This window comes from Bidens hawaiensis, unplaced genomic scaffold (genome assembly GCF_021521415.1).
Source record: "Bidens hawaiensis isolate Kalapana, Puna unplaced genomic scaffold, B.hawaiensis_p1.1 tig00058690_1, whole genome shotgun sequence".
Lineage (NCBI taxonomy): Eukaryota > Viridiplantae > Streptophyta > Magnoliopsida > Asterales > Asteraceae > Bidens > Bidens hawaiensis.
In genome coordinates this window covers 22,345-94,433 of record NW_027506420.1, presented here as the reverse complement: position 1 = coordinate 94,433, position 72,089 = coordinate 22,345, and the positions used below count along the sequence as shown (strand labels likewise).

The 72,089-nt window shown below is 37.1% G+C and overlaps 3 protein-coding genes across 4 annotated transcripts; 2 read left to right on the top strand and 1 right to left on the bottom strand.

The window, feature by feature from the left end:
• Positions 1–32,782: 32,782 nt before the first annotated feature.
• Positions 32,783–38,656, top strand: LOC143617802 (PHAF1 protein At3g51130-like). Its single transcript, XM_077090246.1, has 14 exons — positions 32,783–32,903; positions 33,016–33,098; positions 33,176–33,250; positions 33,317–33,384; positions 33,465–33,570; positions 33,645–33,705; positions 33,784–33,950; positions 37,430–37,492; positions 37,579–37,626; positions 37,719–37,832; positions 37,920–38,019; positions 38,140–38,216; positions 38,413–38,517; positions 38,592–38,656. Exons 1-14 carry the CDS (start codon positions 32,804–32,806, stop codon positions 38,640–38,642), a joined length of 1,218 nt encoding a protein of 405 aa, XP_076946361.1. The 5' UTR covers positions 32,783–32,803; the 3' UTR covers positions 38,643–38,656.
• Positions 38,657–43,586: 4,930 nt separating this feature from the next.
• Positions 43,587–46,802, top strand: LOC143617803 (fructose-bisphosphate aldolase 1, chloroplastic-like). Of its 2 annotated transcripts, XM_077090248.1 has the most exons (7): positions 43,587–44,003; positions 44,202–44,471; positions 45,028–45,137; positions 45,216–45,306; positions 45,392–45,661; positions 46,524–46,594; positions 46,630–46,801. In XM_077090248.1, the coding sequence occupies exons 1-7, from the start codon at positions 43,833–43,835 to the stop codon at positions 46,751–46,753; spliced, it is 1,107 nt and encodes a 368-aa protein (XP_076946363.1). In that variant the 5' UTR covers positions 43,587–43,832; the 3' UTR covers positions 46,754–46,801. The 2 variants fall into 2 exon arrangements, with proteins under 2 accessions (XP_076946363.1, XP_076946362.1); XM_077090247.1 differs by having other exon boundaries at positions 46,524–46,802.
• An 867-nt stretch (positions 46,803–47,669) lies between these two features.
• LOC143617801 (putative serine protease EDA2) lies at positions 47,670–51,616 on the bottom strand. Its single transcript, XM_077090245.1, has 12 exons — positions 51,458–51,616; positions 51,253–51,378; positions 50,992–51,147; positions 49,957–50,139; positions 49,771–49,887; positions 49,620–49,673; positions 48,733–48,804; positions 48,411–48,604; positions 48,230–48,324; positions 48,056–48,130; positions 47,876–47,963; positions 47,670–47,781 (listed from the first exon to the last, which is right to left on the bottom strand). Exons 1-12 carry the CDS (start codon positions 51,608–51,610, stop codon positions 47,670–47,672), a joined length of 1,425 nt encoding a protein of 474 aa, XP_076946360.1. The 5' UTR covers positions 51,611–51,616.
• Between the last annotated feature and the right edge of the window lie 20,473 nt (positions 51,617–72,089).

Sequence of the window (72,089 nt, the reverse complement as noted above, 5' to 3'; positions counted from 1 at the left end):
ACACATTGATCCAAACGGTTCAAGCCACTTTAGATTGGGTTTAAGATGATTTAGTAGCTCAAAACACATCTTGCCAAATCTCTTTACTGTAAGTACTCGGTTAAGCGTATAACAAGCTGCCGCTTCTGCTTCAGACCAAAAATTAACTGGTAATTTTGAATCTGAAAGCATAGTTCGAGCCATTTCAATCAAAGTCCGATTCTTTCGTTCAGCAACCCCATTTTTTTATGGAGTGTATGGTGCGCTAAATTCATGAAGAATCCCCCATTCGTTACAGTACTCAAGCATAATCTTGTTCTTGAACTCCGTCCCATTATCACTTCGAATACGACGAATTGGAAGATTGTATAATGTCTCCAATTTCTTGAACAATATCATAAGGGAATCATATGTCTCATCTTTCGATTCCAAAAACATTACCCATGAAAATCGCGAGTAGTCATCGGAAACCACAAGACAATAAAGTTCTCCTGTGATACTTTTGACAATTACTGGACCAAATAGATCCATGTGGAGACGTTCAAATGGTAAATTGATGGAGTTGACAATTTTCCTTGGATGAGATTTCTTTGTTTGCTTTCCTTTTTTACAATCCAAACAATCTTCACTTAATTGAAAATTCCTCAAATTAACTCCTTTACTAGATTCTTGTGAACCAGATGGTTCATTTTCCTCACACTGATACGTCCCATTCTACGGTGCCATAGAACCGGTTCCCGTTCAGATGCTCTTGAGTTGAAACATTAAGCAGATCCCGAAGAAGTTGATGCAGTGCTCATGTTCATGACATAAAGATCATTTTCTGTTGGAGCACGCATAAGAATCCACTCTTCTGGTATTTTGAAACCAGGTTTCAAAATCAAACATTCTCGATCCGTGAAATGTGTAGAAAAATGTTTATCACAACTCTGTGATATACTGAGCAAATTATTCTCTAATTCAGATATGTAGTTGACGTTCTCGAAAGTTACTTTCCCATTTGTTAACGTTCCCTGACCAATGATCCGTCCACCTTGGTTTCCAGCAAAACCGACATACCCTCCATGAATAGATTTGATGTCTTTCAATAGATGAAGAGTACCCATCATGTGCCTAAAGGCTCTGCTATCCAGTATCCAACGAGAATCATGGGATCTTGGAAGACCCTGCACAACAGCAAACGGTTTTAATGAAACAAGGAAACCCATGCCTTCTTGGTCTTGGGTTGTTTAAAATGTTTAAACAACAACTTATCATTGTCAACTTCTGAATCACATAATAAGGATCTCTCACTTAATGTTGGAGATTCAGATTCAGAAATAACCTTCATAACAACATCTGGTAGCTTATCAACAGATTTTGCTATCCAATTTTGACCAGCAGATTGTTTCTTTTTATAAAATGATGTTTGATTTGTTTTTGAAACAGTTGATTTTAAACCATCATTTTTAACAATCTTTCTAACATCTATTGACTCATCTCTTTTCAAGATTTTGACATTTTCAGTGACACAAACTGTTTTCTTGTAACACACATAACCTAGTCCAGGTCTTTTGCTCACAGTCTTTTGAGGTTTCTGAAGCGGAATGTGATCTGGTTTGTATCGATTAGGACAAGCGTAAAACACATGTTCAACCTCATTACAACCAAAACAATGTCTCCTATCAATAAAATTATTGATTTGAGATGTAGTTTCAATCTGATCACATTCAGCCTTTAAACGATAAAATTCATCATTCGACTGTTTTCGAAACTCAATTTCCTTTTCAGATTCTGAAGTTTTTCCTTGCACAAACATTATCTTATTCTCTTGAAATTGCCTAACTCGAGAAGAGTGCTTGTTATAGAAACTTGTTTTAGCAAATCTTGTCGAGTTCTCAACTTTGTCTTCCTTACCCAACCCTTGAGGTTTAACATTTTCCTCATTTAGCACAGATTCTGCCATCTTCACTCCAGTTGTAGAATCACAACCAGAACTCTCATTTTTAACATCAACAGACTTAGAGATATTATCATGATGTGGTGTGTTGATTTTCACATTGAGTGCCTTTTTTAAACCTTTCGGCTTCATTGGAAGATAATCATTCCACATCGGTGGAGGCACGGCATGATAATCTTCTCTAATGTTCTCAGTCTTATTATCGTTGTTCTTCAATGAAGTGTAACATCCCGAAATTTCCAAGTAATATTAATTATGTTACTTAATAATAGAGAGAAAGTTTACCCGGGTTATCAGGAAATAAATAATAGAATAGGAGTTGGTATGGGTCGGGCTAGTGTTGGGTAATGGATGTGGGTTGTGGACTTGGATTAATTAGGATGGGTTAAATGAGAATGGGCCTTAGGTCCATGGGATTTCAGGGATATAAATATCCCCTAAACCCAAAATATCTTTCATTTTTCACCAAACTCCCTAACACGCATACCACACACTAACTTCGCCAGAACCGGGCCGAGCCAAGGGAAGAATCGGGCAGGTCCAAGAGAAAAAGATTAGTGTGCTAGCAGGTTAACGAGATCCAACAAGCTCAAAGGTGTGATTCTTGATATTTGAAGTTTAAAGATCCAAGCTTTTTTAGTGTATAAGCGACCGAAAATGGTCGGGAAGCGTAGTGGGTGAGATTGAACCATAGCAAGGGTGTTAAAATCGCTCAAAATGCTGGAAAGAAACCGAACAGCGGCTGTCTGGGCAACTTCGCCTTCATCTGGGCAACTTCGCCTTCATCTGGGCAACTTCGCCTTCAACGCGACGAACTTCGCCTGCAAGCTAAGTTCGCCTGATGAACTTCGCCTGCAAGCTAAGTTCGCCTGATGGCAACTTCGCTGTAAAGTTAAGTTCGCCTGATGATAACTTCGCCTGAAGCCAAGTTCGCCTAAGGTTTAACTTCGCCTGAAGCCAAGTTCGCCTAATGTTTAACTTCGCCTGAAGCCAAGTTCGCCTAAGGTTTAACTTCGACTGAAGCTAAGTTCGCCTGAGGTTTAACTTCGCCTGAAGCCAAGTTCGCCTGAGGTTTAACTTCGCCTAAAGCTAAGTTCGCCTAAGGTTTAACTTCGCCTAAAGTTAAGTTCGCTTAGAAAATAAATTAAAAACCTAATGGAAAATGTGTTAAGACAGTTAATGTAAATAAAAATTTTTCCAAGCAGACATGGCAGCTCGACCCCAGCCAGGGGCTCTGCCCCTTGGACCCTGCTAGGGGCTGCCGCCCCTAGACCCCGCTGCCCCCGGACCCCCGTTCGTTGTGGGTAGTAGTTAAGACTGGAAAGATGATTTGAGTAGTGATAGTTGTTTGATACGTGTACTTGTTATACAGTCAGCCGTGCACAGCTGAAGAAAGGGATTACGATTAACGGTGAACGTAACCGTGTTCAGGTGAGTTTCTAGCCCCATTCCTTGTTATGTTTTCGGGGCTGTGTGCATACTCGATGTGTTGTTAATACATTTATCCTAAGTGATAAGTGTATGTCATATGTGATATGCGTGATAGATATGAATGATTGTTTGTCGGTACGCGAACGATCTTCGGATATTGCGCGTACTGTCAGGTTAAAAATAAAGGTAAGAATATTATATATCGTAGATGTATGAATATTTCAAATGAATACTTGTCGGGGCGTGAACGATCTTCGGATATTGCACGTAACGACAAGGGGTATGGTTGTTAAATGAATGAGGTAAAGAATGCCTAGAGTGTTCTTATGTTATTATGTAAGTATGTGTATTTAGGTACACGAATGGCATGTGAGTTCTACGTTCGACATAGTAAGTTAGGATGGCAAATCCCTCTAGCTTCTGTCGGACATAGACTCGGCTGGTGATGGCGTAGTTAAGGACTGCGAGCCTTATACGTGAAGTAGATGATATATGTAAACGTAGATAAGGACTGCGAACCTTATACGTAATGTAGATAGGTGTCAGCATAGGAAAGGACTATGAACCTTATACGTGCTGATTTTGTAGCAGAGGGGAGGACTGCGAACCTCGTACGTGCTATGAATTAGGTTGCAACATAGGGAAGGACTGCGAACCTTGTACGTGTTGTGGATGTATTTCAGCATAGGAAAGGACTGTGAACCTTATATGTGCTGATTTTGTAGCATAGGGGAGGACTGCGAACCTCGTACGTGCTATGAATTAGGTTGCAACATAGGGAAGGACTGCGAACCTTGTACGTGTTGTGGATGTATTTCAGCACAGGAAAGGACTGTGAACCTTATACGTGCTGATTTTGTAGCATAGGGGAGGACTGCGAACCTCGTACGTGCTATGAATTAGGTTGCAACATAGGGAAGGACTGCGAACCTTGTACGTGTTGTGGATGTACTATGGTATAGGGAAGGACCGCGATCCTTGTACGTACCATAAATGGTGAACATAGGTAAGGACTGCGAACCTTGTACGTGTTCACGACCTTGAGTACAGGTATAGACGGTGAACTATGAACGTACTCTCGGTAGACTGAGGTTAGTGATTGTAGATATGTATGTATGTATGGTAGCAAGTATGTATGTAGAACAGAAGGGTAACTAGTGAAGTATGGATATGTATCTACAGATATGTATGTATGTGTATGTATTGTATGGCGTTCGATTAACTAGAACTCACTCAGAGTAGCTGACTTTTAGTATGCACGCAGGTGAGCTGATTATAGAGTTAGCATGAAGATGACACACGGCATGGATTGAACGGCTGGCATCTGAAGAAAGAAGTAAAGATGTTTTAAATATAAAGTTTTGTGTTATGGTATCAAAGAAAAGATTTAATGTTTTGTAACAAATGATTGATGTTTTATATTCCGCAAAAAGTTTTAATAAACTCTGATTTGAAGAACTGTGTTTATGAGTAAATCCGACGCTAAAGTAGGGTCACCGGGTTCGGGGCCTTACATGAAGTTTCGGGGATAATGTGATCAAGTACATATGACGATGCAGCATAGCTTACCAATTTCAGGTTAACACATTCAGTCTCAACCTTGAGTGTTTGAAGCTCAAGTTTGAGTGCTGCGTTTTCGTCAATGTGTCTGTTAATGGCAATCTGTTTGTCTTCAACCGTGTGTTTTAGCATTGAAATTGTCTTTTGATTTTGTAAGATCTTTTCCCAAAGATTCTTTTCACACGATTGAAGCTTCATGAATGCCTCATTAACAACATTTAAATCAAACAAAGCTTTATCATAGTGTCTCTTTAATTCTTTGATTTCTAGATTCTTAAAGTCACATTCATTGCATGGTAATTCACATTTTTCACAAAGGTTTGAGTTTAGAATTACCTCTTTGGCCATGAACGCTTGATCAACTTGTTCTTCACTTGAAGTTTCTGACTCAACATCAGTGATGTCTTCTGCCACTCCTTCAACAATCTTGTCCTGACTTGTTTTCTTCTATAATTTCATCATCCTCTCCACTCCGAAGTCAATTTTCCCTTGTCGAACATCTTCCTCATAAAACCAACCTGCAAAACTCTCGATACTATCAGGAGGAAATAATGAAATAAGATAGTCAGAAGGAACCATACGAATTTTATCATAGATTCAAGGAAGTTCATCATCAACAACTTTGTTGCAATCTTCATTCACATCCTTGTCTTCATTCACATCCTTGTCCTCATTTTTAACCACTTCAATTTCTGCATTCTCAACCGACTCTTGACTCCCGGTCATAAACTCATCCTTGTCTTCATTCCCATTATCCATCTTGACCACATTCTCATCAATAACCTCCTGTTTGTCCTCTTCAACCACTTGAGCCACATTGGCTTGGAAAACTGAATTCCAATTAAAACCTTCATCAACTTGGGCTGTGGCTGCCTTTTGCTGCGAGGTTGATGTTTCAGTAGGTTTATTTCCCTTTGATGATTCTCCCTCTGGACGATGATATATAGCTTGTTTGTAGTAGTCTCGTCCAAAAGGATTAGCAACATTATCTTCAACACTCTTGTGCATTCCCTTTTAAAATGACCTTTCTCCGTGCAACGAAAACATCTAACCGTAGTCTTGTCAAAGCATAACTTAGAAGTTGTCCCATCAAGCACGTTCTAACCAGTTATCTCTTGGAATCTCGAATCTCATCTTATAACACTTGCCATGCACCATCTTATATCAATCATCTCCATTTCCTCCGGGTCAATCTGATCATAATCTTATTCCGTCATGTTGTAATTCCCAATACGACCAGCTACTAAACACTCATATGATTCTAGCACAGATCCTAGAAATGCTATGTGTTCCATGATAGTGTCAGTGGTCATGTTTCCCGTGTTCTTCAGATTCACTGCTATATTGCACTAGATAACACTAGAATCCTTTGAACTTGAAGCTTGAGAAGTTGGAATTGTTCCTGAGTTACTACTACTATATTGAGAAGTAGCAGCAACACTAGTAACACAAGCTTGATTGATTGGCTCAGCACAAAATGCAGTAGGAATCTTGGGATTTGGAGTAACATTGGAGTTAGAACCCTTGTAATACAGACCCACATCTTGTGACACGGCTGTAGACTTCATTTTTTGTTTCTTTCTCAGCTCCAGATCATGAGCTTCAAGCTTTTCGATGAAACTTGCAACGTTCAAACGAGCATAAGCAATGGGGTTAGATTGCTGAATCATAATGAAAGTACCCCACTCCTCAGGCAAAGCATCAACAAGTTTATCGATGTACTCATATTCAGGCTTATTAATCTTCAACCTTTTCATATCATTCACAAGATAGCAGTATCTTTCAATCAACTGAGCAAATGATTCACCCTTGACTTGAGTAAATATATTGAATTCCTTCTTGAGAAGTGCAATTTTACTCTTACGCATATCAGGGTCCTCGATCTTTGTTTAAAAGTGCATGCCAAATTGAATAACAAGAACCATTATGCTGCAATAGTTGAAAGATATCGGCCTTGATGGCTTGTTGAAAGAGGTTTAACATTTTTTTCTCCTTTAGGAACAAAGCCTTTTTTGCATCAGCAATTTGAGATAATTGGTAATTTTCCCCGTTCTCATTCTTGGGAATTATGTACTCTTCCTCTACGGCAGTCCATGTTTCGTGGTTCAACGCTTGAACATACGTTTCAAATTTGTCAGCCCATGAAGGATAATCTTCCATTCTTAGTAGCTTAGGAGGTTTGTTGGAAGTCCCCATTTCATTTTCCAAATTGATGTTCTGAAGTAGGATAGACGGCGGTAACACGAACGCACTTAGGTTTTCCATTTTGAAAATCAAAGTATATGTGTGAGTTTCAACAAGGTCAACGTATATGTTTCTTGGTAAAACGGATATGATAAGAATACAATGAATGGTCAACGTATAAGTCCTAAAGTCAACGTATATGTGTTCAGTATAACATATACGTCGTATATCTTATACTCCGCATATGTTATGGTGGACAACATATGCGTTGTCAAGACATATGCATTGATCATCATCATTTTGGTTATTTTGGAATTTGAATGTGCAAATGATCTAGGAATTGGATGAAACTGTGTTGGGTTTGTCATGAATGTGTAAGAAAGGTTCTGTGAAAGTTTGGAGAACTTTTGATGGTTGAGTTTGTATTTGGAGAAAAAACCTTGAAAACTTGAATGTTCAAGCTAGTAACGAGCCTTAATGCTCTGATACCACTTGTAATAACGCCTTGAATGCAGATGTAATTGACAATCAGGATCTCTATTTATAACAGTCTCTAACTCAATGTGCGGAATCCATTGAGAATGAACACAATCAAGTAAACATTAAGCTCATATTCATTGATAAATCAAAGTATTACAAGATATGACACTTTTAGTACTTTCTCTCTCTACTCTCTCTACTCTCTCTCTCTCTCTCTCTAGCAATCAGCAAAAGTTTAATTTCAAACGCATAAGTCCCCTATTTATAGGAAACATCAACAAGTTCAACAAGGCCGTATATGTTATACGGCGTATAACATATACGCCGCATAAGATATGTGTTGACCATGAGACTTATGCATTGACTTCAATACTCAAACTATACATTTGACAATTTTAGCCCTATACAATCATATCTAATACATCTAAGACCCTAGCAATAGACATTATAGTCTAACAAAGAAGGCGGAAGATCACCTCAAGGATTTGGAAGTAGCATTTGACATCCTTGACAAATACAACATGAAGCTAAATCCTGCTAAGTGTGTATTTGGTGTCAAAGCTGGAAAGTTCCTTGGGTATCTAGTAACCAAAGGGGGATAAAAGCAAGTCCAAAGCAGATTCAGGCTATCTTAAATCTCAAGTCTCAAACGAATATCAAAGAGGTGCAAAGATTAACAGGAAGGGTGGCAGCATTGAACAGGTTCATATCAAAGTCCTTAGAGAAATGTAAAGATTTATATGACATCTTGAGGAAAAAACAAGAAATTCGAGTGGACGGAGAAACACGAGGCTGTCCTCACTGCTCTAAAGGACTACTTATCTTCGGCACCCGCTCTGATGAAGCCTGTGGATGGGGAACCCTTGATCCTTTACCTAGCCGTCTCTCTCACTGCTTTAAGCGCAGTCCTAGTAAAGAATCACAAAGGTAACCAACATCCAATTTACTATGTAAGTAAAAGCCTACTTGATGTAGAATCCAGGTATTCTCACCTAGAAAAACTTATTCTCGCTCTAATTATGGCTTCAACTAAGTTAAGACATTATTTTGAAACTCATACTATCATCGTAAAAACAAATTATCCTATTAAGAATGTCCTTAGAAAACCAGGAATGTCATGTAGAATGGCTATGTGGCCTATAAAACTGAGTGCTTATGATATTCAATATGAGCCTAGAAACGTAATCAAGTCACAGGCCCTAGCAGACTTTGTGGCTGATTTCAGTAGTGACAAAGAGGAACACGCCAATCTTGAAGTTCAATATCTTGAAGAAACCAAGGATCCTTGGACACTCTTCACTGATGGAGCCTCAAACATTAAAGGAACAGGATTGGTGTTTTAGTCAAAAATCGGTCTAAGGATCAACTAACCAAATTCGTGTGTGAGGATTGGTGCTTGTACGAACAAACATGATCAAAGTAATAATTGTAAAGGTTGAACAGCAAGATTTATATGAGGAAAATCCCTTGGTAACTAGTATCCCACCGGCATAAAAACCTCGGGTAGTGAAAACTATCACTACCGATTATATTGAACTAGAAAAGAGACAAATGGTGGAATTATAGCCGATCGTGAGTACAAAGTGTTTGCTATAAGTTCTTAGTGCTAAAATGTTGTATGTGTTGATCAGTTATAACTCGATATATATATATATATACAACGAAATACAACAGCTAATAACAAACTAAGCTACAATCTTGGACGAGAAGGGAAGACTAGGTAAAATATCTCATCCACAAGAATAGGGATTCCAGAAAGCACGTGTTATACCTGCAAAAAAATAGATTAAAATATAATCGAAGTCGACTGCTGAGGATCCTTCAACTACTCAGGATCCTTAGTCCTGGTAACAGCTGCCACAGATAACTGATTTACAAGGATCAAGAATTCTGGTCCTAACAATTTCCCCCAAACAAGATAGATGTGAATGGGAAACAGCTGTCATGTTTATCCTGAGGCGATTTTGAATCGAACAGTTAGCGATAATATGACGCGACTGTCGCCTGCCACTACATCATTATCCCTAATAAATAGGCCTTCAATCCTTATAACTTCTCCTTTACCATATTCAAAATCATATTCCGGTGACCATAATCCTCAGGTATTCTACTTTCTTCTCTCAAGTCTTTCCTTTATTTTTTTTCATTTTTCCAATATCTTCAATCATGCCGAAGAAAAACTTAAAAGCCACCTATTGTTCGAACCCTAGGGAAGTAGTTCCTAAACTTAGGTCTCAAGATCTTCTCAAAGACCCTGCATCCGAAATCTGTAAATTTACTGACGAGGAGATTGAGAGTATTTCCACCTGCTTTCCTGAAGAAACAGTTTTCAGGCCCTATGACCCTCAGGTTAGAAGTGATTATATCTCTAGCGACTGGGTTTGTTTACTTGCACTTCCTTTCTTACTTGGTTTCTCTTATCCTTTCCCTGACCTGACAAAAACCCTCTTTTCATTTACCGGCATGAGCTATATTCAGGCCATGCCGATGATATGGAGAACTCTGCACACCGTCGAGAGATTGATTGAAGAAAGGAACCTTGATTTCAACATCTTGGCCCTATCTCCCTATCTTACCTGTATACTTTAGTCACCCATGGCTCTAGTAGATTTGTGTTTAAGAGTTAACCCTTTCAACCTCTCCCGATCACCAAAACCACACACAATGACCAAAGCTAGAAAAACCAGTTCTTCTTCGTTCTGAGAGACTCTATCCCAAACGGGAATCAGCTACCAACCAGATGGATCCTCAAGGGTAGTACAGTGGATCCAAAGGATATGTGATTCTCTCTTTGTTGACTAACTGATTAGAATTTTGTTGTTTTTTATGCAGTGTCCAACTTTTCAGACCTTGCTGCTGATTCAGATGGCGTTAAGAAGGCGAAGGTGTTCATGCCTCTGTATCCTTTTGACCAGACCTTCAAGATTGTTGGTGAAGAATTGAGTGATTCAGCCGAGAAGACTACAAGTTCTTCAGAAATCATGTCCAGTAAGTTAGAGTTTATTCCTTAATCATAAATTTAGTAAAATAAGGAAACTCATATATTATAAGGAACTTATCTTTTTTCGGGCTGATGCACAGAAATCATCATCAAAGCCTTCTAAGAATCTGCTGGGTCAATTCTAGTTGGAAGATGTTAATAGTCTCATCTCCTCTCGCTCCTCTGAGAAGAGGCCCATGAAGAGTTCCAGCCTCGCACCGCCAAAGACTATGATGACTCGTTCCAAGGCCACCGTGAAGAGAAAAAGGGATCCTAACATGGAGGTCTATAGTGCCCAACATGTGTTTGATCAACTTTTAGAAGAAAGGATCCTTTATCCACAGTCATGAATGTTTTGGTTGTATCTTTAACTTGTAAACTTCTTGCAGGCTGTAGCCAATTTCAAGGCTCTGTATGATGAAAATGTGGCCAACACAGAGAAGGAGCTAGCCAAGTACCGTGCTAGGATATCTTTGAAGAAGAAGCTGATCATGGAACTTCAGACTGAGAAGGGTGCCTTGGAGGATAGGTTGGCTCTTGCTGACATCCGAGCTCAGGAGCAAGTGGTGGAGGTTACGGAGCAGGCCAAGGTGTGGGCTAGTAAGGCGGTACTCACAGCAAGGATCAAGATGGTTGAGGAAGCTGAGGATCCCAACTTTGATAGGACCGCCTGGAAGGCGGCTATGTGGGAGAAAACACTGGCTGGCTTTGGTGAGGAGAGCGAGGATGCTGGGGCCGAGAAGAGGATAGAGGATGCCGAGACGAGCGGGGCCAAAGAGGATGTGCTGGAGGCCAAGCAGGCTGGTGAAGGTGATGGTGATGTGGCAAAGGAGTGAGGGCATAAATGCGCAATGATGGATATAAAAACAAGGCCGGAACCCATTTTTTATTAAGTCTTAATGGTTTTTTTGTTGGTGGTTTTTTGTTGGTGGTTTTTTATATGAACAATAGTAGTTTTAATCCTCAGGATCGAAGATCCTTAAGACAATTATGAAAGGTGGTTAGGGTGGAGGGATCCTCTGTTTGGGGATGAAGCGTTAATCGCCTTTCTTTTCTTTTGTTTCTGCATGGACATATGATAATCTTGACGTAGCCTGATCTGGGTGGATGGTCCACATTTTGCAAGTGAAGCCCGGATCAACTCTTGCTTATAATAATATAACTAATTTGATTTCCATCTTATCATTTGTGTTGCTAGAATAGAGGATTCTCAATCTTTAGAACTTTCCCTTTAAGATATTTACCTGTTAGAATAAATCACCAAAAGATAATATAATAGTTAGAAAAGTTGGATTTAAATCCAACTATCTTGAGGACAAGCCTAACAAAACATGGGGACAAGCCTAATAAAACGTGGGGACAAGCCCAATAAATACGAACAACGAGCCGATCCTTGGCGTTGGCCCAATAGTACGCGGTAACGAGCCTAACCCGGTGTTGACCTTAACTTGTGTATATGGTACGTCTACCATTTAATTCGTAGGATCCAAGATGTGATTTTTAGCCATAAAATTATCATCCAGGTATAGTGCACGGGTCCCACAGCCTCCAATCATACCCGGATAATCGTCCGCTCCAAGCGAGGGTGTCAAAATCCTAATTCGGGAGATAAGGTGAAAACCTTATAAACCTGGAGACAAGGCCGATTAAACTTAGGAGAGAGTTGGCCAACCCATTTTTTCCACTTGAGGGCCCTATTGCTCGGCATTTCTGCAACTTGACATACCTGACAAAACAAGAATCTAACATAACGTATATAAATATAAACATAAAGTAAAATTTTACCAAGTAATGGATTGACTAGGATCCAGGATCCTGATCAACAAAAATAATTTTTTAGATTAATTGCTTTTCAAGCCCTTGGGAGCATGTCACCCTTCATATTCAACAAACGATATGCCCCCTTTCTAGCTTCGGATTCAATCAAGTAAGGCCGTTCCCATTTGGGTGCTAACTTTCCATCAGCAGGATTAGTTGTATTTTGAAAAGCCTTTCGTAGAATTAAATCCCCAACTTGAAATCTTCTGATTCTAATATTTTTGTTGTATGCACCGGCTATCTTTTGTTGGTAGGCGGCCATCCTGAATCTTGCTTGATCTCTAAGTTCTTCCCCAGTATCTAGGTCTTGGACAAGATTCTTGTTGTTTGTCTGAGGATCACGGATGCTTGTTCTGGCTGTCGGATATACCATTTCGTTGGGGAGCTGATGTGCTAAAAGTAGTCTAATAAAAACACGCTTATCTAGACACTAAGTAATAAATTCTATACTCTTAACTTAACTAAAACTACTAACCGTAAGTGAACCGATCGACTCTAGTGCAGCTAAGTAAATCCGGATATCGAACCCATGGGACTCTTTAAATTACGTCAACTAGCTAATTAGACTCAACTAACACTACTATTTGTTTCTTTAAAGGGGGGTTTCTATTTAAAATACTAATTTAAGACTAATTAAAGAAAACAAGTAAACTAAACGAAAACACAAGTTTGAGTAAATAAGATGATAATGAGAAAACTACCTAGGCTAGAATTCCCTAAATTTCAGTTATGAATTAACCAGGAAAATTTTAAGTTATGGACTGGGATCGTAAAATAGACACTTAAGAGAAAACCCGAACAGGACCCCTGACCCTTCTCAAGAGACACCTATGAGTTTCTAATAAGTTTTAATGCACACCAGTATCACAAATCAAGTTTCCTTACGGTCACCTAATTATTTATGACTTAGTTCCTTTATACAAAATCCTACCTTACAGCACGGAAATCAAAGGTGGCTTAATATATTGATTCAATAGAAAATAATTAAGTAATCAAACCTAGATGGACTCTTTACGAAGAAACTAAATCTAGCAAGATCAAATAATAAAAATCTATCAATAACCTAGCACCTTACAGATTTAAGTTAGCAGTACACTTTGGTTTAATTAATTAATAATTATTATTCCTCTGATCTTAATGCATATCAATCATAAAATAGTCAAAAATACAAAGTAGATGACCTAATAGCAACCTATCATAATGACAAACAATAATCTAGGCAACAATGGAATAATAGCAATTAAACAAACAATCCTAAATATCCATATGCATCAATTTAATATGATTAAACCTTTTACTAAATCATAAAAACCATAACGATAAATAAATCCCAAATCAAAACACAACGTCAAATAGGTTCATCATAAGCTAGGCAGTCTATAATGTTTAGCCTAAAATCATAAAATAAAATAAAATAATAATAAAGGAATTCATGACGGAAAACAAAAGAAACGAAAGATTAAAGGTGGTAAAACCCGGGGTCTTCGTTCTTGATCGATAAATACGCCACCGTATGATTCCAAGCCTTCAAACCCTCCAAAATATCACCTCTTGAGCTCCCAAATTCGTCCAAGTTGGCTAGGGTATTCAGGTTATGATTAGGGTTAAGTTTATGGGTGTTTATATAGACTTTCAAGGCCTATAAACTTAAAATTAGTAGAAGATTCTGGAAATCTAAGCCCATAAACTTAATATTTGTAGAATATTCTAGAAATCTGAGCCCATTGACTTAATATTTGTAGAAGATTCTAGAAAAGTGAGCCCAAAGTGCCGCGCGACGGGCCTTCTCCCATTTTGCTTGTTTTTGCCCTCTTATCGACACGATTGAAACCCGGAACCTAAAATATTCAAATAAATTAGTAATATACAAATTCTAATAAAAACCGAACAAAAACTAATAAAATATTATATTAAATATACAAGTGATTTATATATATTTTGTCTTATATCAAATATCCCCACACTTATCTTTTTTCGTCCCTGAAAAACTCTAATTGCAATTGGATCAGAATCGGAGAAATACGGTCTTAAAATAATATTAGGTTATCTTAAAATTTAGAACAACGCAAAAACTGCGATCACCGATATTGTTGTCCACTTAAACCCATGCCTTTGTCTTTACCGGGACAAGTAAGATATAACTATTATTATTTTTTTATATATATAATCTAGTGGAACCCACAGTCAAGACCCGTTTTATTTAGATTTTACCACATCGAACCACCCCAACTTGACTTAAACCTCATAAAAAGCAAATTAAAACGTTGTTGCACATTTTTCATGAATAGCTAAGACGATCAAGGATATTGTTTATCCACCTAAATTTAAGCATCAAAGTCTACCAAGCAGCCATTAGATACGATTAAGGTTCAATTATTCAACTAACTAGCTAGTGTTCCCCACTACATGACATACCCCCGTTATCAAGCAACACCCAAAGTCTATCTCCATAGGTGAGTATGCACGAATTCATCTGTAGGGCTTATATATGACGTGTCCCGTGTGGTCCGTTTGTTAATGGTAATGAGACGCGAGCACGGGGACCCCATATGACTAATAGCGTGTATGATCAAGTCAGTAGTGAATTTGTACTTTTAAAGCACTTTGTTATCATGTTTAACGACTTATAATTGGCAGATAAATTGCGGGTTTGCTCTTTTTAGGCTTTTTTTTTTAATATCCATAAATCCACTTAGGAAATATGAATACTAGATAAATAACTGCATACAGGCCCATGGCCTCCGAACCCCAGAGCATCCATCAATACAGGATTTAAGGCTATAAAACCATACGTCTATGAAGTGTTAGACACTAAAACTAGAAGTGCAAGTTTTAAGTTTATATCACCAGCTACACGGCATACTCTAACGTTAACCCTACCCAAGCATCGTATGATAACGCATTCAGATTTCTATAAAATTTATAATTTTCTACAATCACACTAAAATTGAAGTTTGAGTATGGCCCGACCTTTCAGCTCATATTTTATACAAACTTAACATGTTTCCCACTAAAAATCATATTTTTTTCGTTTAAACCAACTATCAAACTGCCCTTTCATTCTCAAGGCTGAGCCTACCAACACATCCCAAGTTAAGTGCGTGTTCTTTAATTATATCTTATTATTAGTAGTTTGAAAAACCGGTTCCCGATAAGTATCCTCATCTCACATTATACGCAAAAAGAAACAAAATAAAAGTACATTTTTCAAAACTTTTTTTTAATATTAAACTACGACTCAAGTATCCTATCCCACACTTAAGTTGTGAATTGTACTCAATGCAGGATAAGGACTAAAAATAAAAATAAATTCGAAATACAAAAAACTAAAAACCTAAAAATAAAAAATAAAAATAAACAAGCAAGATATATAATGGAAAAGACTTAGCTGGTAATATGTGCATGAAATATGATGCCAAAGTCTTTTCCAAAGCTGCCCTCCAACTCCGAACATGCTCAGCAAACAGAATTTCCTTCTCTCTCATTCAAAACGGAAGCGGCAAACACAAACAATATATCCATCCCCACACTTGAATTTTGTATTATACTTCATGGGATCTTCTATCTCAAAACTACAAAACTTAAAAACACAAAAACAAAGAAAAACTACAAAAGACTACTTTAGTGACTCGACAATTATACAAACTCCGCAGAACCTCCCCACACTTAAACTTAATCAAGGGGTTTCTCTTTGATCTTTACCATATCCAACCCGTTCAGTTCACCCGGTACTTGTTAAACATCGAAATTTTCTTGGTGGAATTGCAAAATGATATAAAATCCTTAACGGGTCAGACCATCAAATTAAAAATTACCTGGCATGAACAGGATGCATGACATGTATCGAGAAGACTGGTCGTTCTTGAACTTCAATGGCTTCCTCTTTCCTGTAGACCATCTTCTGACTTGCAAATTATTCCGGTTTGCAGATGTTCTTCTCTTCGCCTTCTCCCGTGGTTTTGATTGTATGAGCGACATTTATTATAAGTGCCATGGACCAGCTGTGATGTTCTTCCACTACCACCACATCTATATCTTCTAGTAGAGCTTCAAAAAATGCTAAGTCACACCTTCGAATCAAACTCACTTATTTCATCGTACTCAGGCAACCCTTTTAACTCCAAATCCAAAAACTCATCCTCCTCACACAACTTATTCTCAACCTCTTCCTCAACACCAAAAATCAACTCAAGTGAATCTCCTAAATCCACTTCATCCTCCATCTCTTCTACAACACCAAACATTAACTCAAGTGAATCTCCCAAATCAACTTCATCCTCTATCTTTTCTTTCTTTGCTAACGACCTCTGATAAGCAGCCCACTCTTCTTCATCTATTTCATCATCAGAGTCACTCCAGTAATTAGTAATAGTAACCTGTGGAACCGGAGGTGGGACTTCATCGTCCATTTCCGTCTCCGTTACTTGCATGATCTCTTCATCTGACTCGTTCACATATTCCAATAACTTCAATCTCTTTTCTTATTCCTCTTCCTCATCCAATCTCCTATTAATGCTTCTATTATACATTGGAGATCTATAATAACGCTCTGCTGATTTTCAAGATGATATGTTGCTCAACTAACTTCTGTTGGGAATCTGAGGCTAGATATTGAGCCAACATATTCTCTAAATTCTTCATACTACTCTCGAACAAACTATTCTCAACAGGGTTGTTATTAGAATATTGACCATCAAATTGACCATGATTATGCTGAGGCTGCTGATATAGATCCTCGTAATAATATGAAGGAGGCCTCCGCCAAAAATTTTGTTGCGGTTGCACAGGAGGGTTAGCATAATAATGTGATAGATACCACACATATTGTGGGCATATAAGTGTAAAATGGGGTCCACCACAAATCTCACACCTATTTACGAGACTCAAGAGAAATAAAAGACACGGACAATTAGACTCCTACGACTCAAAATAAAATAAAACGAAGTAGACTCCTACTAAAATACTCCTAAATAAAGCTAACAATTAAACTAAACTATATTAACCTAACTCCTACGACTCACAAACAAAACAAAATACAAATAGCATGTATATAGCAAGTAAGTCCAATCAAAGCTAATAACGCAATTGCCAAGAGTCCTCGGCAACGGCGCCAAAAACTTGATGTGCTAAAAGTAGTCTAAAAAGACACGCTAATCTAGACACTAAGTAATAAATTCTAGACTCTTAACTTAACTAAAACTACTAACGGCAAGTGAACCGATCGACTCTAGTGCGAGCTAAGTAAGTCCGGATATCGAACCCACAGGACTCTTTAAATTACGTCAACTAGCTAATTAGACTCAACTAACACGAATATTTGTTTCTTTAAAGGGGGGTTTCTATTTGAAAATACTAATTTAAGGACTAATTAAAGAAAACAAGTAAAATAAACGAAAAACACAAGTTTGAGTAAATAAGATGATGATGAGAAAACTACCTAGGCTAGAATTCCCTAAATTTCAGTTATGAATTAACTGGAAAAATATTAAGTTATGGACTGTGATCGTAAAATAGACACTTAAGAGAAAACTCGAACAGGACCTTTGAGCCTTCTCAAGAGACACCTATGAGTTTCTAATAAGTTTTAACGCACACCAGTATCACAAATCAAGTTTCCTTACGGTCACCTAATTATTTATGACTTAGTTCCTTTATACGAAATCCTACCTTACAGCGCGGAAATCAAAGGCAGCTTAATATATTTAATTGATTCAATAGACAATAATTAAATAATCAAACCTAGATGGACTCCTTACGAAGAACTAAATCTAGCAGGATCAAATAATAAAGATCTATCAATAACCTAGCACCTTACAGATTTAGGTTAGCAGTACACATTGGTTTAATTAATTAATTATTATTCCTATGATCTTAATGCATATCACATAAAATAGTAAAAAACACAAAGTAGATGACCTAATAACAACCTATCATAATGACAAACAATAATCTAGGCAACAATGGAATAATAGCAATTAAACAATCAATCCTAAATATCCATATGCATCAATTTAATATGATTAAACCTTTTACTAAATCATAAAAACCATAACGATAAATAAATCCCAAATCAAAACACAACGTCAAAATAGGTTCATCATAAGCCTAGCCAGTCTATAATGTTTAGCCTAACATCATAAAATAAAACAAAATAATAATAAAGGAATTCATGGCGGAAAACAAAAGAAACGAAAGATTAAAGGTGGTAAAACCCGGGGGTCTTCGTTCATGATCGATAAGTACGCCACCCGTATGATTCCAAGCCTTCAAACCCTCCAAAATATCACCTCTTGAGCTCCCAAATTCGAAAAAAGTTGGCTAGGGTATTCAGGTTATGATTAGGGTTAAGTTTATGGGTGTTTATATAGACTTTCAAGGCCCATAAACTTAAAATTAGTAGAATATTCTGGAAATCTAAGCCCATAAATTTAATATTTGTAGAATATTATAGAAATCTGAGCCATAGACTTAATATTTATAGAAGATTCTAGAAAAGTGAGCCCAAAGTGCCGCGCGATGGGCCTTTTCCCATTTTGCTTGTTTTCGCCCTCTTATCAACATAATTGAAACCCGGAACCTAAAATATTCAAATAAATTAATAATATACAAATTCTAATAAAAACCGAACGAAAACTAATAAAATATTATATTAAATATACAAGGGATTTATATATATTTAGCCTTATATCAGGAGCGCTAACTCAGCTCCAAATACTAATGAAAATGCGTCTGTCCTGTGACATTCTTTGGAGTTGTCCTATTTGCCCAAAGCACGTAGGGTAGTTCCTCATCCCATTTGCCTTTCTTCGTTCCAAGATTCTTCTACAGGTTATTGATGATGATTTTGTGGCTTGATTCTGCTTGGCTATTTGCTTGTGGATAGACTGGTGTTGAAGTGATCTTCTTGATTCCCCAACTTTCACAAAAGTTAGTAGTCCTTTTCTCAATAAATTGGGAACCATTATCACAAATAATTTCAGAATGGATTCCAAATCTATTAATAATGTTACGTTTAATAAATGATATAACTTCCTTCTCCTTAACTTGAGGGAAAGCCTCAGCTTCAATCCATTAAGAGAAATAGTCTATCATTGCCAACATGAAGACTTTTCCCCCTAGAGCTGTAGGAAGTTTGCCAACTATGTCCATTCCCCATTTCATGAATGTCCACGAGGAGACGATGGGATATAAGGGTTCTGCCGGTTGATGTAGGATGTTGCCATGCCTCTGACAAGCATCGCACTTCCTGGAGTACTGCATAGCATCCTTCTTCATAGTAGGCCAGAAGTATCCAGTTCTTAGAATCCTGGAGAATAATGCTCTGCCCCCTGTAGGGTTGCCACAATCTCCTTCATGGAAATCTTTCAGCACTTCTTGGATCTTGGATCCTTCGATGCACCTTAAATATTGACCTGCAAGGGATTTCTTATATAGCATATTATGTACAATAGTATATTGGGATACCTTGGCTTTAAAATCTTTGGGTTCTCTTCTTTTGGGATTTCTCCATCTTGGATATACTTCATTATTGTAAGGATCCAAGATGAATGATCAAGAGGATGATCCTCAACATCCATGTGTAGATTCCCATCTACTTCCATTGCTTGGCTTTCCTCAATTGCAGGGGATAGAACGTGGATGATAGGAATGTTTATGTTCTCTGGGAGCTTCAAAGCTGAAGCTAGGTTTGCTAAGGCATTGGCCCCAGCATTTTCTTCTCTTGGTACCTACGTAATGTTAAAATAATCGAAGGATCTTGCAAGATCCTTTACTATATCTAAATATTTAATTAATTTCTCACATTTGACTGCATATGAGCCATTAAAGTGATTAGCAATTAATAATGAATCTACAAAAATTTGAAGATACATAATTCTCATACCTTTGGCTAGTTGTATACCTGTGATAAGTGCCTCATATTCTGGCTCGTTGTTAGTGGCCTGGAATTTACAAGCTATCGAATGGGGTAGTATGTCCCCCTGTCGCCCAATCCTGTTCCTTTGACATTTGAGGCTCCGTCATTGAAGAGTGTCCAAGGATCCTTGGTCTCTTCAAGCTGTTGAACTTCAAGATTGGCTTATTCTTCTATGTCACTACTGAAATCAGCCACAAAGTCTACTAGTGCCTGTGACTTAATCGCATTTCTAGGCTCATATTGAATATCATACGCACTTAGTTTCACAGCCCACTTGGCCATTCTACCTAACATTTCCAGTTTTCTAAGGACATTCTTTATGGGATAACTAGTTTTTACAATATAGTATAAGTTTCAAAATAATGTCTTAACTTAGTTGAAGCCATGATTAGGGCAAATAAGTTTTTCTATGTGGGAGTACCTGGACTCGGCATCTAGGAGACATTTACTACATTGTAAATAGGATGTTGGTTACCTTCGTGATCCTTTACCAAGACTGCACTTAAAGCAGTGAGGAAAACGGCTAGATAAAGGTCAATGGTTCTCCATCTACAGGTTTCATCAAAGCGGGGGCCGAGGATAAGTAGTCCTTTAGAGCGGTGAGACCATCCTCATGTTCTCCGTCCACTCGAATTTCTTGTTTTTCCTTAGGATGTCATAGAAATCTTTACATTTTTCTGAGGATTTTGATATGAACTTGTTAAGTGCTGCCACCTTTCCTGTTAATCTTTGTACCTCTTTGACGTTTGTTGGGGACTTGAGATTTAAGATAGCCTGAATCTGCTCTCGACTTGCTTCTATCCCCCTTTTGGTTACCAAATACCCAAGGAATTTTCTGGCCTTGACACCAAATACACGTTTAGCAGGATTCAGCTTCATGTTGTATTTGTCAAGGATGTCAAACGCTGCTTCCAAATCCTTGAGGTGATCTTCCGCCTTCTTTGATTTTACCACCATGTCATCGATGTAGACTTCCATGGTATCTCCTAATTGTTCTTTGAACCACATATTGACTAGCCTTTGATATGTAGCACCTGCATTTCTAAGACCAAACGGCACAGCAATATAACAATATATACCCGTAGGGGTTATAAATGTTGTGTCCTCTTGATCAGATGGTTCCATCTGGATTTGTTGAAATCCTGACGAAGCATCCATAAAGATCAACATTTCATGCCCTGCAGTAGCATCTACCATGGAGTCAATGTGGGGAAGAGGGAAAGGATCCTTGGGACATGTCTTATTGAAATCAGTAAAATCGACACATACCCTCCACTTTCTGTTTTTCTTTTGAACTACAACCACATTGGCTAACCATTTTGGATATTTTACTTCCCTAATCATACCTGCCTTTAGTAGTTTCTGTACCTCTTCAAGGATGATCGCGTTTCTTTCCAGAGCAAATTTCCTCCTTTTTTGATGAATAGGCCTGAAAGAAGGATCAATTCCAAGTTTATGGGTAATAACATCTTTAGATCTTCGTGCTTCCACGCAAAGGTTGACTTTCTTCGTTGTAAGAAGGATACTAGATCCTTCTTAATGGACTCTTGTATTTCAACACCTATTAGGACTTTGACGTCAGGATCCTCTGGGTGCATGACCACTTCCTTAGAGTCTTGTTCCCTAGTCTCCAAGACATTTCTTCTCACTGTTTCTAATTGCTATGCTTCCCTCAGCTTTTTCGTAGGCTTCATTGAAGAAGTATAGCAATCCTTAGCGTCTTGCTGGTCGCTTTCGATCTTCGCTATTCCCCATGAGGTAGGCAGCTTTACACATTGATGGTAAGTAGAGGGAACTGCCTTCATTTCGTGTATCCAAAACCTGCCAAGAATAACATTGCAACAAGACAAGGAATTGATAACACAAAATTTTTTAATAGAATTTACTCCCTCTATTTATATGGATAGTTTGATGTCCCCCAATATATTATTCGTTTCCCCACTGAACACTACAAGAACAGAGGATCATGGGACAATTTCTGACTCTGGGATATTCATCCTTCTAAGTACTTCCAATTGGATGATGTTAACTGAACTTCCTCCATCAATGAGTATCCTGCGAACATAATGGTTAGAAATAAATAATGTAATAACTAAACCGTCGTGGTGAGGATCCTAGACATTGACTCGATCATCCTCATCGAAGGAGATAACTCTTTGCCCGGATGTTGTAGAGGTCCTGATCGGTCTTTCACCATTCTCCAATTTGCATTATTTGGCGTACTTCTTTGTGGCTAAATACGAAGTTCCGCACATATCAGATCCTCCGAAGATCATGTTGATAACTTGAGCATCTAGGGGAGGTGGAACAGCCTTTTCCGGGACTGGTTTAGGATCCTAGGTCCTGGACTTTTTTCTTCCGAACGGCTCCTTAAGTTAACCCTTGCTGAGGAGGTAGCTTTTCTCCTTTCTCAAGGCTATGCAATCTTCTGTCATTTGGCCAAAGTCTTCGTGGAAGGCACACCATTTCGATTTGTCTTTAGGGGGTGGTGCCTTCTCATTTTTCCTTAGTCATCTTGCTTTGTCACCCAAGTTCCTAACAGCAAGCATTACCCCTCCGATATCTATAGAGAAGCAGTAATCAGATATTCTTGGGCAATAATCATCATCTTCTTCTTCTCCCACAGCATTGATCTTCTGGCCATTCGGTTTATTGTATAGTTTGAAGTTATTGTTTTTAAAGTAGGGTCCTTGTTTCTTGTCATGAGATTCATTTTTCGCCGGAGTGTTCAGTTGATCTTGTATTCTTTGATTCTCCTCCAACCTGATGATTCTTAAAGCTCTGTTTAGAACTTCATCTAAATTCTTGCAAGGGGTCATCACAAGATCTTTATAAAATGGAGAGTCCTTTTGTAATCCCATCTTGAATGCCTCAACAGCTGTCAGGACATCCAAATTTGGAATTTCCAAGGCCTCTCTTCCAAACCTAGTAAGGAACTACCTAAAAGGTTCCCTACGAGGTTGGATGACTCTATATAAATCACTAGTTAATTTTTCAAAGGATCTACTGCATGAAAACTGACTAATAAACAGGTTGATCAAATGAGAAAAGGAAGTAATAGAATAAGGAGAAAGACTTAGCAGCCATTTAAGGGCGGATCCAGTGAGGGTTGAGCCAAAGCCCTTACACAAGCAAGCTTCTTTCAACCTCTCCAGGATTGGGTTCATTTCCATTCTCTCATGGTATAAGGCTACATGTTCCTCAGGATCCATGGATCCATCATATAACTTCATGCTAGGAGCGGTGAAGCGCTTTGGTATTTCAGCATCACAAATTGGTGGAGCGAATCTGGATATGTTATGGCTTCCTACTGGTAGCTCTAGAATAGGTTTGATGACTCCTGGTACACTCGATATCATATCCTTGAGCTTTTGTAGCTCACGGGCTATGGTTTGATTGATCCCGGTATCCTGCACACCACCATGACTAGTGCCAAAAGATAAATTATCATAAATGTTACCTTTTGCGTGATCAAAATATCTCGCTCCATAGCTGCGTCTGGAATACACTGTTTCAGCATCAAGAGTTGGTTCAGCGGGAGCAGTGGTTTGCATGGGTATGAAGTCACCTTCATGGACCTCCAGTGGTCTGGACCGTGGTTCCTTCAAAGGTTCCTTCCCATAAGTAGGGTAGAATTCTGGGCGTTAATGGATGATGGATTCTGTTTGGAAACCCATGGATCCTGGTTGAATGATGGAGGATCCTTGACGGAAATCTGAGGGTCCAGATTGGAAGGCCGAGGATCCTTGTGAATGGTAATTGGAGGATCTCAAGTGTTGACCTGATGATCCTTGTTGAAGGATAGATAATCCTTGCGCGTGCTGGTCAGAGTATCTCTTCTAGAAGAGGTCAGAGGATCCCTGCTAAGGATAAGTGGATGTTGGACACCTTTGACCGGTGAAATCCGGAGTGCTGAAGTCAAGCATTTTTGGCATGATGGGACTTGTGTCTTCAGTAGTCTTCTTAGTTCTCTTGATTTTCTCGATCTCGTTGAGGATCCTCTGGTTGGTCTTATTCTGGTACTCCATATAGTTCTTCATTTGTGAACACAAAACAGAAACATCATTGTTAGCAGTTACCATTTGGGAGACAATAGTGGATTTTGGTCTAGAAAAAACAACAGCCTCCTTCTTCGGAGCAACAGTTGTGGGCTTTTGTGGCTTCGTAGAGCTAGGTAATGGTGGTAAAGCCATTTGAGCTGAGACACTTGAAGCAGCGGTTATGGGAACAACTTTTCCTTGAGAGGCCATTGAGTGAGTGATAGTAGGGATTGAATAAAGGTAAGGATTTTTTGTGATCAAAGCACTAAAGGCCCCACGGTGGGCACGAAATTGTTTTGGTCAAAACTCGGTCTAAGGATCAAATAACCAAATTCGTGTGTGAGGATTGGTGATTGTACAAACAAAGATGATCAAAGTAATAATTGTAAAGGTTGAACAACAAGATTTACACAAGGAAAAGCCTTCGGTAACTATTATCCCGCCAACATAAAAACCTCGGGTAGTGAAAACTATCACTACCGATTATATTGAACTTGAAAAGATACAAATGGTGGAATTATAGCCGATCGTGAGTACAAAGTGTTTGCTATAAGTTCTTAGTGCTAAAATGTTGTATGTGTTGATCAGCTATAACTCGATATATATACAAGGAAATACAACGGCTAATAATCAACTAAGCTACAATCTCGGCCACGTTCGCTTTATTTTTTCAACTTGACCGTTTAAGAGCTTGGACGAGAAGAGAAGACTAGGTAAATATCTCATCCGCAAGAATAGGGATTCCAGTAAGCACATGTTATACCTACAAAAAAATAGATTAAAATATAATCGAAGTCGACTGCTGAGGATCCTTCAACTACTCAGGATCCTTAGTCCTGGTAACAGCTGCCACAGACAACCAATTTATGAGGATCAAGAATTCTGGTCCCAACAATTGAGAATACTACTAAAATTGACATAGGGGGACATACTACCCCATTCAATAGCTTGTGATTTCCAGGCCACTAACAATGAAGCAGAATACGAGGCACTCATTGCAGGTATACAACTAGCCAAAGTCAAAGGTGAAAAGTTAGTTAAATATTTAGATATAGTTAAGGATCTTGCTGGATCCTTCGATTATTTCAATATAACACAGGTACCAAGAGAAGAAAATGTCGGGGCTGATGCCTTAGCAAACCTAGCTTCAACCTTGAAGCTCCCTGAGAATACAAAAATTCCCATTATTCATGTCTTATCTCCGGCAATCGAGGAATACAAGGCATTGGAAGTAGAAGGGAAGATGCTCATATATCCTGAGGATCATCCTCAGGATCCTTCATCTTGGATCCTTCCAATAATGGTGTACATCCGAAAGAGAAAAATCCCGGAAGGCGAAAACCCCAGGGCTTTCAAAGCCAAGGTATCACAATATACTATTATACATGATATGCTATACAAGAAATCCCTTGCAGGTTCATACTTAAAATGCATAGAAGAATCCGAGATCCAGGAAGTACTAAAGGATTTCCATGAAGGAGATTGTGTCAATCATAAAGGGGCCAGAGCATTATCCTCCAGGATCCTAAGGACTGGATACTTCTGGCCTACTATGAAGAAAGATGCTATGTAATACTCAAGGAAGTGCAATGCTTGTCAGAGGCATGGCAACATCCTACATCAGCTGGCAGAACCCATATACCCCATTATCTCCTCATGGCCATTCATGAAATGGGGAATGGACATAGTGGGCAAACTCCCTACAGCTCCAGGGGGAAAGTCTTTATGTTAGCTATGACAGATTATTTCCTAAATTGATTGAAGCTGAGGCATTTCCTCAAGTTAGGGAGAAGGAAGTTATATCCTTTATTAAGCGTAATATTATTACTAGATTTGGTATCCCTTCTGAAATTATTTGTGATAATGGTTCCCAATTTATTGGGAAAAGAACTACTAACTTTTGTGAAAGCTGGGGAATTAAGATGATCACTTCAACTCCTGTCCATCCACAAGCAAATGGCCAAGCAAAATCAAGCAACAAAATCATCATCAACAACTTGAAGAAGAAGCTTGGAATAAAGAAAGGCAAATGGCTGAGGAACTACCCTACGTGCTTTGGGCAGATAGGACAACTCCAAAGAATGCCACAGGATAAACACCGTTCTCATTAGTCTTTGAAGCAGCAGTGATCCCCACCAAAATGGTGTATCCAGCAGCCAGAACAAGCATCCATGATCCTCAGATGAATGAAGAGAATCTTGTCCAAGACCTAGATACCGTAGAAGAACTTAGAGATCAAGCAAGGTTTAGGATGGCAGCTTACCAACAGAAGATAGCCGGTGCATGCTACAAAAATATCAGAATCAAAAGGTTTCAAGTTGGGGATTTACTTCTTCGAAAGGCTTTTCAAAATACAACTAATTTTGCTGATGGAAAATTAGCACCCAAATGGGAAGGGCCTCCTTACTTGATTGAATCCGAAGTTGGAAAGGGGGGCATATCGTTTGATGAATATGAAGGGTGACATGCTCCCAAGGGCTTGAAAAGCAATTCATCTAAAAAAAATATTTTTGTTGATCAGGATCCTGGATCCTAGTCAGTCACTTCAGTCCAATAATTGGTAAAATTTTACTTTATGTCCATATAAATTATGTTAGATTTTTGTTTTGTCAAGTTGCAGAAATGCCGAGCAATAGGGCCCTCAAGTGGAAAAAACAGGTTGGCCAACTCTCTTCTAAGTTTAATTGGCCTTGTCGCCAGGTTTATAAAGTGTTCACCTTATCTCTTGAATTAGGGTTTTGACACCCTCGCCTAGAGCGCACGATTATCCGGGTATGATTGGAGGCTGTGGGACCAGTACACTATATGTGGCTGACAATTTCATGGCTAAAAATCATATATTGGATCCTACGATTTAAATGGTAGATATACACAAGTTAAGGTCAACGCCGGGTTAGGCTCGTCACCACGTCAAATTGGGCCAATGCCATGGATCGGCTCATCGCCCGTATTTTATTGGGCTTGTCCCACGTTTTATTGGGCTTATCCCCATGTTTTATTGGGCTTGTCCCCATATTTTATTGGGCTTATCCCCACATTTCTTTGGGCTTGTCCCCACGTTTTATTGGGCTTGTCCCCGAGATGGTTGGATTTAGATCCAACTTTTCTAATTATAATGTTCTCTTTTGGTTACTTATTTGAACAGGTAAGCAATTCAAGAAGTACTATAAGGATTTAAGATCCTCTATCCTAGCAACACAGAAGACAAAACGAAAACCAAAAGAGTTATATTATCAACTAGCAAACCAAAAGTTGACCCGGGCTTCTCCAGCAACAGGTGTACCATCCACCCGGGTCAAGCCTTTACAAAGATTATCGTATGTCTATGCAGAAATTAAAAAGACAAAGGCGGTTAAGACTTCATCCCCAAAAAGCTGAGGATCCCTCCACCATAACCACCTTTGATAATTGTCTTTAGGATCATCGATCCTGAGAATTACTACTACTATTGTTCGAACATAAACCACCAACAAAAACCATTAAAACATCATAAAAAATGGGCTCCGGCCTTGTCTTCATATCCATCGTCACCCATTTCCCCGCTCATTCCTTCACCACGCTACCATCACCATCACCAACATCCTTGATCCCCACCTATCGCCGGAATAGTGTTTTTAATCTGGAATGAAGAATGGCTATAAGGGATAATAATGAGTCAACAGGAAATGGTCACATCATTTTCTCTCTAGCGATTGCGATTCAAATTCTAAAGATAAACATAACAGCTGCTATCCATTCACACCTATTATGTTTGGGGGCAATTGTTGGAACCAGGATTCTTGATCCTTGTAGATAAGCTATTCTTGATGACTGTTTCCAGGAATAAAGATCCTTTATGGATAAAGGATCCTCAACAGTTAATGCCTAGCTAAAGACTTGGTCAAAGCAATGAAGATTGTAGACGTTGGAAGGAGTTACAACTCATTTGTAACAATGATATACAAGTCATAACCGCTCCAAGATTCTCTCCATGACAATTAATGATCTTTATGGCTAGTTATTATTTAATTATCCTTCTTGTAACTATATATAGGAGTTAACACATAGCATAATGAGAATCCTACTAGCAAACACTTTATACTCACGATCAGCTATAATCTCACCTTTTGTAATCTTTTCAAGTTCAATATAATCGGTAGTGATAGCTTTCACTACCCGAGGTTTTTATGTCGGCGGGATACTAGTTACCAAGGGCTTTTCCTCGTATAAATCTCGTTGTTCATCTTTTAGAATTGTCATTTTACTCATATTATTCATACAAGCATCAATCCTCACAAACTAATTTGGTTACTTGATCCTTAAACCGATTTTTGACCAAAACATGAACTATGGCTGAACAGATAACACGTAGAGCATACTTAGAATTCTCAACGAGATCACTTACACTTTGTGCTCACACTCAGCCTTAGTTCCAATCGTTGTAATTATTTTTCAAGTATAATATAATTAGTAGTGATAGTTTTCACTACCCAAGGCTTTTGTGCCGGAGGTATACTAATTGCCAAGGGCTTTCCTCGTATAAAACCCATTCATCCTTTACATTGATTACTTTTTTCATTTCATTCATACAAGCATCAAACCTCACATACGAATTTGGTAATTTGATCTTTAAACCGATTTTTAACCAAAACAGTATCCTGGCATGGTTTTTCTTTATCTCTTCAATTTCTTTAAATAGCTTTAGGTTGGTCTTTTCTTGCTGCTCCATATGAGCTTTTACCTGTTTCATCAAAGAGAGAATATCATTGTTAGAAATAACAAGGTCTACCCGTGTAAAGCTTCCCGAGTATGTTGGAAGATCTCCTCTAGGCTGAGTGTTTTTCTTCGGAATTGGCGGAGGACCAGGGTTGAAGTTTGGAGCAGTGCTGGTTACAGGAGCAAAAACGGAACTAGTTTTTGTATGTGAAGACATGATGAAGGGATGAAAGTGATCGAGGACGACGTAAATGTTTTGAAAAACTGAAGCACGATTGCCCCACTGTGGGCGCCAAATTGTTTTGGGTAAAAATCAACAAGAGTAATTCCGTAACAAAATTAGTAAGTGAGGTTAGGTGCTTGATAAAAATGAACATAAATGCACTGACACAAATATTTTTTTCGAGGAAAAGCTCGTTATCCTGAGGATAACAAGTAAAAAACCTGGGCGGTGAAAACTATCACCGCCAGATTATTAAGTAATGAAAGAAATACAATTGTTGGAGCTTTCGATCTGGACTGGGTGTTACAATGATTGCAAGAATATATCTAAGTATCGAGTGTATGTGTTGTATTTTTTTTAGTACAGTTATCGGCTCAATTTATACAAGAAATAAACTAACAATATCTCCTAAAAATCAGGAAAACCTAGACTAAATCAAATGCAGCCGTTATTCTCCATGATGCACGTTGCTTAAGTGGTTGTTAAGAGTAGACTGAGTCTTCGGGAAGACATGTAGAATGTTACTTGACTTGCTAACATTAAAGAACGGAGATTGAATTGTTAGTACGATAATATATTAAGGATACCTGTCGTTATGCAGGATACTGCGTCCTGAAGTTATCCTGAATACAGAGCAATTTAAGATACGAAAAATCCAGCGTATAACATAGTTGATCCTGAAAGTTTTATAGGCAACTGGAAGAGAAGTCATGATGAAGTGCACCAGAAAACCATCACTGATCTCCACATCTAATCCCTTCATGAGCCATGTCGTTCATCATCATAATGTGTCCACAAATGCCACTTATTCCATTATACTTGGTAGTCACTAACTTGAGAATAAAAGTACAAGAATGCGCCTTAAACGTTCCTTTGAATTGCTCCTCCACGTAAGCCAAATAGGTTTTAGCGTTTTCAAGGTCTAGAATGGCTCCTCTTAATGGCATGCTAATGGAGTTTTTTATAAGCATTATAGACATGTGGTTACACTTCTTTCATTTTTTGAATGATGAGTGTTGAGCAGGAGTGCTTTCAGCGGTTAGTGCTAGAGGTTCAGCCTCGATTAGAGCATAGTTGAAATCTAGAAAGGTGAGATTAAGCATGAGAGAGTCCTGCCAGACATCAAAGTTATCTCCAGTTAATTGTGTGATTCCACCAGTTTGGAGCTGTTAATGGAAATTAGATGAGAATATTAAGATACTAAACTAGAAGAAACTTAGAGTGATCTAGGGACAAATTAAACTAAGACAGCCATAGATAAGGACAATTTTATAATTATGAAGCTGTGATAATAAATTTCTATTAATAAAATCAAACTAATAGACTATATTAATTAAAATTCTACTTAAACAAATAATATATCACATTTGGATAGAAATGACATTTAAATCATGTTAGGCAAAACTAACAAGGCTTGTAATTAGACTTGAACGATAAGGTAGATGTAGCATATCACTTTTGGGCAGAAATGATACATCAAAATTCAATCAAGTTAAGGCTTTTATGTTTTGTAAAATTTTTTATAAGATTTAATTGTTGACAAAACATTGAATTAGTTAATAAGAAGCCACATACAACTCTCTGTTGTACCACGCCCTCAAATTATGCTTGTTTCCCCTTTTTCCTTATCATAACAAGTCTTTGTGAAAGAACTCCGGTAAGAAGAAAAAAAGCGTTACGAAACCCTCCTGGCCGGCCTAACTCTTGGCCTTTAAAGATCCCCTTTTATTAAATTTATGACATTATAATTACTGATCAATAAAATAAATACTGGTAACAAGGGGAGTATCAAATTATTTTATTGTAAAAAAAATCATTTATTTATGGTTGTCAATTAATTAAAAAATTCATGTCGAAAACACGACAAGAACTGTTGATCAAAAAAGTGCAGTATGATTTTTTTGTTCATTTTTTTTTTTTTTAAATAATTAAAATTAGTAGGCAAGTCTTCATCATTTCTTTTTATTGGGGCACATGAAACTTAAAACTGTGTTAGAGCCATGATATGTAAAGTAGTTAAACGAGTCATATTCATGTCTAATACATGTGTTAAGTGTGTCATGTTATATGTTAAACACGATAAAACCCGAACAGACAACCGTTTCAGTTCTTTTGAAAGAAGAAGAAGAACTCAATCCCAAACATAACAAAAATATGTTTAGTTTAGTTATAAGACAGAATTACAAATTTTGTCCTTTAAAATAAGACGAATTACGGTTCGTGTCCTTTTCTAAGTTTCCTTGCAGGCGGTGTACTTTAAACTTTTTTTTCCTACAAGTTATGTCCTTTACGCTAACTGGGTTAGAAAAACTCTGTTAAATCCCATCACGTGAGAAGCATGTGAGGGTAGTTTTGTCTTTTTGCCTACCCTTCTTCTTCTTCTTCTTCATGTCATTCACAGGCGCTGTTATCAGAACCTACTTTATTATGGTTTCAAGCTTTAACGTCTCAGTAGTTTCACACCACCTTGAAATCTCGGAAGCTGCCGGCATCACATCATGAGGCTCTTCAAGATCCCCAATCTCCGAACACTGAATCACCAAACCACTCGAGGTCAGTCCACCCTACAGTCGCCACACATAACCCCGTTATCCCTTCACGAATCCATCACTTCTTCTCAGTGGCATTTCGTCGAACACTTGGCAGACACCCTCACACCCACCACAATCTCCACCACCCTTCACAACCTCCGCTCACACCCACCTCTAGTCCTCAAATTCACCCAATATTTCAAACACCATCATCAATCACCATCATCAATCACCAACCAATTCTCCATCAGAGGCTAAGAAAAATCCACCCTAAACACCCCCGCCGGACTCACCACCACCACCACCGGAATCAATAGCCATGAGTGGTGGCCGGAAAACCGACTGTAGCCGCTGCTGTACACCCCCTAAACACCCCCGCCGTAGATGCTGGTGGCCGGAAAACCGACAATAGCCATGGTTTAGATTCAAGAAAATAAACCCTTTTGGATTCAAGACAACAAATTTCCAAACAAATCACAATGGTTTTTGTTGTTTGATTTTGTTTTTTTCTGTTAAAGGTTGTGGATTCTGTAGATTTGTCACTAGGGTTCCGCTTAATCGGAACTAGGGTTTGAAATTTGGGGCTTTTTTTCCGGGTTTGATTCCGGTGACAAATCACGTGAGGGCATTTAACTGAGTTTTTCTAACCCAGTTAGCGTAAAGGACATAACGTGTAGAAAAAAAAAGTTTAAAGTACACCGCCTGCAAGGAAACTTAGAAAAGGACACGAACCGTAATTCGTCTTATTTTAAAGGACAAAATTTGTAATTCTGTCTAGTTATAAAGACGAGCAAAGTTGAAGGCCAATAATTGTAACTTCCAGAAAAAGGTTTCTTACAATTGGGGGTTGCAGTTTAACGATGAATGAATCCATTGATTTCGTTTGATGCCGTGTGACAGGTGACAACTGAACCAATTAAGCATCCCCAATCCTATCGCTTCGTTAAAACAAACAAGAAAAGAAAAGAAAGATTATCTATCTTATCGGGGATTTCAAATTCAATCCAGAAGATATTATTATTATTATTATGTTGCAACAACGACCCCGTAGAAGGTGCGAAGGCACAGCCATGGGCGTCATCGGTCTCGATCTTCGTCCTGGTCTCGGAATCGGTCCTTTTTCTCTCGGTAACTTTTAATTCACCTATCAATTAGGAATTGGGTTTTGGTTAGATTCACTCTTGGGCATCTTTTGGGTTATTGAAGCTTTGTTTTGTTTCGATTGCTGGGTTTGTTTTAGGCATGCCTATATGTGAAGCTTTTGCGCAAATCGAGCAGCAACCCAGCATATATGACGTCGTTCATGTGAAGTACTTTGATGAGGTTTAGTAATTTGGGATAGTTATACCACTTGTAAGTTGTCTTAATACTCAATAAAGTGTTTTGGCATGATCACACAGGATCCGTTAAAGCTGGATGTTGTTATAAGCTTCCCCGATCATGGTTTTCATCTCCGGTTTGATCCATGGTCTCAGGTATTGCTTATATGTTTTCCTCAATAATGTTATTTTACAGTTGACCATAAATAATATTATTTTCAGAGGCTTCGTCTTATTGAGATTTTCGATGTCAAACGTCTTCAAATGCGCTATGCAACATCACTTATCGGGTGAGTGTCATTTACCGACCCATTTTTTTCTAGTTTTATGATCTAATCTAAACTAGACTTTTTTTTATTATTATTTTCAGAGGTCCGTCGACTCCTGCTACTTTTGTAGCTGTTTATGCTGTTTTTGGGCCAACATTTCCTGGAATTTATGATAAAGATCGAGGCGTCTACACTCTTTTCTATCCTGTAAGATTATATTATATTGTTCTCAATCGTATCGTTGTTTCTTTAAATCTCATATTAGGTTTCTTTAATTGCAGGGGCTATCATTTGCTTTTCCGATTCCCTCTCAGTATACAGACTGTTGCCATAACGGGGAAGGTATAAGTTTTTCCTTTGTTAATATTTGTGACTTGATTCCCTTTGTTGATGCTAGTTTTTATACATTGATTATGAAAGCTGAATTGCCATTGGAGTTTCCTGACGGGACAACTCCAGTAACGTGTCGTGTATGCATATACGACAGCTCAACTGATAGTAAAGTTGGTGTGGGATCATTGATGAACAAAGCTTCTGCTCCTCCGCTGCCGGCTGGCAGTCTCTACATGGAAGAAGTTCATGTTAAGGTTTGATTACTTGATTCATGTTTTCTTTTAGGCAATTGTTTTATGGAACTATTATCACTGGTGCGACGGTTGTAGGTGGCGATTTAGATTCAAGGTGGCAAAATTTTGCGGATTGTTGCAAAAATTGTGTAACAGGCCAAAATGGTTTGGGTTGAAACATTTTATTTTGAGTATGGGTCAGGCTGGTATGGGTTGACCCGTGAATCCCTTGTCTGCCTTTTTTTAAGAATGCTTTCCACGAACATAAGTTGAAGCTTTGAATATAAACGGTTAGGAGGTTGTGTCTTTAATCTTGTATGCTTTAAAAAAAAATTGGGCGGCCTGTTTGACTCGTTCTTTTGCTAGCTAAATATATAACTGTGATAAAAACTGTTAGGATTAAACGCACACACGAAACCGAACACACACGAAAGCAATAAACGAACACGAGGATTTAACGTGGTTCGGTCTAAACTGACCTACGTCCATGGGTGGCAACTAGGTATATCTTTATTGAGTGACCAAATATTACAACTACATAATGTTGTTTATATAGAGACTGAACTAGGGTTAGTAAATTATTATGCAAGAAATCTAAACCGGGCCGGGCTTGGGCCCGACCGCCCACACCCGTCTCCTCTTTTGACTTCATATAATAAACCGGGCCAACAAGGCCTACGAACCCAACAATCTCCCACTCGGAGGCCTTGAGTACTCTCGTCTGCACTCCTGATTGTACTTCTGTAATCTGAACATTAAACTTCTTCTAGTTGCCACCGCCTTCTCATCAATTAACCTGAAGGCCCGTTGAAGCTCCCCGGAGCTCCAACACGTCAGTCACGGCTGAAACTGCCCCTGACCCATTCTCTGTCCCTACCGGCTCCCACTGTAACGAACTACCGGATCCTGAGATAACCTGAGAACAAACACTCTCCATATTCAGCAAGTAATTCATTGGAGAGACTTTTACAGCTGGAATACTGGTTTTCTTAATCCACTGTCGACCTGGAACTGTAACTGAAACACGACCTGTGCTCCCACTGTCACGATGTCCCCCAACTGATTTAACCTTCCTAGCTCGTTCATCCTGAATCTTCACTTTGGCTCTGGGTTTGTTACTTGTAAAACGAACCTTCTTCTGCCCACGAGATTCTGTGAACCGGATTTTGTCTTTCACCAAAACTGGATCCACTCCTTTCGATGACATATCGACCATATACAACGAACCCATTTTCTTGCCACGAGCAACAACGAGATTCCCTTTGACTACTTTCCACTGCCCATTCCCGAACTTAACATTGTGCCCCTGGTCATCCAACTGCCCAACTGAAATCAAACGTTTCTTCAAACTTGGAATAACCCTCACGTCTTTCAAAGTCCAAGAAGTACCGGCTGAAGTTATCAAATCAACGTCTCCCATACCCGTAACCTCTAAAATATCATCATTCGCTAGTCGAACCTTTCCAAAATCCCCAAATTTAAGATTCTTCATCGTTTCACTACAGTGAGTGGCATGAAACGATGCACCAGAATCCATCACCCAAGCATCAACGCTACTCTCAACACTACAAACCAAAGCCTCATCACTACTGACCCCGTCATCTGTGTCGTCTTCTGTAACGTTCACCTCTTTCTTACCATTCGGACACTGATTCCTGAAGTGTCCTTTTTCTTTACAACCCCAACATTCAATATCCTTACGAGTCTTAGACTGACTCCTCTTCCTGCTCCCACTGCCTCGCTGTTTCCCCCTACCTCTACCTTCTGTGACTAGCATATTGCCTGATGATTCACCTGAACTTCTGCGTCTTGAATCTTCTCCCAGAATCAGATCTCGAATCCCATCGAAAGTAATATTTGTAGACGAACTACAAACTGCAGTCACTGTTTGCGACCAACTGTCGGGCAAAGAGGATAATAACAAGAGGCCTTGAACTTCATCATCAAACTTAATGTCAACTGACACTAAGCGGGACAAGATCGAATTAAGATTATTGATATGAGTTGTAACTGACCCACCCTCTTTCATTCTTGTTGTCACTAGCTCTCGGATAAGATAGACTTTATTCGCTGCCGAAGGCTTCTCATACATGTTGGATAGTGCGTCCATCATACCACGGGCTGTGGTTTCTTTCATGACGTTAAACGCCACATCTTCCGACAACGACAATGTAATACAAGCCCTAGCTTTCTTGTCTAACTTCTTCCAATCTGCTTCTGACAACTTTTCTGGTTTTTCATCCTCAAACACTACATCCAAGTCTTTCTGACAAAGTAGTGCCTCAATCTGCATCTTCCACCAACCGAACTTCTGTCCGTCAAACTTCTGTATCGAAAACTTTCCGTCTTCTGCCATGGCAATGACTAAAACGAAAAACTGGATAAAACAGAGACAGACACAGCAACACGAGCCTGAACTTAACGACTGTTCTACTGAACTCTGTTAAAAATCAACCTATTTAAACCGCAGCGGAAATACGAACTGTAAATCAGAAACTGAAATTTTAAACTGAAACGATAAAACCTGACAAACGCGGTTGGCAACTGGTTATCCGTTTCTTTAACGCTTCTTCTGACTTGACAACTGTTTTTCAACAAAAATAGGATCTTGATTCAAACTTTCATGTCTCGTACTATGCTTCACCGGAGCTGATCAGAAAAAACGAACCAGCAGCTGCGGAACCCTAATCAGCGGCGGCGGGACTGTAGCGGGGGTGGCGGTACTGTAGCGGGGGTGGCGGTACTGTAGCGGCGGCGCGGTACTGTAGCGGCGGCGCGGTACTGTAGCGGCGGCGCGGTACTGTAGCGGCGGCAGCGGTACTGTAGCAGCGGCGGCGGAACTGTAGCAGCGGAGCAGCGGCGGCGGAACCCTAGCGCAGTAGGGTGGCGGCGGCTGGATGATTTGGCGGCGACTCGGCTGGTTCAACGTGTTCTTCGCGTGATCTGAACCTAAGCTCTAGATACCACTTGTTAGGATTAAACGCACACACGAAACCGAACACACACGAAAGCAATAAACGAACACGGGGATTTAACGTGGTTCGGTCTAAACTGACCTACGTCCATGGGTGGCAACTAGGTATATCTTTATTGAGTGACCAAATATTACAAGTACATAATGTTTATATAGAGACTGAACTAGGGTTAGTAAATTATTATGCAAGAAATCTAAACCGGGCCGGGCTTGGGCCCGACCGCCCACACCCGTCTCCTCTTTTGACTTCATATAATAAACCGGGCCAACAAGGCCTACGAACCCAACAAAAACAACCCAAGTCGGCCCACTAACACATTTTCCCCACTTGAGATAAAAAGAACTCAAATTGATCCATTAACACATTTGACCCGCTTGAGGTAAAAACAACCCAAATTGATCCATTAACACATTTGACCCGTTTGAGATAAAAGCAAATAACACATTTGACCTGTTTGAGCAAAAACAAAACAACCAAAATCGGCTCATGTTCATTTTCTCTGTTTTTTCGTTTATTCTTTTTCAGCTAGGGGAAGAATTATGGTTTACTGTAGGTGGTCAGCGCATCCCCTTTGGTGCTTCTCCACAGGTACTGCCAGCTGTACCTTTTTAAGAAGATTATTTCACATATAGTTTTAATCATTTCTTAATGATTATATATTATTTCACATGAAGGATGTGTGGACAGAACTAGGCCGACCTGATGGAATCCATCAAAAACAGGTTCTTTTCAACTCTTCACGTTCGAAATCACAAGTATTGTTAGCACAAATACACAATGCATTGTATAAATAATGTACATGTGGCGGTGCCAGGTAGACCAAATGGTAATTCACTCTGCTTCCGACCCACGCCCCAAAACAACTCTATGTGGGGATTACTTTTATAATTACTTTGCTCGCGGCTTCGACATATTATTTGACGGCCAGGTACTTTTCAAATTTCTTATTTAGACATTTTTAGAATAATAATTGCTGATGCAATAATAATATGAATGCGTTAATTGGAATCTTCAGACTCATAAGATCAAAAAGTTTGTTCTGCACACAAATTATCCGGGCCATGCTGACTTTAATTCTTACATCAAGTGCAATTTCGTTGTACATGCTGCAGAATGTAAGTGATATTATTATTGTTATTGTTATTGTTATTGTTATTGTTATTATCGTCACACAAAGTTTCGGTTCGATTTTGTGGAAACGTAACTAACGTCTTTGTTCTTGTTTTAAACCGTAGTGGACGGTGCATATCATCAAGATATGAATTCTTCTAAAAGCAGCATTACACCTGCCACAAAGTGGGAGCTAGTGAAGGTCAACATGAACTACCAAATCACCCCTACTTTGAAGTTTTCTTTAAATAAAATGTAGCTTGTATAAAAAACAAAGTTGTATTAAATATGAAATAGACTGTGAGAACCTGTTAGTGATAACTAATAATTGCTGATAGTAGGAAGGTTTAATGGCTTAAAACTTATTATTATTATTTTTGGTTTTGTTTTCTTTGTAGGAGATTCTTGGAGATTGTGGGCGAGCAGCTATTCAAACACAAGGGTCTACAAGCAATCCATTTGGATCAACTTTTGTCTACGGGTACCAAAATGTTGCTTTTGAGGTAAATTCAATATATTCTTGTTTGTATTAATTTTTTTTTTCCGGTTATTCTATACTGGTTGTGTTGGTATGTAGGTAATGAAGAATGGGTATATTGCAACAGTGACTCTTTTTCAGTCATTCTAAGTTGTTCATGGTACTTATATTTGATCTGTTTATTGTTTTTAAATTGGTTTTTGGGGTGTGAAGTATCTTCTTTACTTGTTTCTGAATTATTGTTTTGCAGGATGTATGGATTTGATGATATGGTTTGTATAGTTGGTCCAAGAAAGATGAAAGTTGTGCAGTATTAATTTGGAGATTTGACATTCTCTCTTATGCCCTTTAGTTCTTGTAATGATGTCAACAGTCTATATTGTTTCTCAAAAGTTGAAACTGAAAGTTCATGGGGATCTTTTATAACATTTATATATCTTCTTTCTGCTTGTGGTAGTTCGAACTAAGGGAGTAAACGAGTCGTTTTGATCACTAGCATAAACCAGAATGATGCTTCCTGTTACCCATTTGTTTTTCTAGTTATATAGATTTCTTTTTTTATGATAAATAGGAATTTTTTGTGTTTGCTTATTTTAAGCCGTTCATCATCGTTCTGAGTTTAGACTCATGAGGAGCATAAGTTAATACAAAACTTGTTAGATGGAAAACTGGACATGGGCAGGCTATAAACAACTAATCTGCATCATCAACCGCCAAAACTTTTTGAAATTACAAGGAGTCAGACATCATTGTATGTAAGTATATATAAATAACCTTTGTTACTTGAGCTTTTAATGTCAATTTTAGCTTTATAATCACTCTTTCTAAATCTTCCTAAACAATTGTCTCTCCGTAAGTCGTAACCAGCTAGACTACAACGGATCCGTGTTTGTTGCTATCTTCACATTTTTATAATGTAAAGCTAATTTCAATCTTTTACTGTGGATTGTTCCTTTGAGATATATCACAGGCACTTGTGCCAATCTGCTTGTAGGGTGTTCGTTTTGATCACCTCTGGTTTAGTAACTGAAATATTAGGGGAATCATTTTGGTGATTATGTTGAAACTTTCCAACACTTTTGACTTGGTATCTTGTTTAGTGTGACATGCAAATACAAGATTGTTTTGTTTTGCATTTCGGGTGATTGATTGCGTGAATATTGGCATGGACATAAATAGAGGGGCTTGAGAATTTGTTGACATTTAGATGGATGTGGAATAGAATGTTTATGCGTTGTGGAATCATAAGTCTAAATAAATTAAACTAGGTTGTTACCGGCGCGTTGCGCCGGGCTATCTGTTGGTCGGGCGTCATTTCCGTAAGTTGTCTCGTATTCGGTTTGTATCGGCTACGTTCTTTACGGTACCAAAATTAAACCCAAAAAATAATTTCTCAAAATAACGTGTTTAAAACAAATTAAAAAAACAAAACAACATACCACCTTATGTTTTTTTTGCTTGATTCAGTATGAAATCTATTTAAAAAAAAACAAAAAGAAAACACATAAAACAAAAATTCAAAAAATTAACGGCTAAACTGATTTTCAAATATTAAAAAAAAAAGAAACTTAGTGGCTGCCTGATTGGACCAACAACAAAATTACTGTAGCTAGAGGTTTTTGTTTAAATATAGTATAATATTGTTGTAGGAAAGAAAAATTAAATCCGAGAGAAACCCAAATTGTAGTTAGAAATTAGAAAGTTGTCTTTAACGATCTTTTTTCTAATTATTATACTTTCTATTTCTTGTCCTTTTCTTGAAAAAGAAGAGATGGCATCCACCACGAATATATGCACACTAGCTGATATCCACACCAGTCACTAGCACAAATCAAAATTCAATGTGAGTTGTTTCTTGGACCTAATTTTGGTCGGGTAAAAACATTTTTAAAAGCTTTTGAATAATAATGAACGCATCGGAATATAAATTACTTCGAAATATTTTATCACGGTTCGTATGTTTTATCTTTGTCATTCGTACTCTTAGTGTAACAACTTACAAATATAAAAATAGAATGGGGAGTTTTCATCCTATGTTGGTGGAGGAAGAAAATGGAATGATTCCACCTTGATATAAATAAGAAAATAAGTTTTTGTCCTGCATCGCTAGATTACATAACTTGTAAGCCCTTTATAAGGAGAATAGTCCACCTTATAATATTCTTATATGACAAGACGCGCGCACACGGACTTTGATGGCGCATGCCCGCATCGCCGCATGCCGCCTTAGTATTTTTATGGAAAATAAAAGGTTTTAATTTTCTTCCCGTCGTGCTACGCGATTTATATAGGCCTCGTCGTGATACGCGAGGACTTATAGTTATTCGGAAAAATTTTGTGTTCATGGCAATACAAGACAAGTACTTAAGTAACCTATCGTGATACGCGACGTGAAGGTTACTCTGACATGACACGTTGCATGCCACGTGGCATAGCTAGGGCTGGCTCGGCAACCATATAGTCTCATTGCGATATGCGATCAGTTCCAAAATCAGCTATAAAGGGGAGGTGAATCAGACCTTCATTTCGTCGTCCAAAAACATGTTCTCTCTCTCTCTCACGTTCAGTATAATACCTCGATTAGTCGTAACAAATCCAATCGAAAGAAGATTTTATACACGAATCCAAAACTCTGCCTGAACAATGTGAGACTTTGTGCCATCGTGTAAAATTTCTAATCTCGTGATTATCGTTATGATTGTCGGTTTATACTAATCCAAATATACTATATTGCGTTTAACTAGGTGCTTAATACCAAGAAGTTCTTTATTTGTAAACTTTCAAGGTGAGACATTCGAGTTTTTATACAACTCACATTTGTGTGAGACAACTGGTTTTCAATACTGTCATAATGATTTTTAAACTTATTAAACTCATGACTGATAGTCCAAATGCTTTTAAAATATTTTCAAAAGGTTTTATTTACGTTACAGTGATTAAGTCTCTTTAGACTTACGGGATGACTGGATGACTACCACTGGTATTGTGAGGTTTTGTATACAAGGCTTGCCTAATGTACTATTACACGTTACTTATTGGACAAATGTTAGCCAATAAGTAATATAACCACAGTCATAGATACGGTCAAGTGGCAAATACCTTTTGATAATTTGTAAGCAGGTATGTGTAAAAACATCTTAATATTGTAACTGTAAAAACGTGTCGTTTATAAATGAATGTACTCATCAGTATTTCCTGCTGATCAAATAATTTTAAACATGTTTCAGTTGACTTGTTAGAGACACAGGAATGAGGTCTGCGGGCCTTCAGCTTAAATAAGTGGTTTGTCAGCAGAATAAAGAAATATGTTTGTAAATTATGATTTATCCCTATAAAAGTTATGTTTTTACAAAAATGATTTTTATTCTTTGCTTATAAAATAACAATCAAGGTGTTTTTATACTCTTATAAATTTTTCTTAACTACAGTCATGATAAAATTTTCTGCTACTAAATATTTAAATAATAAACACAAATAACACCACTCGATGTTCACAGTTCTCCTCCCGGAGTATAGGGTCGTGACAATAAGATTGTATAATATAACATGATATCGTTGTACGATAATAGTATAATACAACATTTGAGATAAAAATAAAACATAACACATGTGGTGCTTTATATAAATCTTAGGTTTTATTGGACCTAGAAATTTAATTATTAATTGTTAATAAAGAATGTATTTAATCAAAGGAGATATTATGCCATCTTAGTTAAATCTCATATTGTTCATGTATAGGGAACACACGACATAAAATACCACTAATCTATAGATGTGAGGAACTTTATAATTAAACATGATTGAGTAACAATTCAATGCACATATTTCATGTGGAGTTTCCACTCGGGTAATAGAAAACAAATATATGAGCTCCTAACTAGCAAAGTAGATAATATTGGTTAACGTTGGGGGGTAGATGTTATAACCCGTATTAGATTCACTCATTCACTCATATTCTTCTTATTCTTCTTATGACAATAAGGAAAACATAAATCAAGGATGATGAGTTTTAAACCTTAAGCAAATCCCAAATCCTTTCATTCATTAGAGGTATATTTGGTTATAAGAAGGGCTCAGCTTCAAATAGCATCAACACATTTTTGACATATTAAATGTAAGTGAAAGAAAAAGCATCATAGTTAAATATATTTGGATGAGAGCAATCTATAATAATCCATAATAAGTAAACCTTCAAGGATGTTTCACTTGAATAACTAGAAACAAATTTAACTAATTTTTCCTACTAAAATCGTTCACTTAATTTTTTTAAAAGGGGAATCCAGATTATTCTAAGTGTAAAAAAACTATATTAATTATGAGTGTTAGAGCATTCTCATCCGGTTCCCTAAATGTTTGTGAGGGGAGTTTGTAAATTATAGGGTGGGGTTTTCAGTGATTGTGAGTGTAAATTATAAGGTGGAGAGAGAAAATGTAGTGATTTTTTGTAAAATTAGAGAAATGGTAGTGATTTTTTATAAATTATTGGGTGAAGAGAGAAAACTGTAATGAATAACGTAAAAAAAATATTATTTAATTAAACAGAAAAGAGAAATGTAATGTTTTTTAGTGTAATTATAGAGATAGGGATAGGGAACCGCATGATAATGCTCTTAGAGCATTCTCAGTCCATTTTCCATCTTCATCTCTATAATTATATTTAAAACACTATATTTTCTTTTTTATTTTCAATTAAATAATATATTTTTGTACTTTTATCATTATCTTTTCTCTCTCCTTCACTTACAACCAATTTAAAAAACATTATTAAATTATAGAGGTGAATAGTGTGTTTCTTCAAATTTAACCATCAACAGTAACATTTTTTCTCTCATTATCTCACAACCATTTTAAACAATCTCTAAAATATAGGGAACTCGCTCACATAATTTAAAAAACCCATTGAAAATACTCTTACATATAATGTTTGGAAGATGGTTCACCTGGGACCTCACATATTAAGCCGGTGGTCCACACACAATTTCAATTGGAAAGTGCATAATTTTGTTTTCTTATAAAACAAAAGGTTTAATAAATAACAACCATTAATAAATAATCATCCCAATATTCCCATGGGGCAATTTTGTCTCCTCATCATCGCATATCATCCTGAACCATGCTAAACTCCAGAGGCCAGCCATGTCACCAAAGTTATCAATCCACGTGTCACACCCTAATAAGCCAAACCATTCCAGCCTTAAAAATTATATCTTTTCTTACCTCAAATTATAACTATAAATCTTGTTAGCCCAAACACAATTGAGTGGTGTTCAAACCAAACTCATACCGAAAGAGCCTCTTCCTTTTATTTTTTATATTTTCTATTTTTCAAGAAAATAAAAAATGGCCTCAGCATATCTCTTCCCGTCATCACCAGCCATTCTTGATAAGTCTGACTGGGTCAAGGGTCAAGCCCTTCGTCAACCTTCGGTCTCCGTGGTGCGGTTCTGCCCGGGTGCCCCCTCCGCCCTAACCGTCCGTGCCTCTTATGCCGATGAGCTCGTTAAAACCGCGGTACGCGTTTTGTAACTTTTATTTTATTTATCTTTAATTCAAGCATCAAACACTTTTTTATACCACTTTAATATAAATAAGTTCAATAAAGAGCAGCGCTTACGTAAAAAACTTTTATTTTACTGGGTTTTTTTAAAAACAACATTCATAACCTGTTGGACATGGCTAATAAGTTCATTACTTATTTTATAAATTTAGAAAACTATTGCGTCACCGGGCCGAGGAATCCTAGCCATGGACGAGTCAAATGCCACTTGTGGAAAAAGGTTAGCTTCTATCGGTCTTGAGAACACTGAGGCAAACCGCCAGGCTTACCGAACCCTGCTCGTGACCCCACCGGGCCTTGGCAACTACATCTCGGGTGCTATCCTCTTTGAGGAAACCTTATACCAATCGACCGTTGATGACAAAAAGATTGTAGATATCCTTGTTGAGCAGGGGATCGTACCCGGTATCAAGGTTGACAAGGTAATATGCTACAATATAATATAATATAATATATTATAATATTGTTTACTCTTTCTAGCATAGACATGACACGAAAACAAGACATAGGATTTAGAGGTTTGGGTTTAGTCTGTTTTATAAACAGGTTCAGGTTAGTTTCGGGTAGAACCTGCAGACATGTTTGGCTGAAAGGATAGTGTCTGTGTCGAACCTGACCCGTGTATTTGTTTTTTATTGTTTCTAATATGTGTTTATGTAATAACATAAACTATTTGGGTGTTTTTATGAAAAATTTTTATAGTTTGAAAATAAACTGACATAATTTAACAAAGTTGCTTAAAAGAAAATAAAAATAATATATAAATTTTAGATTTTTAAAGTATTAATGTGAAAAAAAAAAAACAAATCAATAAAGTTTCTATTTCAGGTAGAAAGAGTCATTTGTGTCAAACGATTTTAGGGTTCGTGTAGGTTTGACCAGCCAACCTGCAAACACGACATGTATAGCAGCCTTGTATAGACGTGTAGTAGTGTGGGGGTTCACAAGTTGTTGGCTTAAGACCTTGACTTTTGACAGGGTCTAGTTCCGTTGGCTGGCTCGAACGACGAGTCATGGTGCCAAGGGCTTGACGGGCTCGCTTCACGCTCGGCTGCTTACTACCAACAGGGTGCGCGCTTTGCCAAATGGTTAGTACAAGTCAGCCCTCTTTCCTTTTAACTTAAGTCAATACATAAAACTTTAACCTCACTTTGTTAACCTTGCAGGCGTACCGTTGTGAGCATTCCAAATGGGCCATCGGCCCTTGCGGTCAAGGAAGCAGCATGGGGTCTGGCCCGTTACGCTGCAATCTCTCAGGTAAAGACTAGAAACCCTCATTAATGGTCAAACAGTTGACTTTTGTTTAGGCGTGTTTGTAAGTTTTAAGGTTTGGTTTTTTTAGGACAATGGGTTGGTCCCGATTGTGGAGCCCGAGATTTTACTGGATGGTGAACATGGAATCGATAGGACGTTTGAGGTTGCCAAGAAAGTGTGGGCTGAGGTGTTCTTTTACTTAGCTGAGAACAATGTGTTGTTTGAAGGGATCTTGTTGAAGCCAAGCATGGTTACACCCGGAGCCGATTCCAAGGACAAAGCCACACCTCAACAAGTCGCGGATTACACCCTCAAGCTTCTCAAACAAAGAATCCCGCCTGCAGTTCCTGGTATCATGGTAAGTTCCCGTTTCCCTAGTGTGCTTTTGTATGGGATGGTGAAAAAACCTGAACCCGCCCGGAAACCTGAAACATTGGGGACGGGTGTTTTGAGTGTGTGACTGGGTATGAGATTGGTTTTAGAATTGTTTTTATGGTTTAAGACGGGTATGGGATTAGTGATACGCGCTGATTTACTGAATCCTTTTATCTAGATATATGATATGAGGGAGAGGTTCATTACAAGACATTAAATTATTACGAGAAAATAAAGAAAAAAGAAACAAACTTAAATCGTTTAAGTTTATTTTATCAATGGTTCATATTTTTTAGAACTTTTTTATTAGACAGATGTCTATAACATTGTGTTAGGTACTTAAAAAACCATTAAATTAATTTCTTCATGTGTTTTTTTTTTTCCTTTTAAAAATTACGTACACATATCTAGGTGTTACTCTAGACATGATTTGTACATGTTTAGGTTATATAAACAAACGAAACTCATTCATGGTTTTTTAATTTTGGATAGAAGAACAAATATTGTGTTTCAACCATTTTCTTTTACTTTAAAAACTTTAAAGACTGTTTATTTAACTTGTTATTCTTGTTCTCGCAAAAGAAAAATCTTTGTTCAGCCTAGAACCTTCCCCTATGATATAATCTTAAAAATTGTAATAATAGTTAGAAGGCGTAGTTGATTATATAATATTTCAAGTCGCTTCTGAGATGAGTTTAAGATCGCTTATAGACTGGTGTTACCAAAACCCGTCATGTATCTTGGCTCATTGCCATGCCTATGTGCGCATTTTTGTTCATGGTTAAATGGTGTTATGCATGAATGGGTTATAGAGTAAAAGTTAATGATATATGTATGAATTGCAGTTTTTGTCTGGTGGGCAATCTGAGGTGGAAGCTACACTCAACCTGAATGCAATGAACCAAAGCCCAAACCCATGGCACGTGTCATTCTCATATGCTCGGGCCCTACAAAACACTTGCCTCAAGACATGGGGAGGAAGGCCCGAGAATGTGAAGGCGGCTCAGGATGCTTTGCTCCAACGGGCCAGTGCCAACTCCCTTGCTCAGCTCGGGAAATACACAGGCGAGGGTGAGTCCGAGGAGGCCAAAAAGGGAATGTTTGTTAAGGGCTATGTCTACTAAGCCGGTTTGAGTGTTGAGCTTAGAACATGAAAAGAAGTTTTAGTATGTGAAAGTTAAAAAATTTGTATGAACAGCATGGAGACTGCTGCTTTTGTTCATAGCATGTACTTGTAGCAATTGTCTTAAGTATTTGATGTGGAGTGATGGATTATGTAATTTTAGTAATTTTCAAGAGATATTCATATGATGACTTTTAAGTTATGTTGGTTCTAAAATAATGGTTAAGGTATAATATAAAGCCACGATCCATAGTCTGCCTTTTATTGCTTCAAGTCTAGGGCTCTCTTGTCTAAAGCAGCTTCGCCCCGCGGCCTGCCACTATATCAGACGTTGTGCGTAGGCTTTTGTAACAAGTTGACTGAATAGTAAACAAAACTAGTTACACTTCAACTATACCGCTACTTTGGCAAGTTTTACGGTTTTAACGTTAAGAAAAAAAACCCAACAATGAAATTAAACCAATGACCACTTTGGCCAGTTTTATGGTTTTAAATTGAACCATTAACACCCCTAAATCTTCAAGTAACTATAAAACTGTGCTTGGATCCTAAAAAATATATTTAGCCATCTGGTACACTAGATTAAAAGAGGTTTTGACATAAATGTGTTACTCTTAATACAAAACATTTGTTTTCGTTCATACATCAATTGGTAACTCATTAATCAACAACCATTAAATGACTAAGTTTGTTAAATGACCAAATGCTGGTATGCTATGCTACAAAAAAAATTTGTAAAAAGTAATAACCAAAGAAAGTTACAACATTTCTGTTTCCATATTGTATGACTATATGTATATGTATAGAACCGTTCAATAATATTATTATTGTTGCACATGACATAACTATCAGTTCATATAAAATCCTATTACATTGAACTCCTACCAGCACTGTGACACTGAGACAGCCACAAGTCTATATGTTCTATCACCTGTTGTCGCACTTTGTTAACCACATCAGGGGCGCTACAGTTTTTAGAACTTCCTGCAATTCAAACAAACATATTCTCACTTCATTAAACATTCTTCTCAAAATTATCAATTAATATGCAACAAATGTTAAAATTGGTGAAACTAGCCTTCGGGAGCCAAAGGCGACTGAGGGCAGCCTCTTAGATCACTTCCATGCCCACAATTATTACAAGTCACTATATATGCTGGCACTACAAAATAATTTGAAAAAACAATCATTAGTTCTGTTATTAGTCAAATTGCCAGTATGGATTATTATCTGTTAATTATTATGAGAACTTACTATTTGGAGATGAGACCTGTTTTGATGCATGTCGCCATGGATCTTGTGAGCCGTTTGTAAAAACTATTTTTGAACCTACATACATTTTTTTATAAAAATAATAAACTTCGTATGCACGCATATATGTAACGTACATATAAAGTACGAACAACATATAATGTTTAATGTTCTTACCAGCAATACCTGTTCCCCCATAGTACAAGTTTGTAGAATTAACAACCGGATAAATGCCTTCACCAAAAACGTTTTTGCATAAATCCAAATGGTAACTGTCGCAAATCACATCAAAATATTAAATAAACATAATTCAGTTTCTAAATAATAAAAATCAAGTTGTAACAACATTATATCATACCTTAAGTCGATCTTTGAAGAACGTATACTATCATTAGCAGGTGCCACCTGGAAATAGGCGAATTCGGTGCAAACTTGGAACCACCATAACCGATCTGTAGATTTGGTGTTCTTTAAATATTCTTGAGTATATGATTCGAGGTCGACTTTAAAACTACGAATATAATATTCTTTTACATATTTTGCATACGTGTCCTGCAATAAAGTTGTTTAAACTATCGTCATGCACTCAAAATATAGATACTAAAACCTCTATACACAATTTGATATGTAAATAATCTCCATGTACAACCTAAAAAAGAAAGAAGCACAAAAAAAATTACCACAAGATCTTTTCCAGCCTTCTTGGCTTCGATCATTGGGACGCAAAGTTTATCTGGATTTCCGTATTGAATCTGCAAAATGTATCACAATGAATATACAAGCACTAATATGTGATGCATATCAAATATAGTAAGGAAGAGAAAGTGGTTTGTTAGGCGGTTACATAACTAACTTATATATGACAACTAAAACAACATGTAAAAGTATTAAGTATACATTGACCACGTTTCTCTACTTAAAAATTGATTCTGTAAAGAACATTACTCATTTTACATAACTAAATTATAGACATGTAAAGGAACCGAGCGTTTAGTGAACCATTCGACGGGAAGTTTGTTTATGTTCATTCATTTAATCAGCGAACGAACATGAACACAAGTTTTTGTTCATTTAATTAAATGAATGAACGTTCGTTTATGTTCGTTTGTTTACATACGTTTATACCTGTTTATTTATGTCCGTTTACATTTATTTAAATATACATGCAAATTTATTATTACTAATTTGAATTTCATATTTAAAGAGCTTTATTATATATCTTTGTTTACTTTTTAAATTATGGATTTAATGATCATGGTATTTTAGACCTCAATTTGGAAACACGTTTAGTTTTAGTAGGTATCATTTATGTTCGTATGTGTTTGATTATTTCCATTTGTGTTTGTTCATGTTCGTGAACTGTTCTTTGTTATGTTAACGAACAAACATAAACAAACACGAAGACATTCATTTTGTTAACGAAAGGACATGAACAAGAAAATCCATTCAATTAAGTGTTCATATTCATTTGTTTGTTCGGTTAAAGTTAAAAGAACGAAAATGAACAAGCCTCGTTCGTGTTCGTTCTGTACGTTTACAGGCCTACTAATTATACAAATAAACTTACCGCCACAGCTGCAGCATCAGCCAGAAAATACATGAAATCACCATCAATTTTTAGCTGAAAAAATATTTTTCCAAATCAAATAATTAGTTCATGAATCAAAACAAACTAAAACTTGAAAAAAAAAAGTTAAATCTTTTTTATATTTTTGTACCACTTTTGCACTAAATTCAGTTCTCAAAGCTTCACCACCCGATGCAAGCCGATTTTCAACAAGTTGAGTAACTTCTTGTAATATGGCTTTACATTCGGGCCCTGTAGACTCACCGATCTGTCTCAATTAAAGAAATAAGAAAACTGGGAAATTAATATAAAACAAAATAATAACATTTTTATTCACCTGTTGATCGTATTGATAGAAGTCAAGAATAGCGTTGACTACACCAGAACTTGCAAGACTTCCACATGTTAAATGTGGGAATTTAAGACGAAACCATGCACTAAGCGCTCCCGCATATGATATACCGAAAACAAACCATGGGTTTTCAGTATCTGTTCTGTTAAGCTTTAAATTTAGTGATTCCTACAGAATCATTAAAATTAATACATTATCAAACAATAAACAACATTAAAATTAAGGGGTGTGAGTTGTGTTGGGTTGAATCGATAAACTTAAAGGTGGCCTATGTATTTATTCGTGTCAAATACAGCAATCTTACCGGACACGTTTAACATTGTGCGACACGAACATATTTGTGTCAAATTCAACAACCCTACTGAAAACACTTATAATTGTGTAATCTGACATGACCTATACAACCTACTTATCAGAACGAGTAAAATGCTTTGTAAATGGGTTGTAATCAAGTTGTAAACGGGTTAAAGGAGTCAGATACGGGATTGTGGGCTGTTATAAATGGGTTAAACAGGCCGGTTAAAATACAATTTTTTTATTTTTTATTTTTTGCTTTTATACAGACTAGCGGGTAACCTAGGTGTGGCAATTTCCGAAAATACCCAAAAGATGACTCACAAATGAAACAGAAATAATTAGATTTATGTAAATGGGTCGTATTCGAGTTGAATTGTTTTAACCACACGGGTTGACCTGTTTAACCGTTTATTTAAACGGGTCGATCTACTAGCCCGTTTATGACGTGTTACACACTTAAACCAATTTGTGTACACAATTAAAACATTTACAACTTGGTTATCACCCACCAACCTATTTGATGCGTTTAGATAAATGGGTTAAACCGGTCGTGTTCGGGTTACACGCTCTTAAGGGCATGCACATTAAAGTTGATGTTTTTGACATAAATAAAAATGCAGGTCGTGTGACACGATTCACACCTCTAGGTAGACTTGTTCACATAAAAACCCAAACATGACCGAGCTAGAAATAATAATCCGAAATAAAACAGCAACAATTTACCTGATAAAATTGCCGAAAAGCAGCTAAATCAAACAATGCCTGCTTAGACGAAAGAAACTTAAGATTTTCCGTAGTAAAATCTTTAAAAGGTGTGCTTTCCCCATAATATCTATGCTCTAAAGTCACTATACCAGCTCCGAATTTCTTCGCCAGAACCTTCATAACATTCAAACATTAACTTTTCTCTCTCTGTTTTTTTTTAAATTAAGCTTTACCAAAAAAAAAAGAAAAAAAAAAGAGAGAGTAGTTTACAATCCATACAGTTATATAATCATTGGATATCCCACCACACGAAGATTCACCACAAATCACCAAAAAAATCGGCCCATCAGGAATCCTGAAATCGTCCAAATACTCATAATATCTCTGCTTAAAAGTTCGAGTATCCTGTAAACACCAAACCCTTGAAAAATTCTTGCAAAATTCAAAAATAATAATAATATTAAACAGGGGTGATGGTTATTACGTAAGGGGAAAAGTGATCGAGTGTTTGAGTGAGCCAAAACGCGTCTTTGCTGATGTAATTGCTGCTACTTAGACGATTGATTCGGGTAGTTAATAATCCGTTGCAGATATTAATTACTAGCAAAGATGTAACAACACCCACTAAAAGCCTCATGTTTTTCTCTTTCGATTTGATCAAACGGTGGGTTCGGGGGAATTACTGTTAGACGGGGTTATCCTGTTACTGGATTGGTTTGGTGTATTTTATACCCGGTTATGGTATTCCACCCGACACTAGACAAAGATTTCCTTGGATAGTGTGTCGTGTATAATCGTTCTTTCCAACATTTTTATATTACTTTTACATTTCCGATATTTGTATTATTTCGGATTTTCTAGGGACACCGTCCAATTGTTAAAACACCGGTTTATACGCCGCGTATAGGTCCTAGAAAATCCAACCAATTTTGTCTTATTATGTTTTTTTTTTATTTTTTTCTTTGTTATTTTGTTATTATTATTACTATTATTATTATTATATATTAATTAATTAATTATTTATTATTTAATCTCCTTTCGGTGAAAAACAGTTAACACATATATATACCAATAATCATTGTTAAATCTGTACAAATAAAAGAAAATACGACAACTAAAACATAAAATCTACGTGAAGTCCCTCATGTCCATGCCCATGTCGTCGTCGTGGCCCACGAGCCTCCTGAACGCGTCGCCAACGTCGGCATCGTCCTCTCCCCTGCGCCTCGGCCCCGAACCGTCCGGGGTATCCACGTCGTCGCCCCGTCCGCGTCTCACGCCAGACGTGCTCGCCTCGTGGTCAAAACTAGGGGGTGGTGGCGGTGGCGGTGGCACGGTGTACTGCTGTCCAGACAGCTCCGCTACCCGACTGGCAACAAGCCAGTCGATCTGGTGCGACATCTGGCTCATCCGCCAGTCCATCTGGCGTGACATCCGCCTCATCTCCAACTCTAGGGCCTCCAACCTAGCGTCGGTGGCGGGACCCAGACGCACCGCACGATATGTGCGTGGAACGTGCTGCGTCGGCCCCTAACAACAAAACCACAGAAATACGTTTAATACGAAGTCGAATTAAAAGAAACGATAAAACGATAATATATTAAAACGTACCTGAGATGCGCCCGGATCCTCACGTCCGGCACCATCGTCATCCGAATCCCCGCCGGCCCCCTCCCCGCGTCGACAGGCTCATGGACAAGCTCCACCTCCGGTGACGCGATCGGGGGAGGCTTGACTAAAGGCACCGGGACGTAAGGCGCACGTGCCCCCGCCCCGGCCACCAGTCGGTCCCGCGGGCCGTGGGGCCCGGGGAACGAACGCACAATGTGCATGCCGCCGCAACGCTGGCGGTCCAACGGGCAGGGAGGGGTCGGAGTGATACGCAGGCCGTCCACCAGGTCTCCATGGCCCAGAGATATCGCAAGCTGGGTGACGTACCCGCCACCCATCAAGGACCCTCGTCCCTGCCTGAACTGGTAGGCGACAAAATAGTCTGCAAACCCCCTAGCGAGGTTGCAGTGCCTGTGAGTCAGCAGACACCTAAAAAAAACAGGCCGCGTAGGCTGCAGTTATCCGCGCCCTGATTGCGACCCGCAATGGACATCACAATTAGCCTGTGAAGGTACCTGTTTAATATAAGATAATATAATTTATTAACAATAATAATAATAATATAATGTTATATTATATTATATTATATTATTGCATATTATATTATATTATAATATAATATTATATTATTAATATATATTACGTTATACTAAACAATAGAATACATTTTAAGAACGTACCTGTGCAGCGGGTAGACGAGACCTTGGAACTAGTGCCCAAGGTCCTATCCCCGAAGTCGTGATCGCTGATGGCCCGCCACAATACTCGCAGCTCGTCCTCCGGCATCTGGTGGATGCTCTCCGTGTATATCGGGCTGTGTATATCCTGCGCGGTGTATAAGCCCAGAGCAAACGCGAACTCCTCCATCTAGAGATGGACGTCATGCCCGAACATGCGGAAGTAAACCTCCGACTGTGTCATATCGGCGCCTGGCACCCTCATCTCAATCTCTGGCGTACTAGGCGCGCGGGGCCTAATATAATATAATATAATATAATATAATGTAATGTAATGTAATGTAATGTAATGTAATGTAATGTAATGTAATGTAATATAATATAATATAATATAACAACGTGGAGTAAACTTACGTAACGCGTATCGTGGAGTAAACCTCCAGTGTCAGCTCCTGGTGAGCTGATAGTGGCATACTGAAGCATCCGCTCCAGGGCGTATCCTGTACAATGTACTCAGCTGCCCGATGGTGCGCGTCACAGGACTCCAAAAATGACCAGGAAATAATCGTGCTGGGAAACGGGTGCATCTGGCGTAGGCGAATGTATCGTGTGTGGGCGTCCGAACCCTCAGCGAACTGCACATGAGGGTAGGTAAGCAACACGTTGTTGCCCTCGGGGGGGGGGGGGGGGTCCGCGGCCCCGCCCCTGGCACTGGCCCTGGCCCCGCGGCCCCGCCCCTCGCCCTGCCCGAGCTGCTCGAGCTCGTGCTCAATCTCATCGTCCACAAACTATAATAATAAAAAATAATAATAATAATTAAAACAATAACAATTACAATAATAACAATAAATACTAATAATAAATATTTATAATAATATTTACAACAAATAATAATAATTATAATAAAAATATTAATAATAACAATAAATACTAATAATAAATATTATTAATACTATTTATAACAAATAATAATAATTATAATAAAGATATTAATAATAACAATAAATACTAATAATAAATATTATTAATAATATTTATAACAAATAATAATTATTATAATAATAATAATTATAATAAAAATATTAATAATAATAAATACTAATAATAAATATTAATAATAATATTAATAATAATATTTATAATAATATTAATATTAATACTAATATTATTATTATTAATAAAAATAAACAGAAAAAAAATTATATCAAACGTGGCGTATAGGGCTATATGCCGCGTCTGACACTCCAGGTAAACCGACGGCCGGACTCCGGCCGACAGTTTTATCCACCCAAACAACATAATCAACATCATCACATCATCAACAACACATCTTAACCATCATGTTAACCTAATCATCATCACTAATATAATATTAAAAAATTACCTCCATATCGTGTCGGTGTCGGGTGAAATCTCGTCGGCTCGTTTGGTATTCCGGTCGCCGTCCGATATAGGCACGTGTGTGGATGCTCGATTGTTCGCGTGGGAGTTTTGAAATTTGAAAATGTGGAGGCTGCTGATAATAAGGGGTCCTAGACGCAACGTATAGGCCTATACGTGGCATCTTAGGCCTAAGTCTGGTAGCTGAGCAGACGTCTGCTGATATAAGGGGTCCTAGACGCCACGTATAGTCCTATACGTGGCGTCTTAGGCCTATTATTTTTATTTAATTATCATTATTTATTAGTTATTAATATTAATATTAATTTGTTATTTTTATTTAATTATCATTATTTAATTATTGTTATTAAAATTATTTTTATTTATTATTATATACTTTTTTATCCATTGATACTATACGTGGCGTCTTAGCCCTATATTTTTTTATTTAATTATCATTATTTAGTATTTATTATTTATTAGTTATTAATATTAATATTAATTTGTTATTTAGTTATTATTATTTATTATTATTATTATTGTTATTATTATTATTATTATTTTTATTATTTTTTTTATATTATTTAGTTATTAATATTAATATTAGTTTGTTATTTAATTATTGTTATTTATTATTATTAAAATTATTGTTATTTATTATTTATTATTTAATATTTATTATTATTATTATAGACTTTTTGTCAATTAATACAATGTTTTCTATAAGCTGTCTAGCTCTACGTTAGAGGATTCCTTTCGCCAACCCTGGCGTATGTTTTCGTACTCCTTCAAACGTTGTCCGAACCGTGTTTTCCATTCGAGCGCCGTCGGTACGGCGCTTCTTTCCCAATTAGGGTTTGGCCTAGGCATGGGAAATCCCCTGCTAGGTTTATATATATCCAGTGATCATCTCCCTAGTTAGTGATGCCTATAACCTGTGGATTCGGAACCAAGTTAGGACCGATTCTCAATTGGATGTAAGATTCGGTCTGATTGCCAACTAGGTTGACTAACACACACGCGTATGTCTGAGCAGCCACGTGCCCGTGACCGGGTAAGCTGAACCAATGACTCGGCGGCGCCGGTTTGACCGTGTTGTAGTACGGAATGCTGGAATGAACCCAGCCGTACAATCTGTCATCCTCTTTGTTGAACATCGCCCTCCACCACCCTTCGTTCGTTTCCAGCTCGTTCTGCATCGCCCGCCTAATATCCGGCCAAAGTTTTTCATGTATCCCCAAACCCACTGCAATTGATCGAAACCCGCAGTTACCGCCTCGGCGTAATTTTTTGATGTTTGCGACGAACGGCTGGGCCTAGCTAGGAATGACGCTCCTAAACGTATCTATCGCCGGTACTTGCGCAGGCGAAACCATCAAAGGAAACCCGAGGTGAGCTCCTATAGGTCGTCCACGAGGAGTTTTAAACCGCGACGCTGACTGGGACAACGAACGAGTCAGCGAGGATGGGGTGGGGTTTTCTTGGCTGGGCCCCTGTGACGAGGATGGGTTGTAGGAGCTGTGTCTGGGGAGATCTGGAGCGGGGGTGGCGCTGTGCCTCAGGGGATCTGGTTTTTTGGGACGCCCCCGAGGTTCCTCTCTTTTTTCTGGCTCCTTCTTTTTAGATCTCCCTGGAATAGCAGACAAGAGCCTGGCGAAAAAACTTTTCTTTTGATTAGGGTCATCTATGGACGATAGCGTATCTATGATGTCCCGTAGACCTGCTGCATAGTCTGGCTCTTCATTCGGCGGACAGGCTGGATCAAAATTAAGCCTCCTCCAGAACGGGTCAACATCCTCTATTGGGATACACGTGTCGTTAATTATGTATCCCTCAATCCGACAGGCACATGGCAGCCCCGAAGACGAATACAAATGGTGGTCGCATGAAGCGCCGCCGTCACGCATCTTGTGTATCAACCCATACTCGTTCACAAGTAGACCCAGAGCGTGAATCGACACCCTGTTTATTAGCTTCTTCAACTAGACGTGCTGTCGATGTCCTTCTATGACCTTCGAACGGGAGGCTTCAAAAGATTTACCGATTTCTTTCATCAGCGAGTTGACCATTTTAAGGATTTGCCTGGCAATTGTGTCGAGCGAGTTGTTTCTTCCATTGAGGTACCTTTTCAGATTTGCGTGCTAGCTCTCAACTCGGTTCATTGTAGTTTCGGCATTCATCAATCCAGCAGGCTACAAACTTGTGTTTGTATGGATCCAGCTAGCTCTTGCGAATGTATTGCCAGACCTCTGAAAAATAAAATGAAACGTTATTAACACGTATGTTTAGGCTATTAAAAGCTGTCAGGTGATACGAAGGACTCACCGGCTCTATCGTCCCGTATCAAATGACGCTCCATGTTGAGGCGACGGTGGTCGTACTCCTGAATCATCGGCGACTGATACAGGACCTTCCACTAGTACGCAAAGTCCGTCCCCATTTCCGTGCTATATAGGCCCTTAAATGTTCTCCTTATATTCTCGGATATGTGCCACCTGCATAAATTTTTGGTGGCATTAGGGAAGACCGCGTCGCATGCGTTCATGAGGGCCTAGTCCGCATCAGTCAAGATCACGTGTGGCTCCATGCAGTCGTAGAGCATTTGTTAAGTTTCTCCAGAGCCCAGCCAAAGTTCCTCTGCCGTTCCCTGATCATAAACGCGGCGGCGATACAAAACGACTGTGAGGTCACACCGATAAACTGAACCAACGGCCAGTCGTACATGTTGGTGTTGTACGTCGTGTCAACCATCAGCACCTCGGGGAATGCACGTCACATCTTATGCGACTTACTATGACAGAAGAAAATTTCCTCCGTCCTGTCGTCAGTATCACTCTCCCGGGTATAGAACGTGAAACCGTTGCCTGCGAGAAAGTTTTCCAGCGCCTGAATTGGATGAAATAAAACTTTGCTAAATATTACAAGCACGAAAAGTACACATTAAAACTACAAGTGTTTTGAACTACCTTCATAGGGGTGTCGCCTAGTAGCCCATCCCTCCTAATCTTGGCGGTGTGGTTGTATATATCTTTTAATATAGGTTGCACACCGGGAAACTTTTCGCAGAGGGCTGCTTCGATTTCTTGCGGCTTCACGCCGGCCCTGTGTAAACTCTCAACCATATCCAGCTGGTCGGTGTTCATTTTTCTAAAAGACGCACACCCCTCCTCGAATTCAACGGGATCGTGGTTGTGAGTCTCGTTTACCACTTGAACCCTCCAACATGCACCCCTCGAGTCGTACTTGCCCAGGATCTTAAACGGACAGCATTTTTTGGTGCTGCCGGTACTTCTCACCGTCGCCTTTATTTTGGGTGGGTTCACCTCCACGATTACATGCAAGGTCCACGGCGTTTTTCCTTGACCGCTGGACCACAACAACAAACCCATGCTCTCGTCCTCTAACTTTTACCCATTTCTCCAGCTCCTCGCGGCTCTCAAAAACCTGAAACAGTTTTACGTTAATTCTTAAGCCGTTTATTAAATAACTTACAAACAAATAATATTAACTTAAACAAAACATACGGTGTCTTACAGCATCTGTTTTATACGAAACCTTCACCTCGCGTATGTAGTCGTCATCGTACCCATCTTCGTTATTTGGGTTTGGCCCGGCATAATCATTTCGCCCGTGGTGCGATGAAGACTCGGTTCCATAAAATGGATCATTTGCTACTGGTAGCTGGTACGATGACGTAGCCTGACCTCCGTAATCTGACTAGGCGACAGATGACGGGTACGAAAGCTGTCTACCGTAATCCGACACGAAGTACTCCTACCATACATAAATTAGAAATTCAAACAACAGTGCTAGTGGTAATAATTAATAATAATATTACCTATAATAATGTAAAATATAATATTTTAATAATAAATAAGAATATTAAAATAATAATAAGATAACCGTATATTTACAAAAAGAGTGTATAACAAAACCTGGTTGAAGTTTGGCAAACCCGGCGAGCCAGTGTTACCATAAAACTGTTCGGGTTGGGTATCATACCCGACATACTCCTAACAAAACGTAATGCAGCATGTGTTAGTAAAAAAAAACTACCAAATTCATACTAAATAAATATATAACAAAAGCTGGTTCAAGTCGGGTAACCACGACGTGCCAGGCTGATCGTTAGCGGCGTAACCCGGGTCCTCCTCTGGAAATAAATGGTTAAACCAAGACATTCTGGGTATATATAGTACAAATGTTGTGTTGTTTTTTGTTGAACGATGAAACAAACAAACCAACAACGACATTTATAATAAAGAAAGGAAAGGAGGGAAAGGAGGGGAGCCGGCATCCAATAATTCAGCAACATCAAGACGCCACGTATAGACCTATACGTGGCGTCTAAGTTACGAGTTGACAACCTAGCCCAGCTTTTGTAGGGCAGGTTGTAATCCAACTAAGACGCCGCGTATAGGCATATACGTGGCGTCTTAGTCATAAAAAGACGCCGCGGAAAGGTCTATACGTGGCCGATAGGGGAGCTTTTCTAGAAAAACCCACCCGCTTGTCTTGTTATGTTTTTTTTCTTTTTTTTTCTTTTCTTTTTTCTTTTTTTTGTTATTTATAATAATTATTATTAATATTATTTTAATTATGAATAATATATTATTATTCACAATTCAGCAAAGCGTGTTCGGTAGCAGGCCTTATATGGGAAAATTGACTTTGCAAAACGACCCTTCAATTTATTGGCTGCTATCGTTATGGACATCTTGAATCAGTTACGGTGATTACCTTGGGAAAAACTGACAGTGCCAAACCAACCCTTTCTTGGATGCTCTCGGTATCCGCACCTAAATCTGCCTCTTCGATATCTTCAAACTCCAACGATCTTGACATTCGGCCACCACCGGCAACCGTAGTTGTGTTCACTCAAACACATATCAGTCGTCACTAAGCTTAAGCTTAGGCTTGTTATTAGTTTTATTTAAGTTATGGGTATTCTAAGTTGGTCATGTTGCGTATATTAAAGAATTATCGGCGTATATATATACGTGTACATATATAGTAGATGTGCGTTATAAGAATTCATTGCGCCTACATAACCAGCACCAGATCGAGACGCTAGTTTGATGAGTTTCAATCTCTCAGATCCGCGGTATACGTTAACGGCAGCGAGAACGTGAGCCCATACTTTGGACAGATAAGTGGAAATTCGGTCATTGCTCCAGCTCAACGAGCACCAGACTGAGATATTAGCCGGGACCTAGCTGAACCGGTTGACACGTATGCTGACGTGGATTTAGGCTTCGTGCTGGCGCTGATATTAACACGTTTGCATAATACACAATGAAAGCACAAACTCAAACAACAATCCATACAATAGCAATTCTCTTCAACGACCAATCAAACAAGAAGAAGAGAAAAATAACGAAGACAATTGCTATTGTATGGATTGTTGTTTGAGTTTGTGCTTTCATTGTGTATTATGCAAACGTGTCAATGAATACTGTAAACAAACATGTTAATATCTGGGTCATCACCGAACCTAAACCCACGTCTGCATACGTGTTAACCGGTTCAGCTAAGTGCTAACTAATATCTCAATCTGGTGCTCGTTATGTTGGAGCAATGACCGAATTTCCACCTATCTGTCCAAAGTAGGGGCTCCCGTTCTAGCTGCCGTTAGCGGATACCGCGGATCCGAGAGATTCAAACTCATCAAACTAGCGTCTCGATCTGGTGCTGGTGATCTCCACGCAATGAATTCTTATACCGCACATTTACTATATATATACGTATATATAAAAGCCGATAATTCTTTAATATATGCAACATGAATAACTTAGAATACCCCCAACTAAAAATAAAACTAATAACAAGCCTAAGCTTAAGCTTAGTGACGACTGATATGTGTTTGAGTGAACACAACTACGGTTGTCAGTGGTGACCGGCGGTCAAGACTGTTGGAGTTCGAAGAAATCGAAAAGCCAGATTTGAGATGTCGATAACGAAAGCAGCCACGAAATTGAAAGTTCGTTTGGAAATGCCAGTTTTCCGAAGTAAGCCACTGTAACTGATTGAAGATGCCCATAACGAAAGCGGCCAATAATTTAAAAGTTCGTTTCGCACTGTCAATTTTCCCAAATAAGTCCTGCTACTAAACGCCTTTTATCGAATTTCCAATAATAATATGTTATTGATAATTAAATATTATTAATATTAATAATAATCATAAATAACATTAATAATAACAAAAGAAAAGAAAAGAAATAAAAAAAAGGAAAAAAAAACCATAATAAAACAACACTGGTGGGCTTTTCTAGAAAAACTCACTAACATAAATATAACATAATATAATATAACATAATATAATATAATAATATAATATTATATTATATTATATTATATTATACAATACGCTATACAAACGTACCTTCGAAAGTCTTGCGTCGCCGCCTAACCCCGACATCTGAATCTCTGGCGTACATCAGGTACCTGATAATAATAATATTTTAGTACTAATAATAATAGAAAACTAAATGCTTTAATACTAATAATTATATGTTTAGAATAAAAATAATAATAATATAATAATTAATATTTTAATAGTATTTTACTATAATTATTTTAATAATAATAAAAATATAATAATTTATATTTAAATAGTATTTAAATGTTATTATTTTAATAATAATAATACTATTTTAATAAATACAATAATAGTATTTTATTTTACTAACAACAATATTTTCATAACAACAATATCTTAATAATAATATTAATATTTTAATAGTAATAATATAATAAAAATTTTAGCGCTAACGGTAACAATACGGGAAATCTATTTTAAGTTTAGGAGGTCCGGCGAACTAGGGTTACCGTCAAACGGTCGGTGCTTAGACAAATTTCTAAAGTAAACCATTCACCAAATCTCTGTCCTAACATCTACAACTATGTCCTAACATGTAAAAAATAAAGATAAAACGAAACCTGGTTTAACTCCGACTGACTGTTAGCGCCGTCCGGCATCTCCTCGTCCGACTCCGGAAACATACATGGTTTAACTCCGATTGACCGTTACCCGTCCGGCATCTCCTCGTCCGACTCCGGAAACATATATGGTTGTTGGTATTAGTTGAATGAAGAGGGTGAGGGTTAAGAATAAAAAATAAAGGAAAAAAGAAATGGTGGAGAGGGAGGGGAGGGAGCCGGGCTCCAAAAATATACAAAAGTCAATACGCTGCGTATAGCCTTATACGCGGCGTATAGCCCGTACGATCCGACAACCCTATGACAGGCCAGGCTAGGACGTCAAATCGTACCCTAAAACGCCGCGTATAGGCCTATACGCGGCGCCTAGGGTGGTGCTGGGGCGATGTCCCTAGTAGGACCCTTGTTTTAACTTAAGTTATCCATAAATTGTCATGCCAATTGATTATTGCGACGGTTTCAAATTAGGGAAATTCTCAAAAATAATATTCTCAAAATAGCTTTTTTTTAATTTTAACGAGAGAAATTATAAAATAGTCTTTTTTAATGATTATTTTTAATAATTTGTATTTAGGAAACATATTGAGAGAAGATATAAATTATGAGGGAGCAGGCCAAATACTTAAAAATATGTAGGGAGCAGACCAAATATGCAAAAATATTGATGGGAAAGTCCAAATTATTTTAAAACGTTGATGGAAATGTTCATATTTTTTCTTAACTTTTCTTCTCCAAATACAGTCTCCCAAGACATTTTTTTATGTTTACTACATGGGCCGTACATATTTTTAAATTTTAGAAAAATGTGCTTTTTAAAATTCGTCTTGGTCGCATTTCAGAGACATTTGTTCTTAAGAGACGAGATTATTGTATGTCTTCAACATAATCTTCTTCTTCTTCCATCCTTCATGTTACACACACACACACACACACACTTATACATACATACATACATATGCATATATATATATATATGTATATACATATATATATATATATACATATATATATATATCTACATATATATATATATATACATATATATATATATATATACATATATATATATATACATATATATATATAGGGGAAGGATCAAGAGAAAACTCCATGTTAGGGAGAAAACTAAAAAACTTCTAACTACAAGGTTATAGTTGTAATTTTGCTTTTCAATAGATCTGGATAAACATCGATGGCTTCCCCTATTCATTGAAATCTCAACTTCCCCTGTTCTTACGAAACCCTAACCATTAGCAATGGTTTCAACAAACAGATCATAAAATGCATCATACTCGATGATTATGAACCCTAATTACTAAAGATCGATTCCCTACTCGTGCGCCGTTACATCTCGATTTCTATTGAAACCCAATTCAACATGATTTTAATCGTTTAAAATAGCAATTGAAGGTATTTCTGATTTGTTTGTTATCTTCCCTGCTAATTCCTTTTTTCTTTGTTGATTTGCAATCTTATAATTGTTAAATTGATTAGGTGTTGCTTCACCTGAGAGTTCTACATAAATCCGGAATCAGGGAACCTAATTTGATTGATCGGTATGCCCGACTGAGTTCATATGTTGATCTTGATTCAATATCCAGCAATTCTAGTGGTATTCTATTGTAATTTGGTAGGTTTGATCAACATCATAACATCTTACTATACGCTGCATATATGTAATATACAAAGTACTGCATATGTATAATACTATAGTATTGCATATGTGTAATATTGTTAGTATTACATAATAATAATAATAATAATAATAATAATAATAATAATAATAATAATAATAATAATAATAAAAATACCCTGATATGCAATAATAAATTGTCATATATGAGTCATACAGGGTATTACATATATATCTAATGCTGAGTTTTGAGTATTGCAATATTGAGTATTGCGTGTATGTACTACCGTTATTATTTTCTAATAATTGTTTTTTTCTCTGTTTTCTTTCATAGGCTTATGCTACTTGACTAGAGTGGAGCATGTAATGGGCTGCTAGATGAACTTGTAAGTGTGTTGATGAATGGACTTATAGAAACAGATAAATTTGGATACATCAAGGACTTGCAGATTAGTCGAAGGCCTGGTCGTTAACTTTTTTATATTACTTTGGGAAATACACCGGTCAGGTAATATTTGAGATTGTAGTTAAATAAGTAGTTAGATGTAAAGCTTGTCAGTTCTTTTTGGTCATTTTATCATTTTTTCCCTCTCGTGTTTATAGATCTAGGGTTTCTGCTGTCAATCTCTATACAAGTTTGAAGTTCATCTTGTTGACCGATTCTTTCTTTCGTTATAGTGTAGTGGTTGTGTGTTGCAAACCGTCATGTTGATGATCTGTTTGTGAGGTTTTGGTATGTTCGTATATGTTTAACCATTTGTACAAGTTAGTGTTGATTAGTCACGACTTGGTTCCTATTTACCAGTATTATTGCTATTGATTACCATATTTTGACAATATATTCTATGTGTTGACAGTGATAGCATTGCGTGCTCGAAGTAAACGTCGATCATGCATTGGGACTCTTAAAGTTTGGAGAAAGGAAAACTTAAGCATAAGGGAAGATTTGGAAGTACAAAGTGGAGGATAATTTTTTCCGAGACAAGCGTACATAGAAATCATACATTGGAGAAAACATATTAACTTGACGAAACGAGCAAGAATTAGATATGGTTGAGTTCTCAGCAAGGACTATTTGTGTGTGTTTAGGTATTTGTAATAGACTGATACATTTGGTTATGAATGCTCTGGTCATTATGTTTGTATTGCATATATGTATTATATATTTTTATCACATACGTCTATTGGTTGTTTTACTTTTTTTTTTAAACACTGTATATGCGCACTCCATAATATATAACATTCCTTCAACATTATACGCCTGTATTACAAATATGTAATGTATGGTTGTATTGCATATAGTACTGTACATTTGTACTAAATGCATTTTTGACATTGTATATTAGCGCCCCATAATGTAAAATTATATGTTTGTATAACAACATATATGCATCACATGCATTTATGCACATATGATACGAGTTTTAACCGTAATAGTCGGATGCAAAATTCATACGTCAATTAACAACATCATGTAAGTATATTATAACATTCATATTCAAATTTCACATGCTCTAACAACCGATGCACAAATTCTATCATACATAAAAACAATATAAACTACCAAAAATACACCATTTTAACTAGTCCCATTGTTGGATTTTTCCATGGCGGTGTTTTCTTGCATGTTATATCATCCATTGCTTGCATACGTTGACATGTGAAAGAAAAAAACTCACGACATCGAATATTCATAGAAGATTTAACTGTTCGATCTTTCTAACATCTTCATCGATGAATCCACACTCGCAAACTTCACTTTTACACTTGAAACATTCCATGTGCCTGACATCATACACACCGCATTATGTGAAAATGACATTTGACTTTTAAAACAAAATTAACGCATATATATAATACATCAGCCAATAATATTATATATGTAATACAATACCTTAGAACTGCCCATATGCCTCATAACAATCACCCTGCATTTTTTGAAGATGTCATTTTCCTATTAAACGGAAGTAATGCATACATGTATACATCAGACAATAGCATTACATGTATGTAACATCACATAGTCCATATAAATTTAGTTGCTGATAAGTGCATACATGTAATACAATACCTTGAAACATTCCATACGTCTTTTAGTAGCTGAAAGTAATGCATACATGTAATACACTTTTAATGCTACATATACGCAACATAATCTAAATATGCAGTAAAATAAATACTTTATTGTATTAATCTAATGCATCATTATTGCATACACGTAACAGATCAACACTGCATATACACGTACAGTTCCAGTACCCAATTCCGCTTTCTCACAAGCAATACATTGAGCACTTTCAACGCTACATACACGCAACATAATCTAAATATGCAGTAAAACAGATACTTTACTGTATTAATCTGATGCATCATTATTGCATATAAGTAACACATCAACACTGCATATACACGTACCACGGCATCACCACATATATGTAATGCATCAGAACTGCATAAACACATAGTCCATAAGTAATACACATATGTAATACTTGGACGATGATGTAAAATACAAGAATCGATCAATTTGTGCATCGTTCATAACTTTCATTTATAATCAATGTACAACTCAATGTTCGAGGACGCTATATTGTTACCCGATTAGACAAAATCAACAAAAAAACAGAGCATATCGAACACGGTAGCCTCTGTTTGTGCTTGATACGCCTAATCGACATCCATAATATGTGAAATTAACAGCTATAATCGTTTACCTGTTACTGTTCTTCGGATTCATGCTTATTTTGCAGCCGATTTGTTCGATCTAGACGACCGATTGACATGAATCGAAACCCTAGATTACTTTTGATAATGGGTCTATGTGAGTGAGAGAGAGGAGGGAAAAAGAACGATTGTGTTTTGGTCAATTCCAAAACTACCTTCCCTCATTAAAAACGAAACCCATCACTTTTATTTTTCCCATTCCTTTTTTTTAGCCCACTATCTATTAAAATCAACTATATTAGTAGGAGTTTTCTAGTTTTGTCTTTAATAGGAGTTTTCTCTTGATCCCATCCCTATATATATATATATATATATATATACATATATATATATATATATAGGTTTAAGTTCAGGAGAGAAATGAAATTACTGTTAGAAATGTGAGAAATGAATTTGGGCCACTAGTTTTATTTTAGGTTTAAAATGTTTAAAAATAAATGAAAAAAATGTAAATGCAACAATAAATGCATTATCTCTCTTCAATTAACAAAACTAATATAACCATAATAAATCACTCTCTAATTATAGATACACATATCCTATACGTGTGTAGGTTATTTGTTTTTCGTGTGTAGGTAATATGCTTTCTTATTCTTAGAACAAGTGTATGTTATATGTTTTTGTTTAGTTTGTATATTTTTTATTGGCATTTAATGCTAGCATTTGTAAAATAGTTTTTTGTATTATTCATCATAATATACTTACGTGTTGATTGATATTGATATATAATATATGAATAAATGGTATTTGTGTAGGATAAAATTTTTGAGTGTAGGTTATATGTTTTTCGTGTGTAGGTTATACGTTTTCGTGTGCGTGTGTAGTTTATTGATGCTGAATCTTGTGTGTCGGTCATATGTTTTTCGTGTGTAGGTTATATGTTTTCTTATTATTAGAACAAGTGTAGATTATATGTTTTTGTGTAGGTTGTGTACTTTATTGTTGATATTTAATGCAAACACATGTAAGATAGTTTTTTGTACTATTTATCATAATGTAACTATGTGTTGATGGGTATTAATCTCATATCTCACAGTAAAACATAAAAAAAAAACAACGAAACTTTTCACTTACTAGTAATAAGTTTATTAAGTATTTCATAAAAAAAAACATAAAATAAAACTAGTGGTCCATATTCATTTCTCACATTTCTCACAGTAATCTCATTTCTCTCCTGAACCATCCCCTATACATATATATATGTATAAGTTTCTATATATATATATATATATATATATATATATATATATATATATATATAGGGAAATGTTATACTAAAAATAAGTAGTTTTCTAGGAAGACTAAGAATAAAGCATATCCATTGGATCATGTTAATCAATGGTTGAAATTTAAAATTACCAAAAACCGATATTGTTTCCTAGAATTATTCTTTCATCATAGGTTATAATGCCAAATGTCAAAAATCCATTGGTTATTACCATTCCTAGGAAACTCCTTATTCTTATTTGGACCCTTATATATATATATATATATATATATATATATATATATATATATATATATATATATATATATATAGGGGAAGTATAAAATGAAAACCCATGAAAACCCTATGTAACATCGTTTTTTACACATGTAATATATGTTGTTACATTTAATACAAAATATCGAAAATAAAAAAAAATTGTTTTGCTAATTTTTAACATTTTTTTACTAATTTTTATATATGCTTTCATGAGAGAGAAAAAGTTATAATTACTTTTATATTTTTTATTAACTTAAATTATGGACCACAAGTTTCAAAATTTAATTGAAAACATGTTGTTGAGAATGAGTTTTCTAGAGATTTCACAACTCAAGTGGGTTTTTTATTTTAACCTTACCCTAGATATATAAAAAAACTTATACATACAGATATATGTATGTATGTATGTATAAGTTTCTTATATATATATATATGTATGTATGTATGTATGCATGTCTGTATAAGTGCGTATGTGTAACATGAAGGATGGAAGGAGATTATTTTGAAGAAATACAATAATATCGTCTCCTAAGAACAAATGTCCCTGAAATGCATCTCCCAAGACGAATTTTAAAAAACCCATTTTTCTAGAATTTGAAAATATGTATGGCCTAGATAGGAAACATAAAAAAACAGGCTTGGGAGACTGTATTTTGAGAAGAAAAGTTAAGAAAAACTATGAACTTTTTGAAAATTCCTGTGATCTGGATGTAGATTACAATAAGGATCCCTGATTGTTATAGCTTGTATCTCAAAGTGCGGAATCCATTGAGATTGAACACACACAAGTAAACATTAAGCACAATTTCATATATATCAAGAAAAATTACAACATATGACACTTTGCACACTTTCTCTATCTACTCTCTCTCTCTGACAATGACCAAAAGTCTAAGTAGAAACGCATAAGTCCCCTATTTATAGGAAACATCTACAAGCTCATCAAGGCCGTATATGTTATACGGCGTATAACGTATACGCCGCATAAGATATGCTTTGACCATGAGACTTATGCGTTGACTGCAAAATACAAATTATACATTTGACATTTTTAGCCCTATACAATCATATCTAATATATCTAAGACCCTAGAAATAGACATTTTGCTCTAACAGACTCCCCCTTGGATGTTGCTAGGTCTTTGATCTTCAATCTTTCTTCATAAAAATTTTTGTCTGAAAAACTCTTTTTCATGAACTCCTTCTTGGAAGTGTATTTACAAGTAATCATATTAGAAGAATATGATCAGATTAATATTTGTATCTGATCCGTGGTAGGTTCATTCATTTTATATTTATGAAAAACATGATATTTGAAAGTAACGACTTATGAAAGCTTGATATTTGAAAGTAACGATTTTGACTCATAATCATTTCCATCAGACTTTCATCTTCATCATCTCCATATTCTTCCTTCATCATCCTGTGATAACCTACAAACAAAAACATAAATTGATTTGTGTAAGCAAAATTGGATATGAACGATTTTACACACAAACTTCAACCAAATTCTGAACCAACTTTTCAACACTATCAATTTTACTTCTTAATCGGATTACCTGAAATAAATCAAAAAGTAGATATGAAAATTTCCACTCAAATGATTGTTGTAGGTATGTTTTATGGATTTCCGATTGTTCATATTTATAACCAAAAATAGTAAAAATATCTTTCCACTGTGCAACACTATTTCCCTCGTGATCAGCCTGTCACAACTGTCTCAGCAGTTATGAAACGTTTGTCATTATGCAGAACGGATAAGAACAAGATCCTCCTCGATGGATATGAGTTACGCGGCGTATAAGTCTATATTTACTGACTTGACATATACGGCCTATAAGTCTCATACTTATATGTTGCATAAGTATGTCCAAACAAACTCTAATTTTATGTCCTGTTCACACCTATGTAATGTCACAAGTACAAATTAAAGTCCTTGTTTATTAAAAGAATAACTTAAATAAGCTTGGTTTTAAAAAATTAGTATTTTATCAAGTCCAAATTAATGACCTTGAATAAAACAGATAAACATTGAATCTTTTGTTTTTGATTTGGCAAAACAAGATTTGCTGTTCCATGAAAACATCATGAGTCGAAAACTAAATCAGAAAGAAAATCTTTTTGGTTTTTTAGATAGAAACAAAAATAAATTGAAATCAAACAAATAAAAATTCAAACTTGGAATATATACAGAAATCACATATTTTTGTGAGTTTGAGCAGGGAATCATATTAAACAAATTGTCCTTCTATCACAGTTTTATTTTCAGCGTTTATTATGACTAGTGTTAAGTCAGTCATGGTATTGTTGTCCACCTAAACCTTCCAATACAAATAATTCAGAAATTTCTATGATACATGTAATTAGGTTCAATTAAGCACAAGATATCAGGAAACATTAGCTCTAATCTTGATTCAGGCGTAATTTGATTTTTACTAGATCACCCCAACTTGACTTAAACCTTAGCACAAGATAAAAAGATTTTTATTTTAAGCAAACCAGCAAATAATCCCCACTACAAGACATACCCCCGTTATCAAGCAATACCCTAAGGTCCTTTACCATGGATGAGTATGCGTGATTTCATCTGTCGGCTTGCAAACGTTGTGTCCCTTATGGTCCGTTTCTTAATGGTAATAAGACGCGAGAAAGGGGACAACGTGTGTCTAACAGCGAATTTTGATCAAGTCAGTAATGAATTTAGTACATAAGTACTTTTACGATCAAGTTTAATGACTTATAAAGCAGCTTTAATCTGCGGGTTTGCTTTTTACAGCTTGTTTAAATATTCATCGAAATGAATACCCAGATGATAAACCGCATAAAGACCCAATGGATCCAGGTACCTTAAAGCATCGCATCAATACAAGATTTAAGGCAATAAAACCATACATCGTTGAAGCATTAACCACTTACTGATAGCTATGTTTTACCAAATTTTAAACAATCATTCTGATTAAAAGGCTTGAGTATGACCAGCTATTACATTTCTGCCATCATTATCAAGACTTTTGTTAGAAACTAATACCCCATCAATTTGGCACTTTTAGTTTATATTACTTACTTTTCCTTACTTGTTTGTTTTTAAAGGCCTACCAATGCACCAATACATTTAAGCACACAACCTTTTATGCCTACTTTTTACTGAATTTGGAACAAGATGATTAATGTACTATCATCTTCCCTTTTTGCTTCAAAAACTCATTTTTTGAGGAGCAATATTTTTTAATATATTTTTTCAAATTTTGCAAATGTTTTTGGTTTTTCTCAAAAATTTCAAATGTTTTTGGCTTTTTCTGAAAATTTGTCCCCCTAAAATCAAAAACTATATGAAAAATATTTACAAAAAAAAAAAATTTGACTCTGATGTTCATGATCACTAGGTATCCAATACACCTGTAATCTCGGTAACCCCCTTATCAACACCACCCAAAACTTTTAAACCAATAAGTTTTAATAAGTATTTAAATCTTGACTTATCAAAAGCTTTGGTGAAAAGATCTGCTTTTTTTTCATCGGTGTGAATTTTGTCTATGGTAATCAACTTCTTTTCGTAACAGCCACGAATGAAGTGATACTGTATTTCTATATGTTTAGTTTAAGAGTGATTTACCGGGTAGTAAGAAAATTCAAACCGTAGTCCCGCATATGTTGTTGTATCCAAAGAACCTGAGAACAGCAACTAGAAGCAGCTACATACTCAGCTTCACAGGTAGACAACGAAACTGTGGTCTGTTTCTTGCATTGCCAGGTGACAAGTCGTTTGCTAAAGAACTGACACCCTGCCGTTGTAGATTTGGCATTCAGTTTATTGCTTCCGTAATCTGAATCAGAATAAGCCCTTAACACAAACTCATCATCTTTAGGATACCAGAGACCGATCCCCGGACATCCCTTGAGATAGCGTAGTATTCTTTTGACGATCATGAGATGTGAAACCTTCGGATTTGATTGATATCGGGCACACAAACAGGTAGCATACATGATATCTAGCCGAGAAGCAGTCAAATACATCAATGAGCCAATCATGGATCGTATAAGGTTTGGTCAAACTTCTCCCCGTTGGGATTAGGACCGATACCATGATTCAATGGTAAATGAGTACTGATTGCCGATGCATCAGCCATGTTGAACTTAGTTAAAACGTAATTGACATACTTTGTCTGATGGATAAAGATACCATCTGAAAACTGTTCAACTTGAAGTCCAAGAAAGAACTTCATCTCCCCCCCATAGCACTTATTTCGAATTTCTTCTTCATGACTTCTTCAAATCGCTTGCACAGATCATCATTCATCGATCCAAAGATTATGTCATCGACGTAAATCTCATTTGCTATGAATGCTTGATCAATTTGTTCTTCACTTGAAGTTTCTGAGTCAACATCAGTTATGTGTTCTACCACTCATTCAACAAACTTGTCCTCAACAATCTTTTCAACATCATTAACTGATTCCTCCTTACTTCATGACATGCTGACTTCTAGAATTTCATCCTCTTCCACTCCAAAGTCAATTTTTCCATGTGGAACATCTTCCTCATAAAACCAACCTGCAAAAATCTTGATAATATCAGGAGGAAATAATGAAAGACGATAGTCAGAAAGAACCTCATGAATTTTATCATATGTTCGAGGAAGTTCGTCATCAGAAGTATCACGGTCAACT

Bases quoted from the DNA above. Each gene is read 5' to 3' on its own strand.
- LOC143617802 (XM_077090246.1), top strand. From the start codon at position 32,804: ATGTTGCAACAACGACCCCGTAGAAGGTGCGAAGGCACAGCCATGGGC. The intron at 37,493-37,578 runs GTACTGCCAGCT...TTTCACATGAAG, and splicing joins CCTTTGGTGCTTCTCCACAG to GATGTGTGGACAGAACTAGG. The intron at 38,217-38,412 runs GTCAACATGAAC...TTTTCTTTGTAG, and splicing joins CAAAGTGGGAGCTAGTGAAG to GAGATTCTTGGAGATTGTGG.
- LOC143617803 (XM_077090247.1), top strand. From the start codon at position 43,833: ATGGCCTCAGCATATCTCTTCCCGTCATCACCAGCCATTCTTGATAAG. The intron at 44,004-44,201 runs GTACGCGTTTTG...TTATAAATTTAG, and splicing joins ATGAGCTCGTTAAAACCGCG to AAAACTATTGCGTCACCGGG. The intron at 45,307-45,391 runs GTAAAGACTAGA...TGGTTTTTTTAG, and splicing joins GTTACGCTGCAATCTCTCAG to GACAATGGGTTGGTCCCGAT.
- LOC143617801 (XM_077090245.1), bottom strand. From the start codon at position 51,610: ATGAGGCTTTTAGTGGGTGTTGTTACATCTTTGCTAGTAATTAATATC. The intron at 50,140-50,991 runs GTAAATTGTTGC...ATGATTCTGTAG, and splicing joins CTTTTCGGCAATTTTATCAG to GAATCACTAAATTTAAAGCT. The intron at 48,805-49,619 runs GTAAGTTTATTT...TACATTTTGCAG, and splicing joins CTGATGCTGCAGCTGTGGCG to ATTCAATACGGAAATCCAGA.